This window comes from Anarhichas minor, unplaced genomic scaffold, assembly GCF_050575085.1.
Source record: "Anarhichas minor isolate MPS153535 unplaced genomic scaffold, ASM5057508v1 ptg000007l, whole genome shotgun sequence".
Classification (NCBI taxonomy): domain Eukaryota; kingdom Metazoa; phylum Chordata; class Actinopteri; order Perciformes; family Anarhichadidae; genus Anarhichas; species Anarhichas minor.
In genome coordinates, this window is record NW_027466453.1 from 10,688,803 (window position 1) to 10,760,891 (window position 72,089).

The 72,089-nt window shown below is 44.3% G+C and overlaps 1 protein-coding gene across 1 annotated transcript; it reads left to right on the forward strand.

Moving 5' to 3' along the window:
- Positions 1–31,027: 31,027 nt before the first annotated feature.
- Positions 31,028–45,793, forward strand: LOC142937017 (neurexophilin-1). The gene is made up of 2 exons (XM_076080108.1): positions 31,028–31,084; positions 45,020–45,793. Exons 1-2 carry the CDS (start codon positions 31,028–31,030, stop codon positions 45,791–45,793), a joined length of 831 nt encoding a protein of 276 aa, XP_075936223.1.
- Positions 45,794–72,089: the final 26,296 nt, after the last annotated feature.

The window sequence follows — 72,089 nt, forward strand, 5'->3', positions numbered from 1 at the left end:
TCTCTGCACTATAAAGCACATCACTCCCACGCTCTCATCCTGAGGCGTCACATTCATTCTTGTCCCCTAAGTCACCATCCCTGTATGAGGGAGTCTTTCAAAATGATTTCAATTGTGTATTCATACACATAAGTATGTGCAAAATCATACTACAGCCGTTCTTGTTATTGGCAGCTGGACAAAGCAGGTCAATCATTATCATCGAGACTCACTGCCATTTAGAAGATGATGTTGTAGTGTTGTATTGTCCACAATTTGGTCCATAAGAGAGATTGAAAACGAATTGGAAGCACATTGTTAATGTGGGTTGTTAGGGTTGTAAGGAACATGGTGGCTCTTTTCTATTACAGCCCAAGTCATTTGGACCGATAAGTCTAATTTAGGGTGTGTAACTAAAAATACATCCTTTCTGTGTGCAGAGTCCTGATGTTAGCTGACCGTGTCCTTTCATCCTCAGAACTACAGGACCACAGGACCACAAGACCACAGGACCACAGGCGGGGGAGCTGGCAACAATAACATTGGAGCCCAGAGATAAAGCAGACTAATTTTCACGGCTGTTCAGGTTGGCTGTGATGGACAGTGCCAAGGTGCAGGCAGTGCCAGCGCCACACTGTGATGAATGGGTCCTGCGGTGCGTCGTGACTCACTCCGCCTCGAGCGGGCACTGTGCCCACCCCCTCTCTCCTCCACGCCTGGGTGCTTCCCCGCCCCCCCCACCCCCCTCCTGCAGCAGCAGATGAGTCAGAGAGGCCGGTACAGTAGGAGAGGCTGAGCAAGGAGAGGGAATTAATGAAATAATAGAATGAGAAGCCTGCCATTAGGGACCCTGCCTGGCACACACTGATAGCACACTTGATTGAATTTAGGATTTAAATCTAAGGAGGGGAACTATGCTTTTATATCTCTTTTTTCCCCCGTTTCTTGGCAGGCAACATATTAAACTTTCCACGGAGTTGTAATTGTTTTAAGCGCTTCCTGGGCAGGTGTCAGCCCCGGCCGCTTCGCTTTGGAGGAGAACGAAGGGAAGTGGGCACGGGCTTGTCTTCCGCGCTTAGGAGAATGAGCCGAACGTGTGTCAGAAAGTGTCATAAACCATGTGAGACGTGAGACGTCGAGGGAGGGCTTGGGGACTGTAATGTCTAACACCTGACAACTATTGAAAACAGACTAGCATCAGCCAAGTTGTTCGGTTATATTCACGACTCTCAGCGCACGGCCACATGTCCTCTCACCTCACACACGCATCAAAGAGTGTTACTCATGTTGTGGTTAACTTTATGACCTTCATCTTCATTGCGTCCCGTCTTTACCGAACAGGTGTTGGATCACGAGCTGTGGGGGCTGTGGGGTCGCGATGAGGAATTTCTCATTTCGCTGGTGTTGACTGAATGACAGCGCTGTCCACTCTGACATAACTCGGATCTAAAAGGTAGGACAGCACCAGTGATACTAATAATATCAATGGTGTTAGTGGCGATATCTGTCAACGACAACCGTGGAATCCACACGTGATTATATTCATATCAACCTGTCATCATAAGCATTCTACAAGAGGTAAACAAAACTACATACATAAAAAGGACTGCAGGATAAAGGACTAAGTTGCCAACACAAACACAAACAATGGGGCCGGGTTGTATTAGGTTGCATGCCAATCAGCAGTTTCCTTAAACCTGTTATGTACAATGATTCATCAGTTTATTATCCACAGCTGTACAGTCCAACACAATCCAGAGAAATATTGAAAGATGGCTCTAATGTTCCGTCCACCTACTTCCACATGAAGTACACAAGAGGGTAAGAACACATGTTATTGCTGGGCTGTCTTATTGGATCATATTACATAATTAAGACAATAAACTCATTAGTGAACTGTATACTGTATGTTGTCATGTCCCTACGTATTATCATGATTATGAAGTTCCTCTTTACGTAACAATTTTGCATTTAAAACTCGTTGAATCAATAATGCTGTTTGCAGAGCTCTGTTTGTATAGTATAGTGTAGTATCCAGCAGCAGTCTCTTGGTCATCTCTCGTATATCATTTCTCATCTTTAGTATAATTTATTCATTATCTCATGCCTTCTGTCTCATTTCTATTTTTTTTTATCACATATCTCGTATCATCTTTTGTACGTCGTCTCACATCGTATCTCATCTAAACTGACTAATGTCGTGTCTCATCTCAATTCTCATGATTTATGTCATATGCTCTAATGTGTTATGAACTTTGTCTTTTAGACCTCATCTCTTATGCTTCATATTTCATATCTCAATCCTCATATCAGGTGTTTTCAAGATCTCTTTTCCAAGGGGGTCCCCTCTTCTTCCTTTCGTCTCATCTCTTGTCATTTTTTATATCTCCTCTTCATGAATCATCTTTCACCTCTCATATCTTATCACATGTCTCATATCAAATCTCATCTTATATATTTAATGTGCCATCTTACATATGTCCCATCTACTATCTAATGTCTCACAACGCACGATTCAAAACCAGAGAATCACAACCACTAATTAATATCCCACTCGTGACGTTTCCTCTAATAAAATGTCTATTCGTAAAAATCCAACAGTCCTGTAATTCTAGCTCAGGCAACCTTAAGAACAGCAGAAAGTCTCACTGAGGTTGACAGTCAGACATGGATAAAGTAAAATTTCCCCTTTTAAAGAATCCAGGAAAGACTCTAAGTTGCTGTAATGAGCAATCCATTACTTTTGGTCAGCTCATTAGAGCAGAGCTGACTCCGACGTGTACCCGATCTTTCATCTAGTGGATTGTTTAGAGTAGAGTTAGTGTCAAAGGAGCCGGGGTGTTACTGCACGGTGAGCAGCGGTGGTAAATGAGTGTGTGTGTCTTTGAGTGAGTTACTCCATGTGCAATAAAGGGAATGACAAAGTGTGCATCGCTGCGAGTGTGTGTTTATTTCCCAAGAATGTTTGATCCATCATGTTCAATTGAAACCTGCAAACCGGCACCCCTTCATCCCCCACCACGTAGAAAAATAAACCTTGGAAAACAAGAAAATCATTCCACTTCCTCCAGGGCCTTCACATTCTTCACTGACCCGTGTCGGGAGAGGACCGGGCTCCATTCGAACATTTTTCCGCCCCTTCACAGCGGCAACAGATCCACGTGCCCTAAATCACAACCCATGCCCTTGACAGCGTGCGATGGTGCTGAAAACATCTTTCCCAGCTTGGGATTGTGACAGATTAGCCCGCGCATAAATCATACAAAAAGGAAAGAAAGTTGTCTGGGAATACAACGGTTGGCAGAAACGAGGGGGGGGGGGGGGGAGGGGTGTGCTTCAATAGCTGAACCGAAACCCCTGATGAAATGAGACCTGTTTTCAATTTCACTAGAAATTACATCCAAAGACTCGAGCCAATCTCTAAAATGACCACCTACCCCAACACGTTATGCAGCTGAGCCATTCCTGACGCTCACAATAATCATAAAAATGAGATATACTTCCAGGGCAAAGGTCAGCATTACATCACGGTAGTCATGAAGGGGTTCATTGGATTTGTTTCCCAGGACCACAGTGAAAGACCTACACAGCGTTGTACCCTGTGTGTTGTGTTAAGATTTGGGGACTCTCAGTTAATATTTGCACATAATTTGACACACGAGAGAGAGGTGTTGCCAAATTATTGAAAGCTAATAAATAAACGTAATTGGTTGCAAATCATCCTGATCGTGCGATTGATATCAGCCAATCTTTCACACGCTGGGGCTGTTTCCTGTTAGCGCAGCATGTAGAGTCTGATGCATGTAGAGTCTGTCCGTACGAGACGGAGAGATGAAGGGATAGATAGTGTTTGTATGTGTGCGCTCGCAAGCATTCCTGGAGGTATTACTGAAACTCTAGTGAGACAATCATGAGAGTGAGTGGGAGCAGCAGGGGTGCTGATTGGCCAAACCCGGTGCAGAGAATTGAAGCAGGCTGTTTCTTTAGGGATCAATTCATTCCCTCCTAGTCCCCGACTGGGCACGGAACACATGGAACCGATAAAAAACAAAAACCTGAGAGTCGTACGCTGCTGAACAAAATACACATACTACACGCAGGGAGGCACACAGAACAGAGAGATCACGGGGGAGGGAAAGTAGTCCATTACGATTTGTTCAAAATGGTAGGATTGTCTTTCACTTATATCTCACAGCAACAATCGAGTCTATTCTCCTTATCTACCGAGGGAAACAAGATGAAGGAGTTTGTGTGGGGGTCAGTGAAAGCATGACAGCTTCCACTGGGTCAGCCAATAATGTATTGCCTTTTACATAGAATCAGCCGATGAAACTTTAACCCTCTGGGGGTGGATGCTGAATTTATGAGAAAAGTGTAAATAAATCTAAGTAGCTGATTAAAGGAGGCAATAATAAAACTAAAAGCACACCGTATTCCAAGCATTATATGGGAGTTCGCAAGCAAAACGCGCAACTAATTAAGATTCTGTCGGGGAATTCGGCACATTACTTCACAGAAAGGCTCCCATGCGTTTTCCCTTTCGCCTCTCACCCTACAACCGTAGCAGAGCGTATGAATGTCAAAGCCTTTCATTGCTCCATATGGCAAACAGTTCAACCAAAGTATGTTTCGCAGAGTCTAATCAGGCTGACGTATAGTTTATCTTGCCCATGCTTACACAGAGCTAGCTTTTGTCACAAATATCGCTCTAATGGTGTCGGGGCAACAGCAGAGCGACGTAACGTTTATTTTGCAGGTGGTTAGTCGGTACCACCCGTCGGTACGGACGGAGGCATCCATCAAATCCACCTCCCACACTCATTTGCGACAGTGCACTCAGCTTCTCCGTAATCGCATTCATATGTGGAGCAGCAGAGGGTGTAGATGGGAGTGGAGCTACTACAATGTATCTGTGACTGATGTGAACCTGCTCCCTGGTGTGGAGGGAGCTACTGGTCCCGGCTGACAGCTGGTAGTTAGCACAGGTATCATCTCTCAGACCCTGAGCTCGGATCAAACGCAGCGGAGGTGAATGGGGAGCGCCTCCCTGCCATGACATTGTCTAAAGACTTTACCTCAGTCCTGAGGGCTTTAAAGAAACAATGGCCTGGGGGGGTCACAGAGAGCCCAACCATCATTTCTACGTTGAAAAGATGCAAAAAAAAAAAACATTACATTATAAATTACACTCAAAGGCAATTATTTTTAAGACAAATGATGTCCTGGTTACTTATGATGATCCAGAGACGTCAATATCAAGACTATTCTCTAAGTATATTACCAATATTATAACACGCTGAGCACCGTGAATGCAATCTCACACAGACCCCCACTGTCACATATCTGAGATGGATATCTTAAAAATGGGGAACAAAACCAAAACTATCTGCCTAGCTACAAACTTTTTTTTATAACGTGAATGAAGTGATCCTTCGTATATCTTTCTATACTTTATTTTTGTTTTAAAAACTTTAAGTATGATTTTTTTACTCTGACATTTTTCCATATTGTGAATTTTAAAAAAAAGTAGCCTTGTGGATGCTGTCTTTATGGATAGTATGGTTATGATGAAGGCCTCTTAGTCTCACTAATGAATGTCTTTGGAGAATTAAGGAGGGCTACTGTATTTTTTCCAATATTTGAAACTTGTGAAACTGCAGAACAGATGTATGCGTGTTCTGGAAGAGCATTGATTGTACGACAAAGACAAAAAAAAAGAAATAATGTGCAGAAAGTTCAATAACATAATTCCATGATCTGGGAAACAGAGCAGCAGTGGAGTGAGGATGATAAGTTGGTACGTGCTTTAATCCATTGCCCAGCTGCAGGTTGGCTGTTATTGCAGGAGCAGATCTCAATCGATGGCAGCACCCCGGATTAAATTACAAATTGAGTTTAGCGGGGCTGCTTTTCCCCCTCTTTATTTCTGCAGTGTCCCCCAGTGAGGCTCCACTGCAGGCTATTTACGGTGCCCTCTTCCTGGGTAAGTTAATAACGGGAGCCCAGCCTGGACTCGGCTCCGACACACAAGCCCCGCACCGAGTCATTTGGGCTGGAATTGCTCCGACACACCCAATCAATCATGAAGTGGGAAGAGGTCATCCCCAGAGCAGCCCCACCCGTGTGCACCTCATGGCCTCTCACACCGGTCAATACCAGGCATTATTCTGATCATAATTGCGTTAGATTTTTCACAGCACGCAGCAAAACGGCATCCTCCCCCTGGACCTACTTACTGGCAAGAGCTTTAATACGCTATTGTTGATTCATGTATTTGGCTAAATTGCCTTATTGACCATGCTCATTGACTTTTTATTAATGGATTCCGTCTGTTGCACTTATGGTCAAATCCACTGACTCTCCACAATCAAAACGTCTAGTGATTATGAAAATGAGGGATGTAGTGAACCTGCGGGGGGCTCTGAACAAAGCCGAAGTTCAATAAGACTCTCCGACTAAGCCTGCAGGTGAGCCAGCACAAGCTGCTCCAGGATCTGGACTAAACAAACCATGCATCGACGTCACTACATGGACACACACACAAGTATTTTGGGGGGAATCTCCATTGTCTTCAGGCAGTGGTATTTGGAGACACTCAAGCATATATGCACATAGACTTCCTGATTTTGTGAGCGTAACATGCTGTGCATTTCATTGATTTGAGACTCACGAGGTGGTGATGTTGGCAGCAGATGTGAAAGAAATAAAATGCGTACCATCATACCGCCAGGATTGTTGGGTTTAATTGCCCACTTTGAATTTGATGTTAAAGCATTTTTATTTTTTTGCTCATAACTGGATGGCAGAAGGTTTGGCCTAATAGCTATGTGATGTGTATTTAGGTTATGCGTGGGCGAGGAGTCCGAGGTAAATACTGTGTGGCTCACTGGGGGCCGCATACTGCAGCTGTTTATAGGCTCCACCGCAGGAGCCTAATGAGGGAGATGCAGTCAGGGTAATTACACTAAAGGTCATGTTTCACCGCCATCAGAGTAAAAGGTAGAGAGAGAGAGAGAGAGAGAGAGGGGGGGGGGGGGGCGCGGTGGTAGGAGTGGAGGTCAGGCCTGAGTTGGTGGTGTTTTGGCAGACAAGTGTGAGAGAAAGTCAGCCGAAGCAGCCAATTTAACAACCTTTCTTCACGAAGCCTAAACCACAGCCGACCCACGGGTTGCATGAGTTAACCCAGATGCACCCTTCTCTTCCTTCATGCCAACGCCCACGCTGCCTCCAGACCGGCCTGGAAATCACATGACAAGACAGGGCCCTCGCTCCCTGAGAGGATGTCTGGGGGCTGAAACCACATCTGCCCACCACAGAGTGGTGGTGAGCGCCACTCTGATCACAAACACAAAGTGATGAAAAGGCGCTACGACAGCGTGAGAGAGAGGGGGGGGGGGGAGGGGGGAGATACAGCATGAAGAGATCGGTTTGTCGGAGAGTTCTGGGCTGCGGCCGCTCCGTGTGTGAAAAGCAGAAGGGGATTTTCCCTGCGGCCTCTGTGAGGGTTGTGGTTCTATTCTGTAGATTACAGGACGGCACATGAGTTAGGGAAACTTTCAGAGGTCGTGTACTTTGTTTTTTTTTTTCACCATGGAAGTCGTCGGGAGACTTTTTGAAATCAGGAAACTTTTCTGACACATTTCACTTTTTCATTCAGGAAATAAATATAGATTACGGTCTCCATATAGCAACATAAGGTCTCAAGAGTGCTAAACAACGTCTACAAGATGATCCCAGAACTTTGCATCTCATTGTTAAGTCGTCCAGGTCAATTAGTCTCTGACTCACCCCTATTTTCTTTTCTCTTTTTACTTACTTTCAATTTCTATATTGCTGTATTATAATGTGGCAATAGCTATTCTGTCTCTTGCTATTTTGTGGTTAAAAAACAAACAAAAAACAATGCCATACAACTTGCTTTCATAGTTTTCTGTTTTTCATTGCATCATTGTTGTCACCAAGTAAATAATTGATAATCTGGATTAACTGTTGTAAAGCTTATTTACAGCTCGTGTGAGAGTTGGACTGCTTGTGTTTCTTTGTTGTAGCGATGTCGCCAGCTCTCAGAAATAACTTGTGTGAGAGAATAACCAAAAGCAACGATGGACAAAACCACAAAAAAAAGACCCACGTAGAAATACACAGGTTTTGATTGTGTAGCACTTTTGTTTTGAAAAGTTGTACATAAATAAATCTGTGCTTTCTTACAGTAGAGCAATTAACAAAACCATTTAACGAGCCACATGTATACATTATTTAAATGAATACTGAATACAATAAAGTTGGAGATGTGCTGTGAACATGCAACTATAAATCTTTCAACCTCAACTGTGAATTTTCAAGCATGAAGAAACTGCCAAAAGCTGATCCTCATGTGCAGAAAAATGTTCATATGTCATCACCATCAATGCGCCCAGAGGCTGTGCTATGCCGGTGAGGTCTGAGGTAGTCAGAGACCGTGAATTGAGGGGGTGGAAGGAGGACGGACGAGCTGTACGCGATGGGGAGAAGACCCACAGTCTCCTCGGTTCAGCCACAATCACCGCCGCAGTCTGCCGTGTTGACAGAGAACACAAAGACGGGTCAAAGGTCAAATGTGGACACGTTATGCGAGCGACCCCGAGATCTCTTAAATCAATAAGCCACTCTGCTATCGCATACTTTGATGTTTATCTTAGAAACTCACCATGGAAACCAATAACATGCAGCTCTGCATAATTGCATGAGAAAACTCAGGGAAAGTCTGCTGATGGCAGATTATTGAGAATAGGGGGGGATGCTTTGGAGGTGATGGGGGGGGGGGGGGGGGGGGGGGAGGGGGAGGCAGACAAATTGACCGGCAATTACAGTAATCATCATTATGGATTTGTGTGTTTCATCTGACTAAGAATGACAAAACCTTGTTATTGCACAGAACTGGGACCAGGTGAAATGGACGCTTTTGTTAACCGACCAGGCGAAAAATAAAGAGAGACGGATTCAAAGACACGTCAGAGAGACACAGAAAGTTAAGACATGACCGCACCTGATCGACAGCTAAAATCACCTCTTTATACGTGTTGTGAGTGGACATCGTGGCAGACACAGGGATGAGTCACTGCCTGCAATCACAGACGGAGAAAGAATAACTGAAGAGAGAGCTGCAGTTTCCACCTTTGTATTTTCATGCAAATGATGCATTGAGTTAGACGAGCGGAACGGGAGCTGCAAACGAGAAATACCGTTTTTAACACTTCCTCATTCAACAAATGTCAATTTTTACATTTAACAAATGGAAATGAGGAGTAAATTGTTTTTATTGTTAAGGAAATCAACCCTTCGCTTGATTTGCACGTCAATATGTGCGTTTACAAAAATGTCAGTGAGAGATATTACAAAGGAAATAACAGGTTTCTGGAAGAATAGTTATGAAATATCAGAGAAAGGTAGACGGAAAGGACTACAATATGTATTTGAGAACTACATTCATAATTTAATTTGTAATTATTATTATTACAATATAATGAGTTTTGTAATGACGAGGCCACTGAATTGGAGGGAAAAGCTCAAAAGCGCATCTTAACCACAAACGTATACAGGGACAACAATGTTTTGTTAGTTGTGACTCTCATGACTTTCATTATCCAATATAAAACAAAATGTTCCCACTTTTCCATTTTCTAAAGCGTGACAAGATCTCATGAATTAATAATTGATATTCAGCCGTCTTTGTTTGCTAATGTGTTAAGTTAGCGAACGTTAGCATCTTACCTTGGAGCAAACAAGCTCAAAAGCAAAGAGAAGCTCAGATTACAACACACACACACACACACACACACACACAGACAGTGTGTGAGTGTCTTCATTTTGTGCACAGAACTACATTACTCCACTATATCCACTGCTCCGAATAGCGAATTTAGCACCTTTGATTAATAAAACTCTTATTAGAAATGGTTGGATCACACATGTCGTAAAACATCCTATGCAGCCACCACTGTAATCACAGATAATATAATCAGTGTTTCCTCTATAATCATTGCTCTGCTGCAGAACCTTGAAGGTCAGCCCATCTTCACTTTACTTTGGGGCCCACCCCCTTCATCAGCAAGGGACTGGAGCATTTATTCATCGACAAACAAACTGTACACACACACTGCACTGCTACTGCTATAAACGTACCGCTGACTTCATACTCGTCTCACACACGCTCCCTCTCTCTCTCTCTCTCGACTTCACACTCGCCAATGTTACGGGCCGCCGGTCTTGCAGTACACTGGCTGAAACCATTCATGTCACATCACCCCAAAAAGCGCCTGAACTTCCTAGAAAACAAACGTGTCCTCAACTGAAATTTGACCTCCTGCATGTTGCTGGCCTTAGCTCGTCAGTAAATTAATCACGGCCCGTTATAGACACTACTGTGTCCCATGATCTGGTGTAAGTTCGTACACTGGACCGGAAAACGACCCAACTCTATTAGCTATTGTTATATTTATAAGGGTGGGTTTAGAATTTTAAAATTTGGTCCCCCAACAGGTACATTAGACTCATATAGAAGGGATCACAGGAGGAGCGAGTCCAGCTAGTAGAAGAGGACTCCACAGGGAGCCTTTCAGAGCCGTGATCGAAGCACACACAGCCTCTAAAAGTTAACAATGTTGTTTCTGTACGCTGCCTCTCACATTAGTGCCTGCAATGATCTAATTGGGCCCTATTAAAAACTGGCACACGACTTAACAAGGTCACGCTCCAACGAATCCCCCCCCCCCCCCCACCATGCTCTGATCGCCGCCAGTGCCCACCACACACATGATGTACAGTGAAAACGTGCACCGGCTCGCCCACTCGTACAGTAAGGACACACTCGTAGTACATCGGACAGACGCATTGACACAAGAGCAAGTTCTTGGGAATCAAAATAGTATAATATTACAGTAAAACATGAATACGATATGGATTATGCAGTTATGTTGACATTTGCTTCATTAATAGAAGTTGACCTGACTGCTACATGACCGAGGAGACATTAAGAGCATCGAGACATTTGAAAGGATTGGAATTTCATCAACTAATCAAATCTTTGTACTTTGTGCATATTTAGGATCGATATTGTAACACCGGAGATATACTTTTCGGAGAATGTTAAATTATACCATGTTACAGTATGAAATAGAACTAACGATTATTACAACGCAATACAATCGATGACATCATGATCGTAGAACACATGGGATAGTATTATGAATACATACATTTAGGAGCAGCCTTATAGACAACATGCTACCCTACACCACATACTGGCCATCTCCAGCATGCTTCATGTGCATGGCACCGCACTCCACTGGCTCGCCGTAGCCCAGATGGATCTTTCTAATTACCACAGATCAACACGGAGTGGAAATACCAGCCGAAACCTCGGGAGACAACCACCAGACGCAGACCCGGTAGCTCCAGCCGAGCGAAATCTGCAGGCCGCGGTGTAATGTTTCGGTCTCAAGCAGCAGCGGTCTGAATTGCGGTCAAACCACCAGCGGCAACCGTTAACATGAGAACCAAATCGGCCGCCGTATCAAACGCACATGTTGAAACAACCCTGAAGATGTATGGTATAGGAAAATGGCTGCTGGTAACGATGCAAGATATAAGGCAGGATGTCACTTTTTGTGAACTGCTTCTGTGCGTTTGACCTTTTTTTTTTTATTTCATTTTTTTACGCTAAGTAAGCTTACCTTCCAACAAAACCGGCTTCACATTCACATAAAAACCCCACACTCCTCAGTGCAGCCTCAGACTGCAGCTGATCGTTTAGCAGCTCCAATCGAGCGGTTGAGGGTTTGGAGGTGTTTTCACACCTGAGCTGATTAGCTGGTTCTGAAGTTACGATCACTTCAGAGGTGGTTTTTTTAGCCTCTCAAAATTGCTTCCATACTCAAGAAGTATTTTCCGAACCACAGTTTTGATTTTTGTGCATCACTCCAACTCGACAAAGCCACTGTTTTTGTCATTTTAACTTGCAAACAAGGAAGAAAGCTCAAAGGAAATTTCTATTTTTGTTTTTGTCACAGTGGATTTCATCGAGAGCATCAATTATATTGAGGTGCGTTTACAACCCACTGAAACTGCACCTAGTTTTGCACTTTTCCCCCTACGCATGCACATGGAGGCAAGTTTATGACCAAAAAACAGTCAGTGCAAGCTACAAAAACTCCACAAGAGAAACTTTACAGTATGAATTGTTTTATGCTTTAACACACATTTCAAATGAACTTAGACCATAAGGTTTTGTCTTTATTTAATCCCAGTCCACTTCTCTGGACTGCATCAGAGTTCAAAAACAGTTCTCAGTCCGACACGCTCATGTGGAAAACATCCCAAAACACTTTTCTGAAGGGCACTACAAGGACGGCTGATAAGGAGCGACGCTACGTTACTCATCCCCACCCCCACCTACCTTTGTCCAAAGATTCAGACGCGAATAATTTGGTTACAAGCCCACAATTAGAATAAATCAAATTCTCTAATGCATAATGCAGCAAAACACTCACTTGATTAGAATTACACTCGAGGAAGACGGGCTCACCATGCATTAAAACAGTTCCTTTTGCATAATTAATGAGGCACTTGCTTACGAGTACCGATTACGAGGGGTACAATGGCGGAGTCCAATTGAACGCTGCAGCCATCTGCTCCAGAGAGAGGGGCATAAATAAAGCTGGATCAGCCGGCCCACGTGCAGACCCAGACCAGCTGCGTCTTTGTCGATACGGAGCCATGAACAGGATGTTTCCGACTCGGATGCAGAGACAGGAGGGAAGAGGAGGAAGAATAGGAAGGAAACATGTCGGGACAAAGAGAGGACAAAAAAAAGAGAGAATGAGTTACAGTGAGGACATGTGGAAGTTACTGAGAGAAGAAGCCATTTAGCCCACTTGGAACAATTAGTCGAGATAACATCGTGGTGAGATTCACATTCTACACGTGTTGTCAAAATCAAAATAGGTGATTTCTTCGACACTACTGTTAGAAATTTGCAAAACAAATAAATACATTTCAAAAAGAGAGCTATTCGAAACCAGAAATGTCAATTTTAAAATTCCTAAACAACATCCGAATCAATGCAATCCATGTCAAAACAAACAAAAGAGAAGCCAAAATATACAAAAGCACCAACAGTGACGACACGGGGACAAACACACGATGGAATAACAAACAATCCTTGGAGCCGTAGAGAGGCCGGGACAGATAACACCGCTCTTGACTGAGGGCTGATCACAGACACCCTGATGAAGAGGTGAGCATTCAAAAAGAAGAAGAAGAAGTTGAAGCCATGATGTTCCACCTTGGCAGAAGAAGAGAGGAGGCGAGACAATGGCAAAAACAAAAAGCGCAGGGTCTGTTGGGATATCTCAGTGTGAGTGGTTGGGGCTGGCTGTTGGAATGTGTTCGGCAGTAAATCACTTCCTGTGAGGGAAAGTGAAAGCATAAGGGAGGATCGGAGGAGAGAGGAGTAGGGGGAGCAAATCAGAAACATCTTTTGATTATTTCACTCAATAAATGTGCAAGGTAAGCTTTAAAGCCAGCAGAACAGGAGTCCGTATATACAGAAACATGATAACGTCGCTGTATATGACTGCGGTGGTTTAAATTGAGATAATCAACAGTCATTAGCAGCAATCCTCTTTGCGAGCACGTCCATCAAGCAGCAGCCCGAGTCATAATACCGCCAATCCACCCAGAGCACCGGCAGCACTGTGGTTCAAACAGCGCAGACACACGGGGGAATCTAACGGTACGCAAAAGTCACGAAAATCTAGCATTTCGTAGCAAACTTGGACCGACTTCAAGCCGAGCTCCATGCTGAGGGCGACCGCAGTAAACAGACCTGCGGACAATTGCAACCATCCCGAGCAGAACTCTACTGTGTTGCAGCGTCAGGTATTTAGACCCAAAGTGAGCTTATTATATATGGATTACAGAGAGGGAGCTGTGCTGGGATGAGTTCTCACAAAGACAAACGGCTGCACAATAGATGGTGCTGTCTGCGGAGGGTTTTCTTTTTTTTTCTTCTTCTTTCGTTATGTTGAGTCTTGGATGGCCGCCTTGCTCAGTGTAAACAGAAACAGAAGACTGTAATGTAAACTGGCAGCTTATTCCTAAACAAAGCCTTGAAATGAAAATAGTCGAATGTTTTGTTTTTTTAAACTCCATCTTTGATCGAATGCTGACAGAAGAGAGTAGATGCATTTTTGTCTGAGCATGTGTGTATTGGCTTGGAAGATGGTGTTACGAGCATGACGTGTGTGTGTGTGTGTGTGTGTGTGTGTGTGTGTGTGTGTGTGTGTGTGTGTGTGTGTGGAAGACGTAGAGGACCATTAGGTCCTCTAATGTGCGTCCTAAACCTATTGTCTCGGCCCGATCATCGTTCACTCTGATCGCCCTCAACAGCAGAACCCTGTGAGCCTTTAAAAACAGATTAATAAAAATAATTTTCTCCTCCCTCTGACAGCAGCCTGGAAGGCATTACAGCAGGCAGGCAGGCAAGCAGACCTCGGACAATCTCCAGGAGCAGGATTAGCAGCATTAACCAGACAAATTAGGGCCTCGGCTCCTTCACAAAAAGGCAAGAGAGAAACTCCCTGACATTCATAAACAAATCTCCCCGAGTTGTTAATCTAACTGCTGTCCCACTTTTGAGGCCACCCGTGCTGAACGTGCCCTTATCCCTGCTTCCCTATTGGCTACCCGGCTCAGCATGCTGGTGTCAAGGCCGTGGTCCTATTTCAAGTGATGGAAAAACAAATAGGTGAGCGCAAGTGTATCGAGGAAAACTGACATTACGCACCCCGGCAGAACAGTGCTTCATCTGTAGCCAAATTGCTTTTTGCAGCCTTATTTGCTTTATCAGTCAAAGTTTAAAAAAAAAACTAAAAAAAAACTCTCCCAGCCCTCACAGATGTGACATTGACAAATTCTAAGCTCAGGGCTGTTCTCATTTACATTTGCAATAAAACGTCCGTGTGAGCAACGAGAGGTCGTGTTACCCCGCGTATCAAAGAACGCGGCTAATGCCACTTCTCCGAGTGGATTTCCCGGCGCCAGGAGAAGCAGAAGGTTCTCTTCAGAAAGGTTTTTGTGCCGCCGCTGATCACAATCACAGCACCTCTGCACTAATCCATCACGGGGCAGGGCACCGAGGCTGTCGGAGCAGGACAGAGGCCTCGAACCCAAATGACATGCGATGAGAGAGGGTAGAGTGACTCGTGATGAATCACCTTGATGAAAGCCTGCCCCTCTACCTGCAGGAGGTGAAGAGAGGAGGTGCTGCTGTAAACAAAACCCTCACGACTGGTTTCACCACCATGCCTCAATCTTCTACAGCTCGTTTGTCAGATATTGACTCTTTGTGCTAACAGAGCGACTTCATTTCAGTGACCGGCTAATAAAAACTGTGCCCAGGGTCGGTTACTCATGCCAAATGTCTCCGGCTTATATTTCCACTGCACAATTTGAATGTTAAAAGTCAAAATAGCTGTTATTCCGAGCCTCCTGTCTGATGCCAATATCAACTTACAACGGCTTTATCAAGACACACGTATGCAGATAAACAACTGGAAGTTGTATGTGTGAGTGACGTCAAACGGTGCTTTTTCTTTTCTTCACATTGAATATTAACTTCATATTAGAATGGCAGAAAACACAAGATCTGTCACCTTGCATTCGCATCGACGTCTGTCAACCAGAGAACACAGATATGGAAACACAGAATTTGCTACAAAATATGGAAGACAATACTAACAGATGTCATAGAAGGCCTATATGCCATTGTTATGATCGTACCTGACATTTAAACACAGCTGCCCAACTGGCTGTTTGATTAACTGTGTTGTTCGTGCCTGAAAAAGTTAAGAATCAGTAGTATCAGTCAAATAAGAGCTGGAATGTAAATAGAGGATTCACCATAAACACTCCTAAAAATGGGGCAGACACTCGAGAGTCTAGATTTGAGGGAAGTGAACACACAGCTGAAGGAAAGAAAACTGTATTGACAGAGTAAATGCAGCAGATTTAACCTGCTACAGCGTGAGATGCGCTCTGTCGAATAACAGACAGAAACAATCAAGAGTAGAGAATCACATAATCATGATGAAAAAGCTTCAACAAGGTCGTGACACCAACTGGTGCGTTGGGGCGCATGCGACGCATCTCCTGCCAAACCACAGGCATTATGGGAAGATAAGGTTGGCCCGCGGCAGTGAACCCACGCTGTGCCCCGAATGCAATCAAACATTGACTCTAAAGCCACTTCATATTCTTTAAACACAGCCAGACTGCAGTTGATTTTCGCTCGAAGGAATAATCAATCATACTCGTGAGTCACCATCAACATCATAAGCACCTAATGAGTCTTCGGGGTGACTAAGTGTCTCGACAACAATTTCTACTCCCGTCAGACAGCTAGCCACGTACGACTTTGTCATTAGTCACCACGTAGGGCCGGTTTAATCAGCAGAAACGCAGGCAGGCATTCAGACACACACACACACACACACACACACACACACACACACACACACACACACACACACACACACACACACACACACACACACACACACTAACATAAAAGGGGCAAGGCTCTGCTGCTCCTCAAAGTTCTCCTCCATCAGGAGTAGAAGAAGAATCAACATCCCTGGACTGACATGTGGAGCATTTCATACCCTGTCATGTGCTCAGCAGGTAGCCCATTTGTAATCTAGTGTTGAGAGCCGTCGGGGGGGGATTTCTCCAGGATCTGGACGCAGTCGTCATGCCTGATTTTATCCTTCGAGCCACATTGGTGTCTGACATGCTGTGGAATGCAGAGCAGACCGCTGTTCCCACCATGAGAGGCACGGACCACGGGATAAATGGTGGGAGTTATGAATATACAAAGCTCATCATATTGGAGGATAATACCCGCTTAAATACATTTTTCAAACACAAAGATTAAGCCCCATATTAAAGTCGTATTGCTTGTAAAACGTCTCCTAATGCATTATCAACAAGCAAAAGAATACAGAACAAATGTTTTTCATTAAAATGTATTCCTATATTTAAAGTATGCCCTCAAGAGTCAGGATAGCTGCCAGATGCGAGATCAGAAGAAGTTATGATGATGACAGGAAAGGGTACAGTAAGACTTTTTTCCCCCTTATCTGATTATTTTTGTTCTCGACTTATTCTTGTATTTCTGCGGTTGTATCACAGCGTGGTGGGAAACATATGGAGTCTGATGCACAGAGTGAAAACACACAAAGCATGCTGACTGTAAAATCAACAACATGATATTTTAACTGTAGTGGGCAACTCGGCATGTCAGCGGCTACGAGCGGCAGTGAAGTGCAACGTTCTCAAGAGCTGTTTGAACTCAGAACTCGTGTGATGTTGTGTCAGTAAACTGACAACAGCGTGCTGATGTATGTTTCCCATGATGGATTAAAGAGGCCAAACGGCTAACCCTGGGGGAGCCCTGCTTTCTTTGGATCCACTTTTATATTTGGATGACACTTTTTGATTTCCTGCCACGAGTAATATGAAAAACCAAAAAGGAATTGTCACAGAGGGAATCTACATTGTCAAAACCAAAAGCCTAAAGTGAAGGAATGGATTTAACAGCGCATCTGTTCTTATGTAAGCAACACATGTTAGCGTATCCGGCCAGCTAGCTCACTACTAAAGTAACTATAACGCATTGTCACAATCAAAGCCAAGGAGCATTACATGGTCCGTTTGGTTTTTGTGGAGTTACAGGTTACATTAACGGATGGACAGGGCCAGAATTATGTCATTATTTAAGTTGATCATTCAGGTTTATTTTACATAAAGGCTTTTGCAGGTGAATTGTTTTTGTACAGAATCGTGAGTAAAAACACAACTCATCTCAATATTGGGTCAGAAGCCAGCATCGTGTTGAGGTCTGGCAAGTCGTACAGGCAGATGGAGGACGTGTCCTCTCTGCCACCCACACCTCCACAGGACTCACTCAGTGCACAGCATGCTGGGACAAAGCTAAAGGCCCAACTCTTTAAAAAAAAAAAATCTGTAAATTGTCTTTTTCTCGCTCTGTGTGTGCTTTCTAACTTTCTAATTTCCAGTTCCTCTCCCAAAGCCTTGCTCTGTTTGTCTGCTTCGCCTGCAGAATAAATAAATACACTTCAGTGCTATCGGTTTTCCATACTGCACAGCTCTCGCAGTCGACAGAAACATGTCACACCGTGCAAATAAATAGCTCCCCTGTAACCCAAATAGTGTAATTGCTCAGATCCTGCACCCCTGCCGGCTCTCTTCCTGGACATAAGAACCTGCCCAGGAACAGAGACTCCGTCTGCCCCAAGCACTTTAACACCTCCACCTCTTCCTCCACCCATTTCTGGAGCATGACTGGGGGGGGTCCAGTTCACCCATACTACCAACCAACTTCATGTCAAGCACTGTACAACATCAGTTCAAATGGAAGGGTAACATTCCCCACGGGGAGTAAAAGGCCCCCTCTAGCAGCTAAACAACATATACAGGCCTAACAGCAGAGCAAAGTGGGATTAAACATTTCACAACCAGCGATTTAAACTGTGAAACAAATCACAGTAAATAAAACTGCACTGATCAAATATATATAAAATAATTAAAAACATTTAAAAAAAAAATGAGAAATATGCAGCAGGCCAAATAACACATTTACAGTAAAAAGACCACCACTAAAACTCACTAAAACAATTACACCTCATACACTTCACAGCTATACATCACTTGTGAATACAGAATGTGCAGATTTGCATCATGGGTACATTTACGAGCTTGTCAGCTGCAGTGGAATGTAAACAGATGTGAGTGAAGACACTTTAACGCACAGACCTTTAACCTCCACCTCTTTCTTTAACTCCGGCCTGCGCCTGAACCCAAAACTCACACCTTCTCTCCCAAGTTGCTGCTTTTACCTCTGGGTATGGCAACACGGGGATGTTTTCCCTCCTCGGTGATATTCAATAGCGTCTGTGGAGATAAACTGTGGGGCACAGTAGTTGTCCGCACCAGGCTCAGACCTCCTCTATGTGACCCAAGAGGTCACGGTAAAGCAGGTCTGCTCCACTGGACGTCTGTGAAAGTCTGGGATCATTTACCTTCTTAGGGGAGAGAGCGCTCTGTGTGTGTGTGTGTGTGTGTGTGTGTGTGTGTGTGTGTGTGTGTGTGTGTGTGTGTGTGTGTGTGTGTGTGTGTGTGTGAGAAAGAGAATCAGGATGCTCCTCAGTTCAAGCTAAGGAAATGAAAAGTGTTTTCAAATGTTTTCACAACCTGGGGGAAGTTTAAGGACCTTGCTAATCACTACCACACGTCCCTAAACCGACAGTATTTTGAAGCCCCTAATAGACAGACGCCGACACACTGGCTTACAGTACAACCTGCACCGTGTGAAACCATAGCTAACCGACGCAAAACTCTCCCAATCTCAAATCTGGTTTCAATGAATAACGGTCAAAATTGGCTAACTTGAATTTCCTAGCTGGAGCCAGTGTAATGTAATATGAACTTCTGTACAGTGCATTTCCTCCCAACATGACATAAAGAAACCTCAGAATCCCATTTACACCATCATCTAATCCGGCCTCCCCCCGTGCCTCGGATGAATATTTATGCTTTCCGGTGTGTTTGGGTTTAGAGTCGTACACCGTTATCACTGGGGGGCATAAGTCCGAGACGCGTAATCGTTTCCATGCACGTTCTTGGTGTTCACGTTCCAGAGCTTTGCCAGCAAAACAAATGTTTTCGAGACGTGTAAACACATCAGCTAATGGCAACAAAGATGGTCCAGCAGCAGGGTTATTACATGAGGTAGTAGAATAATTCGGTTAGTTCGTCTAAATGAAAATGTTCAGCTCACTTTAGTGGCCAGCGGACGCCACGATGACCTCTTGGTAACATCTTTTGTGGGATACATTTGCTCAGGTTATAGTCTGAGCTGCAGACAGCCCGAAGCACTTCCATGTTCCTCTTCACATCAGCATACATTTATTTCCTGACTGTCCACAGGCGCGTCACGCTAAAGAATCCAACATTACAGGCGGTTTATGAAAGACGGCTGCCTGTATCTTTTGTATTATTTCACTGCACGGACAATGTGAAAGGTGCTCACAGCGATGAGCCGACGGAGAATCATCAGCAGAATCTGCAGCTCTCCTCGACTTCAGCTCATGTTTACCGTTTTGGTTCTAATCGCGGCTCTCACGGCGTCGTATTCAGACACAGCAGGCAGCTGTTTTCAATTTTAAAAAAGCTTGAAAAATCCACTGTACACTACCTACTCTGCACCAAACAGTAGGAGGATAGTTAGAGATTAACTGGTGAACATAATACAGCATTTAGCAGCTAAAATTACACTCAGGAGTTGGAAGCTTGGCAGTTGGCCAAGTGGCCAAGAACAATCAGTTATGTCAGGTTTAAGTCAAGGATCCCGGTACATTATGAACCTGAAAGGTGTCTTCATGTTGCAACAGACATTTTCATAAAAACAAGCCATTCTAGTGCCGAACAATACCTCTGAGTTAGTATGAAAATCAGGCGGAAGAAATACATTTTCTGCCATCTTTGCAGTATGCCCGCGCAAAACCAGCCTGTTTTTTTGGCACAGTTGTCCTGCACTGTTCAGTCTGCGCCTCCAACCAGCCCAGCACCGCCCCCGCATCCTTGCCCCCGTTAGTGGCACACCCTCCTCTAAAAGCTTTTTTAATTATGGCAGACATTAAAGCAGGTCTGGCTCTGAGCTCTGACTGATGGCAGTGTATGCACCGCTGCTCCTCTGAGCCAGCCACATGCTTACATGCACTTATTTTTGACCACACACACACACACACACACACACACACACACACACACACACACACACACACACACATATGTATAGCACATACAAATAAGCACACATAGGACATATACATAGACACGTATATATAACTGCACTCGTGGAAGCAAAATGCTTTGACCAGACAACCAAACTGGCTCCACTGTCAAAAAAAAAAAAAAAAAAAAAAAAAAAAGATGATTAGACAGATTTTATAAGTCTGCAAAAGTGATGGTGGCGTTCCCTCATCTACTCAAGCGAGAGGGAAAGGACAGCAAGAGAAGAGCAAGAGAGGAGGGGAGCCAAATTAAGAGGAAAGACGGGGAGGAAGACAGAAGAGGAAAAAGGGCACGAGGGAGCAGAGCTATAAAACACTCTTTCCATGCGTCTCCCTAAAGAGGAGGTGTGTGTCTGCTGCTAGATTGTTGAAATAAAGAACTGTGCTCAGAAATAAATGCATGGCTAAAGATAGAAAGGGCTGCACAGCGGACTAGATGACTCATGCATTGAAAACAGATAACACTTTCAATTATCGACCCGCTATCATAAAACAGGAATGAAAACGGTGACATCATGCGCTTAACGGAGCCGCACTGCTGTTGCCTGAACATAACGGGTTATCTTGAGTTCCTCCGAGCCAGGCAGCTAGAAAGAACACATGTACGTTTAGGATGTGCGAGTGCAAGTGCTTCCAGGCTACTTCTACCTGTGTGAATGCGTCAGTGTTCATGGGATCCCGAGGCCGTCTGGTCTACATAAGACACTAATCCAATTGTCACCGTTCTAGGAGACGTATTCGACCCCGGGGCTTCACGGGGTCACGCTCTCTTCCTGTTTGGACCAATAAGGAGACTCCGTCAGTGGTCTGACAGGCTGCTACAGCCACTCTCAGGTTACACTGCCTGGGCCCGGGAGCCGCAGTGCTCCCAGGGGTCGTTTTCGGGAGGTGTCCATATGTGATGTGTGTAGGTGGGGTTCTGGGAGGGTCACTCGGCCACAGAGCTGCAACCCTACCCACTTCAAAAAGGTCCCTGTCCTTCTTATCCCTGAGGGCGCCCTGCTGCTCTCCCCTCTGAGCCCCCCCCCCCCCCCCCCCCCCCGCCCCCCACCACCAACGGGCTGGCCCACCTCACAATGGCGGATGACGCAGGGCCCCGCTCAGTGGCCTTGAAGTCTGACACCTTCCCAGCAGCCCTGCTTCATGACCTTCCCCGTGTGTCTGATGCTCAGAACGTCCCATCTGATGGTGGCTGCACTTTGATTTAAAAAAAAAAAAAAGCAGTGTAACTTGAGGACGCCACATCAGGAACACTCCCACCGACATCACCATATAGACCATATGGAAACACCTGCTGTGAATACACACCCTTAAAAAGGAAGCTCTTATGTTATATGTAGGTTATTAAAACATATTGCAGGCCTCTCTTATCTGGCGGGAGGACAAAAGGGAAGAAGACACAATGACCACAACAAAGCCTCACCTGTTCTCTGGGTTATAACATGAGAGAAGCCTGGTGACAGACGATCTATTAAAAAGGTGTGATGAAAGATTACCATTATGCGACGGCTTTTTACGATAACCTTTGTTTATTTCGGCTAGCTTTAAGTCTACATGTCCATCTCTTCTTTGCATTGTCCTAGATTATAAAATGCAATCAGTATCGTCAAAGAGTACTTTCCTATTTTAAAAAAAGGACATTTTTAATACCTCCTCGTGTCGGATGAAAAACAATTTCATCATTGCAGATTAGAGTCGTCATTTTATTAGGTTAAAGTTTGTTTTATTGCCATTTTACCGTGTGCTGTGACAGCATTGCAAGATAACTGAAGAAAATGGAGACCAGAGTTACAAGTTAATGGGCCATAACTCTAAATGCTGCTTTAAACTCACACCTCCCAGGTGATGGATACGTTTAGCAGGCCAAACCACCAGAAGGCACCTTCATTTGGGAACACTGGAGCATGACCTCGTGACAAGGCTTCTATTTTTCTCCATTGCTTAACCGATAGCGATGGCCATCACTCACGCTGATTAAGTAAACCCCAGTGCTAATAGATTTCCTCTGGAAAGGCTTCTGACAAAAATACAAATGTATCCAGGCTGAGCAGCCTGAGGCACACCGGAGTGATACATGGCTCCAGTAACGGTCCAGGAAATGTTTACGAGCGGGCCAACTGGCTTGTTTAAGGTCAAAGGTTACACAAAACCCCAGATTGGTTTAAACTGTGTCCTTCGATTGACACTACGGGAGTTTGAAGGAAACCCATCTTGCCTCGCAGTGGGAAACCCTAAACTGGGCTCCCTGAGATATTTGTTCTTACTATTAGCGGGAGGTTATACAATATAAGCAGTGGGGAGGTGCCAAAGCTGAAATCCACTGAGTCACTCTCACCCCCCATGTTGTCTAAACCCAAACAAACAGCAACACTGACTCACTATCACCTACAAACACGCCTGGACCCAAACCTTAGCTGTGACTGGTCAGCAGGCAGGTTGCCGTCAGTCTCTCCTTTCAGAGAAACCGACACCCATCGTTTATCTTAGTTATCTGAAAACTCTGCTGACAAGTGTGAAGGAAACCAGACTAAAAGTCTATCACAATGCTTCCCAGATCTATGAAGCCGTGACGCTCGTTACACATCAGAAAACAAAATAGACCGTCGGTCTTAGATTGTAACCACTAGCGGGTTTGAAAATGTATATTATGATAAGTTCAGCCTGATGGTAGGCCATGCTGTTATCTAAATCTGCAGTGTGGACGCCTGTCAGCCTCAGCTGGACTTTAAACTTTGTCAAAAGTTCTTACTGCTTTTTGTCATTGTCAAGGTTCCTTACTTTTACAAATTGGGACCATTTCTGAACGAGGGTATTTCGGCATTCCTGGAGCCAATTGGCCTCTATGCAATCTTTCAGACCTACCATTGTGCAACCCACCACCTCCCCAACACCATAACGTCCAGGTTGTTCTGGGAGATTTAACCTGCTGGCTTTATTTCACCTCCACCAGGGAGCGTATAGGGGCTTAATCAGTGAAGGCAGGTGCTAAACATTTTGCGCCTTTTACTGCCATAAAATGAGAGTCTGTTTTCAGAGTTATGTGCATACGCGTGCTTCCTGGAGCTGAAGACCGGCCTGTATTTATGCCTCACTGTGTACAGACAGCAATGAAACACCGACTGCACACAGAACACCATGCAGCCGTGCACAGTTACATAAATCACTGTTGTTATACAGGCAGGAGCCACAAAAGAAAACATTGTTAATGCGTTATAGAACACAAAACGGTACGTTGGGCTCACAACGTCAATATCATTAATGCCATGTACTATCAAAATGTTAGAAGTTGTTGCCAGCACACATGGGATAATAAGGCAATACTATTTTCCAAACATGTATCATCCAGTAAGACATATACAAAACAACAAAAGAGCAAAAAAATGACACAATGACATTATAGAGTAGTTCTATATTCTTTCGAATAACATATTTGAAACTGGAAAAGCAATTTCAGAAGGAATTGCAATGTGAACGCTGTATGCTGAAGTATTAGGAATAGTTCAGAAAAGTGTAAGAATGGGATTATTTTCTAAGAATGTCACTGAAAATTTGAATGACACCAATGATGTATAAAATATTTGAAATATTGAAAGATTTCTTTTTGACAGCTGACGCCACACTGCTGCACAGCTGGCTGGCTGTAGTCTGTCTGTATGAAGATGGAGAAGTAGGGATAGTTGGAAAAGTAGGAATGGGTTTTACTCAAATGTATTATTACTAATTGTATTATTCCATGTTAACTGACAGCGACTAGTCAGTTCAAAGAAGTCTTTACTCACCGGTCACAGAGGAGAAACGGTCAACCACAGCCTCAGTTCTCTGTAGCAGGTTCTCCCATCACCACACCTGTTGCTCCGGTGTGTCTTTAGTGGACGCAAAGCACGACTAGCTGCGTTAGCATGTAGCCGAAGCGACTGACAATGCCAGAGAGACACGCAGCAGCTGGAATAACTCCGGAAAAGCATCGTGATAGGCCTCAGTGACACGTGTCCATCAGGCATGGATGGGGTTGGCAGTAACTTTACAACGTTAATCCCACTCACGTTTTTCTTTCAATTGTCTCCATCACAGTCTTCCACCCTTTCTCGTTTTACTGGAACAACACATCGATTCATAACACAACACAAATGTTTCTTCTTTTTATTTTTTTACTGGTGGCTAGCATGTAGCTTAGCTAGCTAATTCCTCCAACCTTGGCTATCGCAGACAAACATCTTTCTAGCTGTCACGTGCGCTATGAGCAACCAATCAAAAGAAGAGGTCATCTGGGGTCGATTTTTGGCTTGATTAATTAGCCTATTTATATTTCAATATGTATGGATATTGTTAGCTTTACTTTCACATAAACGTTTGCTTAAAAAAGAGGAATTTTGGTCCTTTTTCGTAGGAGCTCGAGCGCCCCCTTGCCGCTATGCCTGGGTGATCGTGTCCTATCTCTTTTCTTCAGAGGACCCTTTATGAAGATGCTTTCTCTGCTGATGACCTTAATATATAGTATGGGATACTCTTCCAATTGGTCTGCGCTCATTCAATTATAGCCGATAACTCTAAACTGAAATTTGACAGCTGTGCTTAGGCTCAGCTACAAGCCTGCTAAGCAGATGCTGTGCCAACAATTGGCATGTTTACATTCATGTGAACAGCTATGGGATATCATAATGCTGGTGTGAAACATGTGGCAATTTAGCTGTGTTAGAAGTGTCCCGTCATGAACTGAAGTGTTGACTTGTTTGTGAAAATGGATGAAAGTAGAAGGGGGAAGTCTCTATCCTTCTGGGGACCATGAATATTTATACATGATTTATAAATTTGATAGGAACCCATTTGTTGTCAAGACATTTCATTCTGGACCAACAGACTGGTCAACAATCCTCACCACGAGTGTGGCGAGAAGGATTTGGAGAAGCATTTCAATGGAACCATGCCTCTGTTTCTGAGTCTCCTTGTCAAGGTCTGGAAGTAATCCACTCCTCTTCAATAAGGAAAGAAAGAGGGGGAATTATAAAGCTGACAATTCCCAAACGTGCATCCCTTCCCTCCAACTCAATTAACTCGTTGTGGTACATTTAAAGTTAACATCTGATCCCAAAGCAAAGCTAGAAGGATAATACTCAACTTCAGAAAATGTTTTCTAGTGGGAACGAGGGAGAGAAAATATACACGGGTATTAAAATACAGAAGCCATATTCAAAACGTAATGATCGAACAGTTGATAAGAGAATATTGGTGATTATAGGAAAGACAAACAAAAAGAAAACTAAAGACTTTTTTTTTTTCCTCAAGGAACAAGGAGGAAATGAAACATAAAGAAAAGGGGGATCTGTGCCGGATTAATGGCTCCTGAGTGCGTAGACCTCCCCAGAGCTGGAGATTTGATTCTCCTCCATTCATCCAGACCTCTTTTCATCCCTCAATCCACATTTAAACCTCCCTTCATCCCTCGCCCCTCTATATTTCTAGTGCCAGCGTCTGTCATCACTCCTACTTCCCTCCTGACCCGTTCTCTTATCGTGCCCATGTCCTCTTTTCAAGAAAGACATTGATTAGCAGAGGACACGGTGATTGACCGCTCTGTCACAGAGCAGCTCATGGAGATTCAATCAGTCCATTGTAAGCCTGAAGTGCCTCAAATATTTTATATCTGGAGATTGAAGATTAAGACGGAGTGGTGGAAAAAGGCTGGGACATAGAAAGAGAAAGTAACCGGTGTTAATCTGACATGTCTTCACAGTGAATTCCCTCTCTCTTACTAGAACTGTGGTATAGAGATGGTGCAGGATTGAGTCACACTGAAACAAGATAGATATGTTCCAGACTTGAAGCTTGATACGATCTATATGTCCTAGACCAGAAATAGACAGATTTCTTTCCTTTCAGCCAATGTGCTCCTCACAATAGAGGAAACAGTTGCAGCAAAGAAAACACAACACCTTGTTGTTGTTGTCAGACATCAGTCTCTCATGTTTGACGGATGATTACTGATATTCATGCAAGAGGAGTCCACAGAGCCAGAGGTGTTCATGAACTCCTACGTGGTTTCCTTTGATTACAGCACCCCCTAGTGGCCTCACGAGCTCAAAATGATTCCTCACTCTTCAGTCACATCTGGATACACGCAATACTTCAAGCTACAAGCACATCTGTATCACATATGAACAAGCACTGTGAGAACAATCTGCAAATATAAATACAATCCGCAACATCAGAAAAATGTGAAACAAAAACAAAACTAAGAATGTGTAAGTCTGATTCACTGGGGGTGACTCGTTTGGGGGTATTTAAAGGGCAGTTCACCCAAATGACACGAAACATATTTTCTCACTTAGCACTTGTGGTATCCACATATTTTTGGTTTCATCACACCAGGTTTTGAGATAATTGTGTGTGACATTTCTGCAATCCCTTAATAATAAAGGTGAATGGAACCCATCTTGTCCTGCTTAAAGCATTTAAAAATGACTCTATAAAATAAAAATCAACAGCAACGCAAATTTCCAGAAACTATGTCCTGGTTGCTCATAATACTATTGTGAACCATTTTTATTTCTTGGATCTAGTTTTTACAGGAGAAATAGGCCCAGTTCTAGTGTCCCACGAAGCCCTAAATCCTCACAGACTTTATTTGACATCATCTGAATCTTCAGCAAAGCGGGATAACCCTGACTTTAGCCCAGGGCTTGCTGGCCCTGCTCTGGAGCAGTGGTTAGCCTCCAGATTGCTGCCTTATCTTTTAAAAATCAACTTAACACGCGGCTAAAAGCTGCCTGTGTGAAACAAGATTTGAGTAAAGGATGTAATTTGCGTCACTTCTTTTGTTGCGTCACTTCTTTTGTCACATTCGAGAACGTAAACATTCGTCAAGTGTTCCATCAAACATTTAACTGAGTGCTGGTAGAAGTGCAGTGGGAATCGTATAGCCCTGAGCTAAGGTTAAGTTTGGGTTAACTATGTGTGTGTGTGTGTGTGTGTGTGTGTAAAGGGGCTAAATTATCCCAGGGTCAACTCTTAGTCCAGTAAGGATAGCCCTGGGCTAAGAATATGCAATGTGAAAAGCAAGTTTTTCACTGAACAGCAGAGTTTTTTGGTCTTTTCCTGTTTGTAAGACAAACTGTCACTAACTGTTGGACCAAATAAGTCCAAAGCTTTATACTTAGATAGAAAAAAAGAAGAAAAAAAAGTTCTGTATCTTGTATTGTCTCTTTCTTACGTCATAGTACTATTTACTCTGGGTTATCCCTTTGAACAAAGTGTTGTGGACTTTATGAAAGTGTGTGTAAGTACATAAGTATGAGTGCTCAAACTGTTGAATTTGTTTACTATGGATAAGAGTACACTTATTCTGGAAAGGGATGCTGCAGTTGAATTTTAAATGTAAATATGCAATGCTGTGAGCACCTCAAACTAAACTAAATCCACTTCCTTTGTTTAGGGGTAGCAGAAAAAAAATCACAGCGCCGGATATCTCAAAACCCGAACAAATAAAACCAAAACTATCTGCACGCTTAAATACCACTTGGGCTATTTGACATTTGGGTGAAACTGACCCTTTAAAAGAACCTCCATCACCCGTTACTACCACCGCTTCTGAAGCTGTGCCTCCATTCTGGGGCTGCAGAACAGACAACAAAACACAAGAGGGCAGCCAATACTCATCTATGAACCCTGCAGTCCAGGTCTCTGACATCTCACCGGGCTGTCTGTTGCCTGCAGCTCCTCATTCAAACTGAATTACACTGTGAAATAGGATTACGTGTCGAGCAATGCAATGATTGAGCACAATTGTTGGGAGTTTGGCAGGAAAGCGGAATAAAAAGAAAAATACACAAACATGCATTCCTATTTGTCATGCTGACGAGTCTTCTGTGAAACGACATTATAAGATAAGTCGATCCTGGGTGTCAAATGATGGGTATCTCAGCACACAGCCTTTTTTTCTTTCTTCAAGTGAGTAAAAAATAGCTGCCGCTTGTCTGGCTCCTCCCCAGAGAGTATACAGACTGAGTTATGGCCCTGTAATTATGTGCGGGAGTGAAAGTGTGTGTATGAATGAACGTGCTCCGTTTTAAAAGGCGTTTTATTGTAGTTGCTGTTTCTTCAGATTGTGGGCTGGGGAGCGGATCTCCCTTTATGGGTTTGCTGTTTCCTCTCCCAGAGAGCTCCCTGATACCCCGGGCAACTGAAGAGGCTGGCTCGCATTATACAGAGACACGTTTAGCTTCTGAAATAATCTAATAAAAAAAGAAAGAAAGAAAGAAAGAGAGAGAGAGAGCGAGAGAGAGATCAAGCAACCTCCTAAATCGATGAGCTCATTCCCATCTTTCATCAGCATCTCCTGCATCATAATGAGCAGTGAATCTGTATGTGTGCACACAGTCAGATGGGTGGGAGAGAGCAGCCGTCTTGAAGACTTCCCTGCAGCCAAACTCTTTGATGTCTTAGTCACACTGGACTGACAGGGCCTCATCTCCACTGGTGACCCCCCCCTCAGCTCTGACCTTGCAACTCCAGGGGGGTCAGGTCCCTCAGCGTTAGGCCCCTTCGAGCCAATTAACCCCTGAACTGAGATCAATTAACCCTTTCACACAAGGGCCAGCAGATAACACCCCATGCTTTATTAGCAGGTGCAGAAAAAACACCAGATCAAAGGGTTTAAGATGGGCTGATCCGAGACAAAATAACACTGATAGAAAAGGGTCTGACCTGGTGACTTACAGGTACAGACCAGGTCTTCTTCTGTGGTGGTTGTCGGATTGAAGAGGAGGCTACAGAGGAAGAAGAGCAAATGGAAAGACTCAGCAAGATGGACGGAGCGAGAGAAACTCATCTATGAGTCTAATTAAGCAGAAATGGAGCTGTAGGGAGCCAGGGGACCTGCGTAGTGATATCTTGCATTTCACTCCATTAACCTGCTCCTAATGAACTGTGCGTTATTGGGGGAAGTCTTTATCAATCACACCCCACTGGGGTGACGGTCACTGGTTCATCGGGGCTCACAGAGAACGTCGATACTCTTCGGCGGGGCTCCGGATCACAGGCCGACCTGTGGGGAGGACAAACAATCTGACTGTAACAAAGCCTGCACGAGACTCAGGCTTTGTGACAAATTCCTGTCGCTGCAGCTTCAACATCCTCAGCTACCATATGACACAGGAGTGCTGTGCTGTTGTGACAAGCACCCAGTCTTTCCCAATCAATGATTTTCACCCACCCATCGTGATGATTATACTTAATGACAGGCTTGGTGATGAGAAATGCCTACAATGTTGTCAGAGGATTAGACTGAACAAAAATGATAGCAGATATATTGGTTAGGGATTAGAAAATAGAGGCAGATGCACTCATACAAGTGGAACAGATGTTTATTGTTGTGCAGCTACTAGTTATTGATTCTAATTATTTTTATCTTGATTGCACGCAGAATGAATTGAGTGGACGGGATCAGAGAAAGTGGCTGAAAGAGAGAAGGAGGGAGATGCTGGGTAGGTGGAGAGAGATAGAGATAACGGAGGGGGGAAAGAGAGAGAAAAGGGGGGAGAGAGAGAGAAGAGATTTCATGGCGAGAAAAGAGGAGAGATGCACACAAGGAGAGCGAGAGAGAGAGAGAGAGAGAGAGAGAGAGAGAGAGAGAGAGAGAGAGAGGAGTAGAAACTGTTAAAACGTCTCTCTTGCCAGTCTCAGCATCGCTCAGTTTCTGCAGGAGGCTGCAGCTCCATCACTCCTGGATCTCCACTGGCACCAATGACCAGATAGCATCTACTCACTTCCAAGTCAACCCATTTCACTCTGAGCTGGGATATATTTGTTTGTTTGCATGGATGATAACAGCCTACCGCACATTCATGGATTTCTCAAACCACAACTAATTTGACTCAAACCCGGGATTGGTTAAAAAAAAAAAAAAAAAGGAAAAAAAAAAAGGGGGGGGACTCAAAGTGGTTTCCACCGGTGTTTTAGGTTTGTGGAAGCTGCAGTTGAGCTCTGCCTTGGACATGGGACCGTGCGTCAGCCGAGAGGGATCCGGTGCCGGAGGAAGAACATCTTCCTGAAGGAGGAAAAACCCGTGTGCGGGAGTTTTGTTTCACATTTTTTGTATATTTGCTACCGGGGAGGGGGAGCTGTGGGTTTTACGCGCCGGAATGATGCGTCCCAACCACGGCTTCATCCTGCTCCTCCTAAACGGAACCGCTTGTTTGGTAAGGAAAGAGTGGGAGTGGGGAAAAAGTCACACATGTAGTCTTTACGCGTCTTGCTCCGATTTACCTTTTATTAACCATGTAACACCTCGTAGCCTTACCTGCGTCACGAGGAACGGCGAGGTGTCTGCACCCCCATTTGCACCATAAACTTACAAACTAGAGAATATAAGTACACTAAAATTCTGCTGACAAACATGTGGAAACGGGAACCGAGAGCTGAGATGATGTTGGTCAAAATGATACATCACCAGACGTGCAGGTCATTTGCGTTTCTTGCAGAGATGCAGAGATAATTATCGACATGCTGTGCTTATATTCGCTGCTTCCAAACGCATTTGTGCTGATGTTTTTGGGCTATTTTCGCACTAACTTATAATTATGAAGTAAATAACATTTACGTTGACCCTGCTCGGCTCAGGTACGGCGGGTGCGCTATCACTATTCCCAGCGGATACTCGTGCTGGCAGCGCTGAAGCGCACCATGCCGCCGGTGTCCACAGTGTGCGTGATTTAGAGCCACATCTGCCTTTTAAACCCAATATTCAGTCTACATGTGTGGGTGACTTGAAGGTATGTAACTGCACACGAAAGTCACAAATTCCACCTAAATAATTACACGGGAAGTGAATTAAACTGCAGGCAGGTGTTTCCAGCTTTTTTCTAACGCAAGAAAATAAGCAAAATAAAAAATATATATATGTTAAAGCTTCTCACCATGTTTGAGGTATGTACTTCAATACTTGTGTGTGCCATCTGGCTTAAAATAAAGACGTTAGACACAAAATATTTTCCATCAGATGCATTTGTAGCAAACAGTGCAACCATAAGGTTGTAGAGTAATGCACATGTGGTTATACTGCGTGAGACTTACTAGGATCTATAAGACGGAGAGGATGGAGTACTACTTCATTAAGATAAGGCAAGCTGCTCTTCTTAGTTAAGTCTTATTCTGAAGACTCTCACCGTCGTGTTAGATATGATTAAATACAGGCTTTACACTGTGGGTGGGGAGATAACTTTGAACTGAATGAAAATTCACATCACAACCTCTATTCTCCATTGTGCTAACTAATAATAAATTAGGTAATATTAAAAACCTAACCTAAATACACCGTGTTCTTCCCTAAGGACCTCCACTGACCTATAACACCAGATGTGTAAACATGAACTGGTCTGCAGTCTTAATGAATACCTCCAGCATTATATAACCATACTATCAAAATTTGGATCACCCACTCCTCCTTTCATGTATACGCTCGCAAGATTTATTAAAAAGCAGCCTTTAATGAGAAATCAGCTCTTGATTCACATGAGAAAACTTGAACGCCCTCCTGCTCGGAAACCCCTGGGCTGAGTATCACAGGGCCCAGGAAATGAGCAAGCTCCCAAAAAAATAGCAAAAAAAAAAATGTCAGTGCAGTGGAAATATTCAAGTGTGGTTGAGTGCTTGTTTGATACATCCGTTTGTGTCAGCATCCCTGAAAGGATGACCTTGTGGTTTCCATATTAAAGTATTCAGGTGCTCACAGGGAAGCAATGGGCCTTTTGGTGATTTGAGGTCTGACAGACAGGTCTTGTAAAAGACTAAACACACACAGAGTTATTTAGTCGGGAGACAGCTGTTTCAACAGATCTGCGAGAGAAGAGACCACACGGTGACTTCAAATTTTGGGGGATGAGTGCCTTTTCAGCCATTGTATAACTAGATACAAGGGTGTGGGATAATAGGCTTAACACTGGCTCTTGTGTTGCCTTGGTTCTGGGAGCTGCAGGGCTACAGCCTATTGTAACCCAAAAGGTCTGCGGCTAATGATAATGATAATATAATTGGGCGTTTTCCTCCCTCTCCAGACCATGTATTTATGAAAAACGTACACGACGTCCCTCAGCAGGAGATCTTGGGTAATTCATTAGCCCTGTGACATTGATAAATGATGGAGCAATTAATAAATGAAGTAACTTTTTACTATGCAACAGCTTCGTGATTAATAATCGTATAAGCCTACTATGCATTAAAATTCGATTTGGATGATTTTCTGTTGTAATAGCTCCGCAATTCCCAGAGAGGGTTTGGGTCTCGAGGGGCCTTTACCAAATGACTGCTAATATAGACGACAATTAACACAAGGTGCCACTCCAGTTGTTGTTTATGTGATGAATGATTGTGTCTCAAATGTTGATTATTCTCTGTATTTGAATGGAGGGTTGCAAATAATATAAACCATCTCAGTTGCATAATTGACTGCTTGAGAAATTATGTTTATTTTTGGCAGCGGTTAGAGTTATTTTTCTTCTGTGGTGCTCGGCAAGCTGACTGGATTTGTTTTAGCGAACTAAGTGGCTAATATGCATATATCAGGATAATAATAATCTGTGGGATACTTAGGAGGATAGTTTGAAATTTAGTGTCCTTTCACTCGCGGCCAGTTGTTCGTTAAGCAGAGCCAAGATGTTAAATATAGCTGCAATTAACGCGTATATTCATTACCAATTAATCCGCTTTTTAATTTAATAATGAATGGCTCATCGTTTGGTGTATAAAAGGTCATAAAATTGTGAAAAGTGCTCATCAGCAAGCGTCACATTTAAGAAGATTGAATATCAAATGTTTGATTTTTGCTAGAAAGTTCACCTAAACGATAAATCAATCATCAGAAATGATCAGTTTTAGTTCTAATATAAAAGGTACAGTCTTTTTAAGGGCAATATATCACTGAACAGATGCAAGGTGAACTGAGCTCACACAATATGCAGAGGAATGTTATAGGAGAGACTTTGACACATTGAAAATAGAGCAGGTACACTAAAGAGTGGTGATGAGGGAAGTGAGAGGAGGCATGGATAAAGAGCTAAAAAAAAAAAGGAATAAGTTAAAAATCTGCCTCAGAGGTTTATACACCTCATTGACAGTCATCACAGATTCTTTCTTCCCTTTGCACAAAAGCGTCCAAGAAAATGCAGTTAATCCACATATAATTACAACTGCAGCAGTATGGCTGAACCGTTCACAGCACAATGTTTACAATCTGAATCCACACACCAGCTGCTGAGATCTGGGAGGGCTGAGGTCAACAATCTAAATCACAACCAATAGAAGAATGAAGTGCAACAGAACAGGGCATTGAGCCCGACTGCGCCAGTGAACTCCCTCTCCCCTGCAATTACTCCAAAATCACACCACTTTCCCTACAAGCAAATATTCATTCTTACTGAACCTCAGTCTGGTCATTTCAACTAGTTAAAATGTTTTAAATGTATTTAGACTTTCACTCAGCACTCCACAAGGAGACACAAATGTCTGCGCCTAATACACGTGCCCGCCATCAAAAGAGCTTATTAATCATAGAATTCTGACCTCGCATGTGCTGCAACCTTCATGTGCAAGATGAAGACCGCTGGGGATGCAAGCGCTCGCCTCTTCGTGCGTCCTCATGGTGAGCCCACAGCTGCTCTTTCACACAGGTAGCCTCTCTGTGGCCATGAGAGACAGGACGGCTTTATACTCCCTCTGATTGCTTTCAGTGCACATGCAGACGCTGAGCATCGTGCCTGATAGCTGAATTTCACCTCCGGAGCCCTGAACAGAATGTCGGTGTTTTTTGCAGATTGAATTTCAATGAAGACATCTGTATATATACCACGGTGTCTGTGCATGGAGGTAGTTTGAATATATAAGGAAAACATTACACTTGTATGAATTTGCAAACAAGGATCCAGCGCTGTTACAGTATGTTTTCCACCTTTACCTTCACCCTCTATTTGACATTGCCATCAGCAAGGAAAGAAGCACTTATTTAATACGTCCATCAAATACAAACACTTTTCTTACATTGAAAGCCTCACAGAGCCAAAAATCCCTTTCATGACAAACAGGGCATTGGGACCAGGCTGTACAGGGAGCACCACAGCAATGGGACACTTGAATAGTAACATAGCAGTCCAACGACTGAGACAACAAAAGGCACAATCGAAGCAAAAGTGCCTGTAGTTTGTCTGGAAACTCCACCAGACAGCACGGCGCAACAATGCACAAACACACACTGTGCAAACCTTGAGTATTTGAGTGTAAAAAGCAGCGGCTGCCCTGCGCTAATTCTAACCTCATCTCTCTGTTTTTGGCCAGTCACAAAGTCTTAGATTCATGCTTCTTAGGGTACCTGTCCTCCTGGCAGGGTGGCTGACCTTGTCCACCCTCATACATCCCCGGTGAAGCAGAAATACCACCTTAATCCTGAGAAAACAAATAGAAAAAACTCACTGTCTGATTTTGCACGCAGACACAAATGTGAGACAGCAGCAGCAGCAGCAGCAGCAGCAGAGTGAATTCCTTTTTTTTTTGGTTTTGTTTTGGGCTTCCTCGCTCTCTTGAGTCTGCCTCATTGCCATCACTGTTGCAATCTGCATGTCAGCGCTCATAAGCTTCCACTCTCCACCTCACATCCCACACAGATGCAGGAAGCCCAAAACTCATTCACAATTGTAACATTTCTATCATAAGGGAGAGTTGAGCTGCAGAACCGCAGTGGAAGCAGACAGACAGTTAATTGTGCTGACGACGTCTGTCCCCTTCTTTCCCCCATAAGGGGGTGATTTGAGAGGGACGGTTATGACGTCATGGCATCTTCATCATGAGTAGCACAATCATTTTGTTAGCCATTGTTATAACGATTGCAGGAAAAGTCTTATAGTTTTATCTTGCGTATGATACAGTAACCACAATGGTGCCCATTTATAGAGCAGCAATGATTAGTTGACAGTCAGTCAACATCAAATATTTCACCAACTATTTTGATTAACCGTTTCCGCTTCCAGCTTCTCAAAATGTGTTTTTTCCTTTGTCTTATAGAACAGTCAAATGTATATCTTTAGGTTTTAGACTGTTAGTGGGACAAAACAAGCAAAAAGAACACTGCACATTTTAGAGATAAAACTAAATGAATCAAGAAAATAATCGTTAGTTATTTAGATAAATAGATAATAAAAATACCCAGCCATACCCATTGTACCAGTTCTGCCATGGCCATTGTTTTCCGAATCCTCAAACTGCCCATTGTTCAGTTTATACATTATCATTTCAAAAACACTCAGCTTCGGCCATGACATTTATGAATGCCAAACTGCTTGTACCCTTTTATTGTGGATCTACATTTATGAAAGAATTTCACTCAGCAGCGACGTGTTTTAGAGCGGACAATAATTCATTACATGGTGCGTGATAAGAAGAATAGACCCCGCCGTGACGTAGTCTGGTCGAGACACTGGTGGTGGTGGTGGTGAAGGGAGTTAGATGAAGATCTGATGATGGGATATGATGGGGGAGGATGGCCGCAGCGGTTCGTACTGACATGACAACTGACAGCTGCAGAGAGGAAAATAGTTTTCCTAATTTGCCAGCAACGATATGATTGGCTGAGGGAGATCGTGGAAAAATCTGGTCGGTTTAACTTGGAATGAACGCCCATAGTGAGCTGAGACAGAGACTTCCACATAAGCTTCATTTGGTTTGCACAGATATCTGCATGATTGTTGTTTGACTCCTTAAATTGGACGTGTACTCTTGAAGCCACATAATTGGCCCCTTAGCTTTTTTGGGCTCTGCCAGCCCATCTGGTGTACCTGTATGATTGGGTTTTAAGCTATTTCACTAAAACCTTCTTTTTTTTTTAACGCTGATTTCTTTTTTTTGTATTGATCAAATAAACAACCCAACAATGAGCAATCATAAAAACGACACATAAACACGAAGACGCGGCGAATGAGCAGGGCTGCTGGTGTTATAATGGACAACCTCGTGGCCTCCTGCCTGTGGTGTAAAACAGCTTGAGTTATGCACAACCACAGCAAGAGTGACCCCAGAGGTGCACCCCTTCCCTCCTGACCACCCGCTGAGGAAGCCGGCAGGGGAACGCCTCCCCTCCTCCCCTCCTCCTCCTCCCCCCTCAGGCTCCCAGCAGCCCCACAGACAGAGAGAGCCTGAGAGAGACGGACAGAGAGGAAAGCATGCTCCCTGACACACTGACAGCCCTTCAAAGTGAAGCGCCGAGCTGTCCTGAGACAGAACACGTTGTCTGCTCAAAACCAGCACAATGTATTGTGGCATTGCTCTCTGGGAGACTGCAGGCGAGAGAGAGAGAGAGAGCAGATCCTGGAAGACTATCTGTAGGTTTGTCTGCTGGTTCGGATGGTGGAGGGTGGATTACAGTGCACAGCTTAAAGAAAAATGATTCGTCGCCTTGGGTAGAATGAGTGGGTATAACTCCCAGGGGATCCAGATGAAGATGCGCTTGACTTTCACATGAAGGAATAACTAAGGGTGGGAAAATCCATAACAGACGTTTTAATTTCAGAGAGCTTCTGCTGTAACTGGCAATAAAGTAGTTTTACTGCGTTGTGAAAATGTTACGGAAAGTGTCAATATAGAATGAAATTTTCATCTTTTCAAGTAGGCATCCAAACAATATTAGAAAAGGCGCTGTGGGACCAGGGGACGTGGGTTGATTTGAAGGGGGGGGGGAACATCAGGCTGTCAGTGCAGTTTAACACTGAAGGAAACTCAGGCTTTTCTGATGCCGCAGGCTCTGAGGATCACGCTGACCTCATCGCGGTGTGACTGGAGCCGCTGGATACCACATCAGGATGAGGCCGCGGTGCAAGAGCCCATTTATATTCTCTCGCAATCTGTAAACAGTCTGTTCTGCATGAATGAACATGTAGTGTGCAGCTCGCCAGCGTGTTGCCCAGTGATGCTACAGTGATTTTCAGGGTCAGAGTGGTGCACATGTCCAGACAAGGCCCGCTGAGGGTCTTTTGGGGGGTTTCCAATTAAAGCAGCGCACAGCATAAGGGATTTGGCCAAGCTTGAAAGAAGTACTGTTTCAAGTACGATACATGCATAATACAAACATTTATTTCTTTGTTGCAGAGTAATTTCTGAATTAAGTTGAGAATGTATTTCCTTGGAATACAGGAGGACAGCAGTTATCTCAACCTCTGTTTATCCAGCAGTCATACACACAGTCACCCTCTGAGGAGCTGTAGTGTTTTCTATTTATTTGGAAAGGTTCGCTGACCTTTAAGCGCAAACAGATCTTTTTGTCAGTTCATTAAAAAGTAACATGTTCACCACACTGTTGGTAAAGGTCTTGGTTAGGTTTCGGCAACATTAGCTGTTCGGTTAATGCAACGTATCATTTCGTGGGATATCTACGAATTAGGGCGCATTCTTTTTCGTAGGTATAGATACAAAATGCTGGATGAGACCAGCCTGGTTAATGTTTAGGAAAGATTGCGTTCATGGTTAAAAGAAACCAACATCGACTCTTGGAAGGAGACACAGTGTGACCACAGTATGTCAAAGTCACATTCTGTGTTGGGTCCAAACATCCATCCCCACTTTCGTCACTTTAGTAGCAGGATAACAACAGCACAAAACATTCGGTTAACGAATTAGAAAAATTCATCTTTATGGAGAGGGCAGTCAGTGCTAGAGGTCACATGTCACTTAACACATCGGTTGTTTTTAAGAGCTCGAACAACGTCGTTTCCTCTGGTGACGCCCTAATGCAGATGAGAAGGACTGCAGTTCACACCTGTTGTCAGGATGCGTGTCAAATGTTTCGCAAGTAAGCACTTGTGATCAGATTTCACTTCCCTGCTCACATTTGGTGTTATCCGTTAGAGAATGCTGCTAAACAGAAAAAAAAAGTTAGACTTCAGCTAAAGAAGCAGATTGCTGCGTTGGTTTGGTGCTTCGCTGTTGTCGGAGCTGTGTGGCAGGTCGTAGTCCTATTATGTTGCAGCCTGCAAAGCTAAGCAGAGCTTCGAACCTATTAAAGATGCTTTGCATTCGTGTTCACCATACAAATGTGAACACGTCTGTCAACCACATCCATATTTAAAGGTGTCCACCAACGCCCTTTCAGTGCTACTTTCAACATTAATCCGTTCACACAGTTACACCTTTGTTGCATTTTTTTGCTGGGGATTGAAACTTGTAACTGTTCAGGTATTCATGCTTTCAAGTTCTACGTGTCAAACTCCAACAGAAAGACTGGAGCATTAAGTCAGACAGCCGGCCTTGATAAGACGGCACTCAATTGAAGCTTCTCATACCTGAACCTCCATTAGACAATGGCAGCGTCCTTCCAGCTTTTACTAGACAGGTGTGAATGATGTAGCAGCGCTTTAATCAGCTCTGCCCCATCAGTGCAGGCTTTGTGTCCTGCTCCCTGGAGCCAAATTGAGGAGAACCCGGGGAGGAACAGTCCCCTCTGCTCCCTCCTTGCACCGACTTCTTGTCAATATCCTGTTAATGTAAAAGGTTTGATAGTCAATTCAGAGCCCGGCTTCTCTCCGAGCATACAAAATGAGCCCAACTCCACTGGGACCACACAGCTGAACCTGTCCAAAATGAGCAGCTGGAGGATTAAAGAATAGATCGGGACAAGAGTTTAGAATAAAAAGATTCAGTGTCGAGAGTGTGTTCACCGACTGCAGATCTAAGCTCCAGTGACCCCCAAGAAGCTGGAGTAAATTATTCATTAAGAGTCAAATGGCTTGTTTCTTGTGAAATTACCTTTCCCTCCCTCACCTCTTCTAGGATCTACACTAGCCAGAAGAATAATTAGTTATAAGGGCACAGACATTTCCAGACTTTAATCATGTAACAGAGAAGTCTCCTGCAGTGAGCATATTGGATGTGGAAACAGGGAGAGCAGACAGAGAGGGAAAAAAAAGAATAAAGCATTGACGAACACTTAAGAAATCTGTGCTGCCTGGGTCTTTAATTAAAAATTGATGTCATATTATAGATGAAGAAAATGTTCAATTCAACAGCCAAAGAAAAATGGAGTGCTTATTGAACTTGTCAGATCCCCATGACAAGCACATGCTTTCAGCCCCGCTGGGTGGCTCTACAGGAAGATTCCTCCGTGCTAATCAGTTCATTTACTTTAATCCAGATTACAAATCCATAAAAATACAATTTCAAACTCAGAACAAACATCACACCAAAGAGATACAGTGCACAGTCTAGTAAGCATGTTTTTAATAATCGGAATAGTCTGAAGCTTAAATAAATGTTGAATTTTTACGTCATGTAACCTGCTACATGACCTAATGATGACCTAAACATTTATATATTGTCACATACAAAATCTATTTTTAAGATGTCTTTTTACCGACCATTGACCGAATCAGTGCTTATTGTGATACATAAATAACAGTAAAGAGGTGATAAAGACAATACAAATGGAAATATCAGTAAGAAAGAAAGAAAAAACAGAACCTTGCACCTCCGTCCCTATTCGAGCTGAAACTACTCTTCATCTACGGTTTATTTTCTTGGTAATTAGGCCTAAATCTGCAATAACTTGGGGGCAGCATTGTCAAGACTGCACATTTTCATTTATTATGTACACTGGTAAAATACATATTTGATCCATTACTCCAACAATATACTACTACAACAATGTAAAATGCCATTACAGGTGCAAGTCAAAATCCTTTATAAGTCTGCAAAAACGGGGTTTTTGACCACTTGGGGGCAGCGTAAACGATAGAATGTCACCTTTTAAGATAATACACTGAACATTTGAACAAACGGTTGTGTATTTACAGAGCAACATTAGCATTCATTTAGAGTCGTGTTTTTGGCCACCTGATGTAAATCCAATATTCACTCTCTTTTTAGCTCTAGTTTGGTCTCCCGAACTCCCGAAGGAAATATCTGGCTCTTTAGCTGCTTAACGCTCCACTATGTTCACCAGTTATGAATTTTTCTTCGATGCTATAAGAGCGGTGCAACTGAACCAAATCGGCAAAGCTTTGGGCCAAAAAAACAAACGAGCTGAGAGACACTCGATCGCTCTGAGGGGAACTGCAAAGTCAGATGGTGATTCTCCGTCGGTTCATCACTTTGAAGGACCAAATTTCACAATGAGCATGGTCATTTTATCCATTGTTATTTAGTGCTGTTAAATGATGCATTAATTAATTAATTATTTGGTCTATTTAATTAAAATTTTGTAACGCCCAAGGTGATCAAATTGCTTTTTTTGTCCAACCAACCATCTGAAACCCAAATAAATTTGATTAACAATTATACAAAAAGGGGACAAACTAATCAATAATTGTTTTAGCTCCAGTCTCCACCTCTTTGACGTAAAAAGTGTGCAGCTCTTTGAGGGATGTCTGCAACCTTCATTCAAATGAAACCAGTAGAGTCTGAATGATCAAACTGAAGTGGGAGTAGAATCTTGGAACAACATCCTTTGGTTGACACACTGGTCTGTCACCTCTCCGCTGCTTCTGTGAGAGAGTTATGGCACTGGTTTGGGCTAAGTGGCTCCCTGATCTCTCTGCTGCATTATGGCCGTAGTGTGCCTCTGTCACCAGGGGAAGAGGGGTTAAAACGGTGTACCTGTCACTGTAACAGGCTGATTATTGCCTGTGGAGCTGGCAGGCTTGTGAGGATCGCTCCCCTCCCCACACTCCCTGCTGGGAGAGAGGCCTGGGGCCTGGTGCTCACTGAGGCTGAATGACTCACAATTACCACAGCGACGGAGCCTGCAGCCACCTCCCATTCTCTCCAGCCGTTTCACTGACTCACTTAGCGCACATGACAAATGACAAAATCACCCCGAACCTCCGCCCCCTCACTAAGACCCGATTGCCCATCGCCCACACTTTGCCTACAGTACTTAAAGCTGCGATACATCTTGCCAAGCTTCATGAAACAAAACTAACTTTGTCTGAAAGTAACTTCTGGACTTTTAAAAGCAACATTTTGCGATGTTACACGACGTAGTCAGTGCATATTTTAGTATGGCAGAGTGAACAGCAAACCTTTGACATTAAAGCTGTAATTGTTGAAATACACAAAATTTTAAACCCAACAAAACACTTTTTTAATGTAACAACACGGGTAACTGAAAAATAGATATTATTTGAGGTGCATCGTGAAAGGATGACTTCTTGTACTGTGTTTTAAATATGAAAGCAAGTGGGTGGTATAAATACCCAAAGCACACCACATTAGTGCTCAACTGTTAACAAAACAATGTCGAGGTGTGCATGCTTAAATGTGAGAATATTCCACCACAGTGAAGCAATGCATTCATCTTGTAACACTGTGAAAACAACAGTGAACTCAAGGGTTTTCCAACGCCATCTCAACCTGCTTACATTGCACAAGTGGAAGGAGGGAAGCATGCTGATAGTTAAATCTTACACCTCATATACTTCCCCCCCAGTTAAATGCAGAGTGGCGAGAGAGTTGTAGCAGTATGCAGTTTTTCAGAGTGGAGTGTAAAACTAGTGATTGTTATAATATTTAATGATGAAAAATAACTTATGTGCTGCAGTAGAACATGTGACCTCTGCGAGCTCAGAGATGCGTTGATTGTCCACTAGATCTCCAAGGGTTTGAAAACCGGCAGAAAGTATCTTAAAAGTGATACTACACTTTATTTACCTGCAGAGATTAAACCACAACTGCGTTTAAAAGCATCACGGTGGTGTGGACAGCAGTGTGTGCTCTCTCACTGCAGTAATGATTGCAGCTCTGGCTCAGTTTTCAGTTCTTTTTTTAAAAATGTGTCTTTGACAATGATGCTGCACACACTGAATCTGACACCTCCAACATTGCCAGACACTTAAATCTTCTGTTCAACAATAGCACACGGCTCACTTCACCCCCCCCCCCCCCCCCCCCCCCCCCCCACCTACTGCAGCCTGGCCTCTCAGGCTTTCTAATGAAGACTGTGCAGAAGAGAGGGAGGCATGCCTTGCTCAGATACGAGTGTTGGCGCCATCTGAGAGTCACACTAGACAAGCGGTGGTGTTGGCAAAATGATCAGGATCTTAAAAGCAAGGGGCAGTTTTATAGAAATCAAGATCGACAGATTTGTCAAGAACCCTAAAGGGCCTTTTTCATGGACACCGCAGGGGCTCTTAAGTGTTATCTGGGGAGGCGGGCAGAGTGCTAGCCTCTGTGCTGCGAAGAGAAATCAAACACAAACTAGTCCTTCAATAAGAGCTGCGGGGAATGGTGCATTTGTCATCAAAGTCATCCTGCCCGGCCTCAACTCCCTCTTTTGAAAAAAACAAAGATCTGAAAAGATTAAAAACAATATGTCTTCATTTTATCCAATTTGTTTTGTTCATAATTAATGACTTTGGGATTCTCAAAGAAGCTATGAGAACTATCTGATTCAAGAGGAAGGAATATTCGTCAAGGCAGTTATTGGCCCCCGTGGGGAGACTGAAGGATGTGTAGCGTAGCAGCAGACAGGTAACTAGAGGAGAGGGCGCCTGGCTTCTAACACCCTCATGGTAATAGGGCCAGATTAGAGGAAGAGGGGGGGGGGGTCCTCTCATCTGAGTCCAAACCCCAGACCACAACCACATCAGCGGGAATCCTCGCAAAGGCAGTTGAAATGCGATACACGTTGTTATGAAAGGAAATACATGTTTTTAGAGAGACAGACAATCAATACCGCTGACTGACTGCAACGCAAGTGAACAAATCTGAGCCGGATTGAAAACCCTGCATAAAATAGAATAAAAATGAGTCAGACTTAATAATCCTGACTAAGCCTGTATAAGGAAGCCCTTGCAGTCAAGACAGTAGATGGATCAGAGCACAGACAGGAGTGCATGAATTATGCATCATCTTAAAATCTCTGCGGGTAGAGCGCACATACACAAACTTATCCCGCATTTGCATCACTTATTGTTCACGTTTACAGCTCAAAATTCAAAACAAACGACGCGTGCGTTTGTGTGTGTCCTCCCCTGCCATATCCAAAGAACACAATAATGCTGTGGACTTCTATGCCGCATTAGACAGAAGCTGTTAAATAGATCATTACCGTTAAATAATTACCTATTACTTTGCTCTTACGTTCACACGCTCGTCACGAATCTACTGCTGAGCACAGCAGCACTGTCTTATCTCCTCCCCTCCCCTCCCCCTCCCCTCAGCTGATGTTAACATCTGACAGCTTTGTGTGTGTGCCGATACAGATTCTTTTCTTTAATTAAAAAAGTCTTAATTGGACATTACACTTTATTCTTCGGTCCCCCGCTTGCCTGCCTCCCCTTCCAAAAACACTTTGATCCTCCGACCAAATCTTTCGAGGCAATAATAGTTCCCCCTGTTTTTCAGCCTCACACCGCAGTGCTAAAGAAGCAAAAAGCTTAGTCTGCTCTCTACTCTGAGTTTCTTCCTTTAAGATTTTACGCAGGAACAATTTCTCTCCAATTAGATGATCTTCAAGTGACCTCATGTGACTTCATTTGACTGAAAATGAGATGAAACATTAATATGGCACCACGGATGATGCTTAGGGAATGTAGAAATGGTTCATCCGGACACTTTATGAGTACATAAATCAACCTCCAACCTCTGTTGTCAGAGAAACAACCTTAGAAAGCATTTCGTAATGACAGAGTTTTAGTGTTTTACAGGATTATAGACTTTGTAGAAAATTGTCCACCCTCACAAATATTGATTAAACTGCCCAAGACCACAGGAGAAACACACTTTATGTGAATTCAGTTTTGGTGTGGATTTTCTGTTTGAATCCGTTCTTTGATCCCTCTGGCCTCGAAGGAGGCATACGATCCCATTACGAGGGAGCTTAGGGAATTACATCGGCTCTGTGAAAACTAGACATAAAGGAGCATTTTCTCTCAGGGCCGGGGTAAACAAAAGAATGTAATAATAGCAATACCTGCAAAACTTCAACCATTTATTTATATATATAACATTGATAGAATGTCACGGTTACTACCACTAGAGGTGTGAACAGTAAATTAAGTATCGATTAAGCCTTTAATTTGTTTTCTGTCCACCCTACCTCGCTGATAACTGCGTACTTTCTCTTTCTATTTTCTCCTTCAATCCCCACCTCCACCTCCTTTCTCTAGGTGGCCTTGGGTCAAGAAGACGACTCCTCCAGCCCCAAGAGCTCTTCAGACGACTCCTCCAAGACGGTGGGCCTCCTGAGCGGGCAGGCTCCCCTCTCGCCCCTGAGCCGCTGGATGCTTCACAGTAAGAGCAGAGCTGCTAACACCACCTCTCTGGAGCTGCCCTACCGCTCCCCGGTCCCTTTCTCCAAGCAGGAGTTTTCTAAACAGGAGTTCTGGGAGATGTTGGGGAGCGACCTGCTCAAACCCGACGCCTCCAGCTCCAGGGTCAAGCGGCGGCCCATCGTTAAGACCGGCAAGTTCAAGAAGATGTTCGGCTGGGGAGACTTCTATTCCAATATCAAGACGGTGAGGCTTAACCTGCTGATCACCGGCAAGATTGTGGACCACGGTAACGGCACGTTCAGCGTCTACTTCCGCCACAACTCCACGGGCCAGGGCAACATCTCCGTCAGCCTGGTGCCACCCGTCAAGGCGGTGGAGTTTGACCTGGAGCGCCAGAGCGTGGTCTACCCTAAGGACTCAAAGATCTTCAACTGCCGTGTGGACTATGAGAAGGTGGATCGCAGCAAGCGCACCTCACTGTGCAACTACGACCCGTCCAAGACCTGCTTCCAGGAGCAGATTCAGAGCCACGTGTCCTGGATTTGCTCAAAGCCTTTCAAGGTCATCTGTATCTACATTTCCTTCTACAGCACGGACTACCGCCTGGTCCAGAAGGTTTGCCCGGACTACAACTACCATAACGAGATGCCCTACCTGCCCTCGGGCTAGACTTGGAGGGGGGGGGAGGAGAGGTGGGAGGGGAGAGGAAAAGGGGGGTGAGTCGGAGAGACTGCAACACATGAGGAGAAAACCAGGGCTATGAATCGTCCTAAATGCCATCGTGGCAGCAAGACACCTTAAACTAAAAAAAAACCCTCTCTGTAGCCTGACTATTGTAAGATGTAAAAACATATATGCAAAACAAAAACGACAGTATGCAGATAATGAGGCATTTGGAATGCGTAACTGCAGCATTCATTAACTGGACTGGTGGTGAAAATCAAACACGCACATTCTTACCTCAATCCAGTTTCCAAATGCCAACTTCTCGCCAGCTAACTCTCTCTTCCGTTCAGTCATTTGTGAATGTGGTCTGAATGTCCTTTTAATCGCCCTTTACTACATCGCTCTCTTTTGAAAAGGCACAAGGCAGCATTTCCAGTGAAAGCGTTCATTTAAATGCTGCGATACGAGTCACTGGAGTGCTGTATACAAATTCAGACTTATTACAAACATATTACAGCGTTTCACAGCACACGCTGTAAATGATAAAAACAAAGTGTGTTTATCTCACAAAGAGCAGATGAATGTAAAGTGTGACCAGCCACACGATCATTTGGGTCACACTCAAAGTATTTTTAAAGGGGCATCTTTTTTTACGTGAACTTTAAGTCCATCCCAAAACAAGTTCCTCTCCCTACCCATCTGCTGTACATTGTCAATGTGTAGTTTACGTTTGCAGCCTGGCAAATCAAATCATATTCTCTCCGTCACGTCAACTCCATTTCAATAAAAGAGGGATGAGAGGAAGGGAGAGAAAAAATTACAAAAATTTGCAAGAAAAAGCAATTCAAGGATTCTGGGTGAGGGCTTAAGACAAGTTCAGTGCGAGGGAAATAACTAGATTCTGCATAGAGATAAAATTGGCCCTCCATACTTAAGAGAGAGAGAGAGAGAGAGAGAGGTGGGGGAATGAGAGAGGAAAAGATTCAGTGAGCTGTTTTAATTAAAGTGGAGAAGGAGACTTAGAGTATGCAGCTCCTTCTATTGTCCCCTCTGTATGAAAAAGATTACATTTTGTTGCCGTCAGGATTCCTGATTTCACGCCTTGATAGCTTTGACTGTGTGAGGCAGATTGCTCTCTCCCGACAAATACTGTGTTCTCTAAAGTCGGCCCGTTATCTTGAATAAATGAAAATATTATCATAATAATTACATATAATTTAATCTCCTTTAGAACTAATTAAGGTTTCAACGAGAGGGCGAGATGTGTTCCTAGAAATCAAGTCAGCGGGAAGGAGAATAAGAGGACATTCTCGGGCACATTGGTGTTTTTTCTGCGTGAAGCCGGCAGCCAAAGCTCAGCCCAGAGTTAACTGCTCTCATTAAGATAAATGGCCACTGGCTGGCCCATCTCATGTTGCTCTCACAAACAATACCAGGGGAGAGAAGTGCACACAATGGAGCCACGAATTATAGCCTGACATTTTGTTGGCGGGAGGGCACAATGACTTTTGTTTTGGTGAACAGTCACAAGACAGGTGTGAAGAGTCATTGAACGGTAACCGGTTTGATGCTAATGTGCTGTGATGTCAGGGATTCAGCCAGTGTTTGTGCACACTTGGCTTGGACTGCGCAGCGATGTCCCGGGTGGACCCGGGCAGCAGTGCGCGGTCACCATGAATCCGTCCTCCTGTTGGGAGGGGGGGGGTAGCATGAGGCCAGATATAATTGCATCGCCTTGGCAGCTCTGTGTGAGATTGAGGAGAAGGAGTAGGAGGGGAAACACAAAGTCGCAGGGCTAAAGATAGTAACAAAGACCTGTAAATCTGCACATCAAAGCGCTGCATTTGGGGGGGTGGTGTAGCGTTCAGGGGGGTAGCTCCTCTCTTTATGTGACTGAATCAACTTGTGGCCCAGAGCAAATGGCAGCAGTGCACGAGTCTGTCTGGGGACAGACAGCCATGATAAAGGCTGTTCATCTGTCTCCTCTTGCATGTGATTGTTTTATGGAAACAGTGTCTCACAATCAGAATCCTCAGAGGGGATTTTCCTAAAGAGGTGACCATCAATCGGAGTGCAGACTATGAGAAAAGCTTGAGCAGATTCTAAATCCCTGCCACATCATAGTAATGCAGTATTTATTTGAAAACACGCATAAAGAGTCCCAGTGGAACATGCAATATAGATGTAGGTCCTGTCTGCTGGATGAGATACAAGCTTGTAAAATGCATCTCAACCAGCATGAATGAACCACTGCCTCTTGCTCTGTTCATTCACTTCCTCATCCTCCATCTCTCTCTCTGCCCCTTTCCCCTCCATGCGTGTTACTCAGCCACATGCCCCGCCGTCGTCACGCCGTTGTCCTCTCTCCCCGTGTGTGACCCGGCTCACTGGCCTAAGCCTCCACGCCCTCTCTACCTCCCTTACCCTGGCGTTGAACCCCGCTGTGGGTAGTTCCTCACTGCTGCCCCTCCCGCCCTCCTGCGCACAGCGCTGAGCTGAGCTGGCTAATCTCTGTGAGCTTAATGCCGAGCCAACTGAACATCAGCGGCGAGAACTCCCCTCTCTCCTTCTCTATCTATCTATTTCTCTCTATATCTATATACCATCAAACAAATGCGTGTGCACACACAGTCTTAAGATGTTCTGGTTTAGGTATTTCCCCCTCTCCTGTTCAAAGCATTTTACATAAGCCCCTGGATTGTGAGGACACGAAATCTCCTCGAGAGCATGCCAACGGAGTGCCCGACACAGATACGCCTCAGTAACCTCAATACTCCTCTCCTCGCCTCCGGCAGGGCGTCCGGTGAGGAGCTGGATACTCACACATGTTGGAATCAAAGCTGGGCAACATGAGCTCACGGCACTGAACTGGTGTAGAAAAAACCAGGACACGTCTTGGACTACATGTTGGGAGGACGCCCCTAACTCACCGATTCTCTCTGATTTACAGCAATACTCTCATTGAGACGCCACCCTCTCCTCCTCTCTCCGAGGCGAGTTAAAGAAAGGCTGCTGGACTAAGATTAACAAACAGTCATGTTGCTGTGGGATGGACGCTGTTGTCACGGCAGCAGCCTTACTGTTGACCCAACTGATGCCAAGAGACATGTGGATATTTGGCCTTAGAGACTGCGAGACAACACTGGTCCCCTCAGCAAAGAACAGTGAAACATAAATATACATATATATAAATATATATATATATAAAAGCTAACAGTCCTCAGATCTGAATAAAGTTGTATTTAAATGTGGTTCATGCAGTGAAGGTTGTCTGTTTTAACTTTTTGTTCCTCATGGTTTTGTTTCTCTATGTCATGTGGAGGATGTACTGTATGGATGATATGATGGCAATTACTGTGGTTTTCAACATTCTAAAAATCAATAAAGTACACAGAAGTACTTGAACCACTTCAGTTGTAGAGAGACAGACTCTTAGACTCTTATATCTGGTTGTGCTTCATGTGTAGGAAGAGAGTGTCAACAATGCTGAAGTCTCTATTTCCTCATATTTGCATACCCATACTGTGCCACTGCCAACGGCAAAGAAAAGATGTGACTTTCTTTTCTTTTTCTTTTTTGCTGAGGGCACTTGCAAATATACACATGCAGAGAGAGAAAAAAAAATGGGGTTGAGAGGGAGAGGAGGAAAATGTTTCAACTGGAATGATGCATGAACACAGCCCCTTCCCCTAATTAGCAGCCCCCTCTCCCCCCTTTTTGTTTCCTGGTTGTGCATCGCCGTACTCCTCGTTCATTTGAAGATGTAACTGACATTAAACTCACACTACTTCTTAATTAAATCCCAGAAAACTGTTAACGGGGGCATGGGTTCAAACATTCAGCTCACAACATCCCTTTAAACAAGATCGATTAAGGCATGGCTGCCGGCAAAGCCGGGCCCTCCACCCCTCCTCTACGCCCCCTTGTTCCCATAAAAGTGCTGCTTGCCTCAGGATAACCTTGCCGGAGATGATGAAAGGGAGGCAAATAAGTCAACATGGAGACAGAAGAATGGAAATCTAATTTGGAAGAAAGCAGGATTGAGGTTAATGTGAAATCTGTGAGAGCAGCATACTGGGTCAAAGATGTACGGGGAACGCACATACTGCAACATGTGCACAGACACACACAGAGGGTGGACACTGCAGGCGACAATCACTGATAATGGGCGGAAGTCTTAACAAGAAGTACAGAGGCTTTTGGTTGTCTACAAAAGAGAAAACAACCCGAGAGTGTGAGCTTCTCACGGAGGAAAGGGCATTTCAGCGTGAGTAATGGGGGAGCTGGACAATAGTCAATTGAGAAAATAACTAGTCATGGCGCGAGGAGGCGGGAGAAGGTGTGCAGAGCTTAACATGATAAATAGACATTCAGAAAAATAACCTTGAGGTATGAAAACGTGTGTGTCTGGAGAAACTAGACAAAATATGTAACAAGAGACAAGGAGAGTGAGAGAAGACAGAAGGGAATGGTTAGCACTTTATTTTGAACGACAAGACTATCAGGTTTGCAATTTCATCCTGCAGAATGATAATTATGTGATTAATTTCACCTCGATGACATGTTACGCCACAAAGTGTAATACTGCTCTGACGGTGGAGATTGCACTCTGCAGCATCATCCCCTCGCTAACGGTGTTGACAGATTCAAAGCTCATGCACAGCGCTCTCATTTCTTCACACTTTAAAATCATCGACGAGGATTAGGCTGGTGTACCGGCTCGATGATATACAGAACCGGAGTGATGCTGAGGTTTTATTAAAAATCTGATTTCATCAGTCATCTGTAACTAATATGATACAGGTTTCTCTGTCAGCCTGGAAACCCTTCAATAAGGATAATCTCTCGCATAATTTTGGCTTTTTAATCTGTTTTTGTAAATTACTTCTTCATTTAAATGACCAATATATCCCCAAATCTCGCTCTATATTGAATATGCGTGTTTGGTCAGCCTGCACACCCTTCTGAAAATTTCATTAGTCGGGGGTTTCACAGGTTTTTGTGTCTCATTATAGTGTAAATGTGGTTTCGGCGGCTTTTTCACTCGGAGAAGAATGAAATTCTGCGCATATATATAAATACATGCGTCGTACATATGTTTAATATATATATATAAATAAAAAAAGACCAACCTATATATATTTTGTACATATACTAATAAGACTCTCTGTAATCTGTTTCCATATCATGTTGCACACAAGTCTGCAGATCTTATAGAAGCTGATGAGGGTTTTTGTTACCTGGATACCTTCTCCATCCAGATGCAATTTGTCATGCCGTGCCTCGCTGCACTCTTGCTGAATTCAAATACACATGATGTTCTTTGATATTCTGGATTGTGTGTGTCGGGGTGGTCATGGTCATGCTCTTACTTCGGGCACAAATGTGTAGAAGGAAATGTACACATTCGCTTGCTGCCCACACACACAGACGCACTCACAAACGCACACACACACACGCACACATATACACGTTATTAAGTGGTTTCATGCTTCAGCATCCTAATAGTCTCTCTGCCCCACCGTGCCAATCATGGAACCCGTAGAAGAGCGGGGCAAGCAGGTGGGCCAAGTCTCTGGCACAGAGCATTATGGGAGACGAGTTACATCAGACAAGGACAAATACAGGATCAGCCTCTCAACCCCTCGCAGTTCCTTTCATGATGGAGCGCTGCAGCCCCCATCATTGTATTTCCAGACAGAGTGGACACGCATACGCAGGGCACACACGCTCCACGGAGGCCGGGAGAGAGGCTGGAAAATTATAGTGCGGCGGAGGGGTTGAGTTGATGAAACAGCGGGAGGGCGGTGGAGGCAGTGGGAGCTTGTTGCAAAAGAAAGCGCAGATGGCCTAGGGCTACAACATGGTGGGAAGAGGAAAGAATAACTGAATAAACTAATTTGAGGGGCAGAATTTCACACACACCTCCATCAATTCAGCACTCCCTACCTCCGCTTCAAAAATAGTTTTTTTTTATCTACAAATCATCCTTACGCAAAGAAACCTAGACTTTGAAATGGAAATACTAATAACAAAGATCAGGGTTCGACGCTTTGCTGCATCTTGTAACAAGAAACCAGGAAGAGTGGACAGCAAATTCACACATCGACGTCAATGTTGAAATTCTGTGGGCGTCTGTGTCATGCAATGTGGCGGTATTAGCTGGAGGCCATGATGAAGACATTAGGGCTGTGATCTCCGTATTAGCCCGAAAAGAGGACATTTCCACTTAACTAAAGGAAGCGGTGGAGAGGACGGGTAATTTAAATTCAGTGACAAGGCTTTAAATACCAACCAGGGATCACAGTTGTGCCCTTTGGCAAAGTAATTATTCACTCCCTAAGAAGACGATCAGGTGCGGATGTGTGGTCATGCGCGTGCACATGCATTTGGCGAGGAGTGTGTCGGCATCTGTGTGTGTGTTTGAGTGAACCGGGAGGGAGCGAGGGAGGTGTGAAATGTTACAGCTTCTCCTCTTTTCATGTAACTGAGAAGTGTTTATGCCAAACTCTTCAGAGGAGAGAAAAAGGGTGCTCAGCTATACGGGCTCATATCAGGTTATGAACGTGAGAAGGAAGAGAGAGGAAGGCATAAAACAAGAGTTGGTAAAGGTTAGCTCTCCACTGCTCCATCACTGTCTCTTGCCAGCTTGTTCCCTCGTCCTGTCCATTTTTTTTTCCTTCCTTTCTAACCTTCAACCAGAGGCGGTGTGATCTCAGGAGGAGGAGCTATCTTCTGCTGATGCCAGACTGAAGTCCAGCCCTTAGCTGACAGGATGAGACTCTCACTGGGAAACTGTCCTTCAAAATCTGCATCCTGACGGATTTTTTTTGGCCCTGGTTTTGCTGTTATCTTTCTCCAACACTCCGTATCCCTCAAGCTCCCTATTTTGCCCCTAAATTACCAACTAGACCCAAGGCACGCACACACGCGCGCACACACACACACACACAGGTTTGTTTCTGCTGACAGTCCAGTCCTTATGGTACTGCGGGACTGTTGCTTGATAAGTCAAAGACAGATTTGGGGGCCCTGATGCGTCTCATTATCTTTGGGGCTGTTCACAGGGAGCTACCCCCTGGACGCACACACACATACGCACACACACGCACACACACACACACACACACACACACACAGCACTCCAGCATGAGATCATCACAAACCCAAAGTTGTGCAGACTCAGCTGCAGACAGTCACACAACACCTCAATCAGTCTTCATTTGCCTCCTCTTCCTTGTCATATTTTCCTGCTTATTTGGGGAAGAAGAAACAGGGAGCTCTCTAGTGAGAAGCTATATTTTTTCCTTTCTCTCTCCTCTTAGTGAACAGTTGAAATGTTGCTAAAGGCTGGTGGTGAAACATGTCCGAGGCCCGTGTCCTGCTGGGCTCAAAGGTGCTCCAAAACCAGCTGCAGGCAGTGGAAGAAACAGTCACCTAATAGCAGCACATCCCCCTACAGGCACTCGCTGCAAATGACACATGAATGAATGCTGTAAAAGTAAAGCTTCGCTCACATTGCACTAAAATGCTCTCGATGGACAAACAGTTGGCTCACTTCTGGAGGTTTTTTCCCCAAAAGACGCAACAACAAACCCCTTAAGAGCGTCTTTGTATCAAATGAAAAAGTCTGGCCACGGTCCCTCTGTAAAATGTCTGAATAAACTTCCTGCTGCAAAGACCTCGTTTTATGGCTCTGAAGTGACATCAGAAGCTGGGCTATCCCGTTTACAACTCAGTAAAAAGAGAAAGCTACGATGGAGAGCAGGTTCATTGCAGGAAGGTAATTGGAAAACTAGACTTTAATGTGACCTCTCAATGACAATGGACGGTCACGCAGTAAGTCTCAGTCTGACATTTTAGCAAATTAGAAGAGCATCACAGCCTGCTGTTGATTCATTATTTCACATACAGTGTTGGAATGTCTAAAAATGTCGGCCAAAAAAAGGACAAAGACTTAACGACACCTTTGCAGCTCCTCCACTGTGAATGATAGTGGTGGAAATGTATTTAGAGCCTTTATTTAAAGGCAAAGCTGCAAAATCAAAAGCACAATTCTTCAATGAAAAGTCAGAATTCCACATTTTACTCAAACGTAACATCAACACAACACTGACAGACTGTCATCTTAAGTTAATACCAGGGACATTTGCAACATTAGCAAACATTAACATACACTACAAGCACACAGGGAGTTATGCATGTGACGAAAGTAAGTCCAATATTCTCTCTTCTTGCTCTCCGTCATCTGGCTTTTTAGCTGCTAAATGCTTCACTGTTCACCAGATAATCCCTAACTTTATATAATATGTTTTATTTTAAATCATGAACTGATTCATGATTGCTCAGAGGTCCCTGCGGCCGATCGACCCGGTCACGGCTGTTTTCTGTCCTGGCCCCACAGTGGTGGAATGATCTCACCACTGACGTCAGGACAGCAGAGTCGCTGCCCATCTTTCATCAGGCTGAAAACTCACCTCTTCAAGAGGTACTACCCTGAGCCTTACACTCAGCACTTATTGTATTCATACTAGTTTGTTGCACTTATTGTATTCATACTAGTTTGTTGCACTTATTGTATTCATACTAGTTTGTTGCACTTATTGTATTCGTTTGTTTCTGCACTGTACGTTTGCTCTGGTTTATGCTCTTAGATGCTTGTTTAAAAAAGGAGATGCACTTATGACTTCTGGTGACTAGTAGTTCTCTTGAAAACATATGTTGAATACACTTATTGTAAGTCCCTTTGGATAAAAGCGTCTGCTAAATGACTGTAATATAATGTAACTGCATCGTAAACAACTATAACTCTCATATACAGTAGAGGAAGTGGAGTAAAAAGTACAATAAACAATACAAAGTAGCACAACATAGCACAATGATGCAAAAAGCACAGTGACAGCACTTCAACATTGAACTAAAATACTTCAGCAGACTTGAAGGCACAAAAAGAATTCAGCGAGAGAGTAAATAATGAACTGAAAGATACTGCAGCAGAATGTGTACAGACACACTACACTCAGTACCTCAACATGCATGTAGTACTATCCACCTGACCAGCTTTTATTTAAATATTTACAGCCACGGTAGTTTTGCCATTGTACCTATTCTCAAAGAGTGCTCTCTATAATGTGCTGACACGCTGCTCATTTCAATGATAGATATCTCCATTCAGCAAATATTTTCCTGCTCATTACCTGCAGAATAACGGCAGCTTGTATCTGCTGCCTGTACCTTCTTCAGACCCCATCTGTACTGTAAGACAGGATTACAACTACGAACCAAATCAGCACATCGGTCCTAAACGAACAGGAAAAAATGTTGGCGTTGTGCGTTTCTGCAAACCACGGATGTGTTGAAGGTCACAGCAAGAGACGTGATACTACAAGCAGAGAGCAGAGAAATTGACAGTTACTGAAAGTTACGTGGTATAATAATGAGTGTAACAAGTGAGATCAGTGAGGTCAAACAAACACAGGACCTTCACACGGGACACCGCTGTACGTCTCCTGTGTTAAACCAAAAGTAAATGTTATCTCTAACACTGTTACGTAACGTAACAAAGTCCTCCAAGGGCTGTTTTTACTCATTCACGCTAGTTACATTATTATTATTATTTAACCAAGTAGTCTTGTTGCCTAAACCTAACTAATCATTTGAAAACGTTAATCACATGGCATTGTGTGCTGGATTTCTGGTTCAGAAACTACGACATTCAACATATCCGTGGTTTGCAGAAATGTACAACGCCAGCACTTCTGTTCTGGCGACAGGATTGTAAAATGCTCTGAATGTCTCAGGATGTTATGACGTGATCCGGCCAAACATGACTTCATTCGCTGCTCTGGGCTGAGCTGTAAACATGACCTCAACAAGGGCTCCCTGAACACGTCCTGACATTAGCTATGAAATACTGCCACTGGGAGCTGATGCCATTTGCCTTACAATGCTGTAATGTGTCGACCTTCACCTTAAAGATTTTACCACACTGCTATAACTTCTATTTTGGCTTTTAAATAATTGGATTATTGAAGTTGCATGGGCCAGGGGATTCTAATTCATCGCTGGATGCCTCCTGCATTATGATGATTAATGGCTGAATCTGCAGAGCCCTCGTATTGGCTTCAGGTTGTCTTTTCAGACACATACATATAAAATTGCTTCAAATATTTTTGAGCGGTTTTAAATTCCGGGTGCGTTTCTGAAGATCTAAATCATGGTCACACACACACACACACACACACACACACACACACACACACACACACACACACACACACACAGCTGCTAGGGGAAGGCAATCCCTTGCACTGAAGGATTTCTTTCTGCATCAAACAAGTCAGGCAATTGGTATTATGACCAGGGTCAATGCTCCAGATGAAACGGCAAGTCTCTCCCCTCCTGCTAAATTCACTTTTCACCCTCCTCCCGCCTCGCCACTGTCCTTGACTCCACTTGACCCTTCCACCTTGGGGGGAAATTGAGTTATTCAGTGGTACGGCTATCACCCTTCAGCCATAACTTTAAAAGCTGACCTTACCGCCTCTCGCAAACATGGTTGCCATATGGCTGTCTTATTGATGGAGGCTCTTTAACATGGTTCCTTTGTCTCTGCCCGGGGCAGACAAAATAAATCAGCTTTAACAGTGTGTTCTTAATCCCCCTCCTACATCTCGACCATCCATTAGAAGCTGACGGTTACCTTGGGTCAGGGGCAAAGGGCCTTCACCGTCGCTGTATATACACGCAGTGACATATCACTGCTGGAAACTGCCATACAATCTGATCTACGGCTCTCACAGACGTCTGATTGATCTGGACGGCGGTCCTTTCTCCTCTGACTCCATCCATCACGACTATCACACCACAGAAAGGGCAGACTTGATGCACACAAATACAATCATGTCCACACAAACACAAATACAAATGCCAACACAGCTCTACATAAAGACATCTGAGTGCTAAGAAAGACACAGTCGCAAACAGAGACACTTGCAGGCGACTGATAAGTCAGCGGTGGTGTGTGGGCGGAGATTTAAGGAGGGAGGGGAGGGTGATTTTGTGAAGGAGGTGTGTGGGTGATGCGGGGGAGGGCAGCATACGACGAGGGCGGGGAAGTGGATGTTTTATGAGGCCCTTAACATTTACTTCCCCAGCGTTTCAATCCGCCGTGTCCATTAAGGACGGCTGCTCCTCCTACGTGTTCCCCATCCATCAAAGACCAAGAGACGCGAGGCCCCACACTGACGGACAGCTCGATATGATGGAGGGAGAGAGAGTCGGCATCAGGCAGGGGAGGGAGGGAGAGTGAAAACAGAGAGAAATGGTGGAGGAGAACGAGGGAAAAAAAGCATCACATAAGGGGAATGCAGCTGAAGATACAGTCATGGCCGAGAATGGCGACGGAAAAACACTCTCAGGTACGAACGGAAATGAGTTCCCGCGCAAAGGAGCTGAAGCAGCGTTTTGTGCTTTGTTCAAGGTGGGCTGCCGTCCCTTCGCAGGCACAGTCTGAATCGCTACAGACATTTTTGTGACTCTGCACAATAAACCAAAGGCACACTGCCTGCCGAACAACATTTCTCGACAAGCAGTGAAGTCAAAACAAGCCATAAATAAAAAGGGACTGGAAGTAAATAGATGAGGTCTCCATTCCCGGTGACAAAGTGTGTGAGGTGTGTGTGTGGGTCAGGGAGGTGTCCAGCTCTGTTCAGGATTTAGTAATACGTGTGGCCTCTCTAGGTCACTGCTATATATTACAAACTTAGCCAGCTACTCTTTCATTAATCTAAATTTAGAGTCTAGACTTAGCTCCCGTTTGATGCTGCTGCTGCTGCTGAGCGCTGTGCCAACCAACCAATCACATAATGGATTTCCTGCCCTCTGGCCGACCGAAAACCAGGTCCACTATCTGCAAACTAATCATAGGCGCAGTCTGACACTCTCAACCTGCATGGCAGCCAAGGTCGGCGGACTATACTGACCACCATATACAGACTTGAGGCGGGAATTACTGCAAATCACAGTGGGAGACAGCGGGAGGCTGAACATTTCGACCACTTGAAACGCATAAAAATCAGGCTTGTTAATGAATACACGGAGCTAATGATCATTGCTGCGATGAACAGCTGGTTTGCGTTGCCGTTCGTCTGCCTTCGGCCTTTTATCTTAATTAACGGCACACATATGTGCAGCGATGTTCCCACTCTGAGGCGGACCCGGCTCGCTCTCACCAAAAAAATATACGTAGGTCAGACAAGGAAACGCGGGGGAATTTGCTGTACAACAGATCAACAAGGAGAGATGGAAGAGTGAGAGGGTAAATGAGACAGAGATGAAGAGTAGGGAACAGAGGAAGGGAAAAAAGTTGCTGAAGGAGACAGAAAGAGAGAGAGAGGGAAGGAGGAGGATGGGATGGAAAATGAATGTGGGGGGGGGGTTATACCATCCTGTAACCTTGTGTTCCCCCGGCCATGCTGCCCCTGTGTTGCTGTACCCCCCTACAGCAATTAATCATCTGATACTGAGCTTACTCAACCGACAACCAGCTCCCCCACATCCTAATTAAGCTGGGAGAGGAGAGGAGAGGAGGAGAGGAGAGAAGAGAAAAGTGGAGAGAAGAGAAGAGAAGAGAAGAGAAGAGAAGAGAAGAGGAGAGGAGAGGAGAGGAGAGGCAAAACTGCAACTAAAAGACAATAGATAAAGGAAAAGGATGGCCACTGACAATGCAGAAAAAGAGCAGCACATGTTCAATACAGTAAGCTGGAAGCCAGAAGCAAAAGAGAAAGAAAAAAGGGAAAAAATCCAAGACTCAGTTCCTATGGATTGGTAGTGAACATAATGAAAAGCCTGTGCCAGCCTGCGTCGAGGACCATCTATCTACCAGACTGGCGAAGCAGGCACCATGCTGGTGCCAAGGTTATTCTGCAAAGCTCAAAGACTGTATGTATGTGTGTGTGTGTGTGTGTGTGTGTGTGTGTTAGACTAAATAAAATAGAGAGAGGGGGAGAGTGTGCGTGCACACATGTGCTTATTTTGAGTGTGTGTGTGTGTGTGTGTTGCAAATGCTGCAAGATGTGTGAGTATATGTTTGTGTGCTTTAACGTGTTTGTAATTGCAAGTAGTAAGTATGCATGTCTGTGTGTGTGTGTGGGTGTGTGCATGACTTGTTTTACGCAAAAGCCTTTTCATCTTTGGTCCAGGTTGCTGGGAGATTTCGATGTCCTCGCTCTTCTTCTTCCTGGCTGAGAGATACTTGTGTTGTTTCCGGCCACCTGCCAGCCAATTAGCTGAGCGGGCAGAAGCAGCTGTCCGGTAGCAGGTGGACGTCCATCCCAACATCCCTTGCACTTGCTAATGCTAATGGCTCTGATCTCAGGGACCACTGGAGTGGACCGCCAGGGGAGGCAGGTCAACTGTGGATTGAAATCACTGAGGCACAGCAGAGCTCTCTAGTGGGGATGTTAATAAAGCAGCATGTGCAGTAGTTTCAATGCCCGGTATCACTTTTTGTTGGCAAATGCCTGGTCAAGTTTTGTTTTGTGGCCGGGGTTATTTGAAAGTGTCTTTTAGCTACCACTATCTGTTGCCTTTCTTGTATGGGGCGGCTGCGAGGTTAGTAGTTCGGCTCCTATTGTCCACATGTCAAGTTGTCATTGAGCGAGAAGTTGTTCCCAAGGTGCTTCTCAGCAGCCAACTCCTAAAAGTGCTTAGGACGGGTTAAATGTGGAGGTGACATTATTATAATTATGTACGTATCTGTATATTTGTGACAATTGCAATAAAGTTTAAGTTTTATACAAGAGAGCAGGGTTGGATTAACCCCTAGGGGGCCCCGTCTCAAAAAACGATTTGTGATAATATAACTTATTTAGGAATATGCCAACATTACAGTGTTTTAACTCTGTGTGGCGATTTTTGCCAGTTTCGAAATTCTTCATTACTTTTAGCCTCAAGCAACAAAACTACTTGGTCAGCTTTTTAGTAAATGGTTTTGGGTTCGAATAAGTATGTGCATTTTGTTTTCACACGTGTTTGACTCCTCCCCCTCCCTATATGGACCTCCGTGTATTTGTGATGTTTCCAATAAAAACATAATCTGGGAGAAAAAACATTCCCTCGAAACGTAAGGACACAGGAGACAAGGCACGCCGTAAACACAATCCCAACTAAAGTATCAGCGGTTAAGATGCAGGAGTCCCCTTCAGGCCCTTACCAATTCAGTTAATATTGTTTACAGTGCAAATTACCAAACAAATTTGCAATGAATCATATTACCAGAAAGCATACGTCACAGTGAACCAGAGGCCTTTGGTGCCCTGGGGAGGCCTGCTTGGCCCAGTTGTCAATTCAGCCTCAAAACAACGCAGAAGACACATTTACAAGTTTCAACTAGTCCTCGTGTATCACACGATTGGTAGCGAAGTAGGGTAAGAACAGTTGATACAAATACAAATACATTTTCTGTATTTTTTGTCTACAATTGTTTGAGTTAACTTTCAAGATATTTTTCTGTTTTTCCATTCGTTCTAAACAAATACTTGTTGGCAGTGCCAGAGGGTTAATCGCATGTGCAGCTGCTCTCTGCAGCGACCTTACACTGTGTAGAGCAAATGTGAAACCTTTCACGAACTGGCTATAAGTTTATATATCAGCCAGGACAGACACAAGCAAAGTGGATATAAATGTGGGGTTATTACTTGTGAAAAATGTGCTGCAGACTTTCAAGTATTTCATTTAGATTTTACGACCATTTTTTTCCGCATCTCCAAGTCACTGATACAGATTTTTTTTTTAAATGCAGTCACATTGTCCCCGAGTCGTTCCATCTGCAGCCCAGCCTTGTACTCTCCATCGATCCCTCCTTGCTCTCCATCACTCTGCGGGGTGAATAATTAGCTCAGTCCACAGGTGGAGGCAGTGATGAGGTGGCTTTTTGTGATCGGACCTGAAATAGGCCTGCTCCTCTCCCCCTCGTAAAACGCCTCGACCCTTTTTCACTTTTATAGATGGAGGAGTAATATATGGCTATATTTACGAGGACAGGCTCTGACAGATTTAATATTTTAATTCGGTTTTACGACCCGAACATAGGGATGCGCAGGACTCTTTATGAGCCACCGGCATGAACGGACGAGAGCGGCGGGGACCACCGGGCTGAGACAGGAGGCCAGGACGTGACAAATGCAGCCATTCCTCATGTATCTCTGCCTAAATACCAAGCATATCTCTGCCTGCTCTAACCTCTGCCCACGCTCCTCCCCCGCATGTCTCTATCATCCGCCGACAGTCCTCCCCCCCCCCCCCCATTTCCACTCCACCCATAACTCCAATGAGAAGACATGGCCATGGAGCAGACAGTGCAAGTCTAATAGAGGGGAAATTGATGGTTCAAACGATTCAGGGCTGGTACTGAGGGGAGATTCATGTCAGAGACAACTCCGGGCTATTGGTTTAGAGATTGATGAATCAGAAGATACAGCCCTAAACTTTCCAAGCTTTTCACGGCCTCAGCGATACCCCGCCAATACTTTCCGAGTTCAGGGTTCAGGCTATTAAAAGCAGACATTAGAGCAAGGCGTTGGAGAGCTGATTGATGAATGCGATGATTCCAACTCCTCTGTGTAGATTGGTGGTCATTCTAAAAGCAGAAGTCAAACAGTTTTTCACAGTGAAAAAAAAAAAGAGAGATTCCCACACCCATCTTAGTGGCATGAAAAGTTTGATTACTTTTAATGGAAATCAATAGGGTTTCAGCACTCGCTCTGCGCGAGAATTTTTAATCAAGAGAAATTCATTATTTTACCGAAGCGCACACACACACGCACACACACACACACACACACGCACACACACACACGCACATCGATATCATCTGTCTTAAGAAAAAGAACCAATAATAATCAAGATAGCCTCCAAAATGGACACCAATTGTTTTTCCTGATTTCACTGCCAATTAAAGCGTTTATCGTTTGACACAACATTAACTGTCCTCAAAAGGTTAGTAAAACTTCCAAAACAGAAACTTTGAGAAAAGGACATCAAGGAGGACTTCAAAGCACCACATCTGGTGGGACTCAGAGCAGTTCCCATGGGAACTGGCAAATGAGCGTCTACCCAGCCTCGCCCCGCCAGCACAGCACCGGGAGAACACAGTGATTATCGATCCGTCTGAGGGGCGAACAGCTCAACCAATCAATGCCTCATCGAGTCCCCTGAGGATCGCGGGATAGGAGGAACAGTTTTGTGGGGCGGGTGGGGTGGTGGTGGTGTTGAAGTGGCGTTGCCAGAGTGATTTCTGTCCAACACAAATCACCACGGGCTTGGTATTGGTTTAAAAGGTCTGGTGCCCCCGCCGCTGCCTCCTCCCAGGCTGGCATCAAGTCGGAGCGCCACTTACAGGTATTAGCGTGATTATCCCCCCTGGGGATGGAGGTGAGGAGCCGGTCAGGGGCTGAGCAGACCGGGACAGAAGCAATCAAAACACTTCACAGCCTGGTGAGGTACAGTTCAAACATTTCACCCACACTCGCTGCCTTTGTCCTGCATGAGCAAGTCAAGCTATTACTGCTAAGTGTGCAAGCATTGTTAAGTGAGCTGTAACAAGGCACAGAGCATACTGATCAGAATACAGTAGAGAGAAAGACCAGTCCTGGAGAATGCAAACTTAACATGTGTGATGAAACAATCACTTAATTAATCAATTAGATATGTGACGGAACATTAACTGACAACAATTTTGCTAATCGATCCATTGTTTGAGTAATTTATGAAGCAACAATATTAAAGACCTCTCGCTCCAGCAGCTCAGATGTGAGGACTTCTATCTTTTCTCTGTTTATACGTAACGGAGCGACATCATCATTCATTTGGAGTCGTGCTCATGACTCTCTTTTTACCTCGACTGTTCTCTTTGGCCACTATTTCTCTCAGTAATAATACAATCATACTAATTTAAATACTACAACAACAAGGAGCAGTCAGACAAACCCAGGTTCAATCCTGTGTTCATAAATTACATGTAAATGCTATTCATTTTCTTACAAATTCTAAATGTAATTGCTCCCTGGTTGCGTTGTTTTCTGTAGGATGTGCTACATTTTTTAATAGAATGTGAGTCATAAGGAGGGTGAGAACAGATTGTGGTTTCTGTTATGTGTTAGTAAAGTAAACTTGTCTTGTCTTCTACTGTACTTCACACAAGCACAATCTTTCATTGACCTTCACCAAGTGCTGTGGCTGCCTAAACATAACAATAAATAAAGTCTTTCTTTAGTTGTGGCGAGTGAATATTATACTGCAAGAGCAGATATTGTAGGAAAACAAAGCAAAAACGTTGTCAGTGAACATTTTTGAAAAATTGCAACAGACCTTATTTAAATAAGTTGATTAAAAACATGAGCATTGGCATTATTTTTCAGTCAGAGTAAAAATTAATTGCAGAAATCTGGAAAGACGAAAAAAGGTTGTCAGAAAGGTTGTTTTTGACAATAATCATTAGTTGCTTAAAATACCAAACAATTAATGGTTTTAAAAACCAAAGGGTGTTGTTACAGTGCGCGTTCAGTCTGTGGAGAGTATAGGCTCAGCGAGAAACTGATGTTTAGCTGTGGGCCTTCTTCTGCACTCAACAAGTCACCCACTGATCAAACTGAAGGCCAAGGATGGACTCGCCCCCCTGGAGCGGACTAAATAATTAACAGGCCTTTAATTAAACCTATAAGCGAGCAAAATGACCCCCAGGGCCTCGGAGAGCCACAGGGGGGGCGGGGGAGAGGGATTTGGAGGGGTGGGGAGAGGTGTGAATGTGTGGTTGATATAAGATAGTAACAATCCAGGAGGAGAAAGTGGCCTGATGAGCACATCGGGTAGCACAGCCTGGCCAGCTCATTTACTTTGACATTTGAGCAGAGCCATCGCCGCAGGAAGCAACTGTAAGGAGGCAGATGCAGCGGCATCTGCCTCACAGGACTGACTGACACTCTGAGGTCCATCCATCTGAGCCCAGGTGAATGAGACGAGAGAGGCCGATCAATAAGGCTACGGTTTGATAGAGTGTTTGTGAGTGGCTGCATTTCCAGCTATTGAGCTCTCTGCGTTTCTAATAAGGGGGAAGATTTATAATGGCAGCTAACTAATGACTGAGCACTTGAATGGTGAGCTGACAACCAGAATGTGATAACCAGTGAAGCTGGTCTTGCATCGGACAAATGAGGACTTTAAAGGCACGGTACGGAACCAAATTTAAACCAGAAGATTGGGACCTGCAATTCCTCTCTCTTGTATTTAAATACAAGCGTATACACAAGAAAACACTAGTTATAAATACTTCTGTCATAATTCTGTCAAAGATTCAGTCTTCATTCATTCTTCAGATCTTTCTATGAAAATGTTTAAAGAGCTGCAAAAATACTAAATTGTGACTTTCTTTTAGTGACACTTCATGCAATTCATTTTAGATGATGAGTAAATCACTGTAACATGACATTTAAGATGTTTTTTTTTGTTTTTTTAAAGGGCAACACTTCACATTCATATGCAGTGTGGGCTATTTTATATCATCACAGTTGTGTTTTACCAGCTTCCACTCGCTCAAGAACCAAAAAGAGTTACAACTGTTGATAGATAGTAAACACTTATATCTTACAACTTCATTACAGTGTGTTATAAACCATTCAGTTTATATGCTGCTTATAAACGCTCAGTAAGGGAATTAATAGTGAAGTGTTGCTCTTTTTAAATGTTTTTATCTTCAATTTAACATTACAGTGAAAGTCTTATTCTTGTGACTAATTATGATGGATTTGCAGATTTACCGATCCTCTAAAATAAACTGCATGACGAGCTACTTCTACACTATATTGTCCAATTAGTCCTCCAGTTCCTACATCTCCAATTAGGTCTCCAATGATGAATTCTCTGCTCCAATTCCACCAAATATTACACGACATGGAGCATAGGATCTAAAAAACGCCATCATTTTCATCAGCCTAATATTGCAGAAAAGGCAGTAAGATCATCTTTCTCATTGGTTACAGTGACAGCACTCTCATTTAATCAAATTAAATCTCAAGAAGCGTGTCACGCCACACACCCCCGCCACACACACACACACACACACACGTTTCAATCTTCTCACATGCCTGCACACTCTTAGGTCCTTTCTTCTGCTTCCCAGTGGCACATGCACTCAGAGATCCAATCAATCACACCTTTGCTCAGACACACACAAATACACAAAAGGCAAAGGGCGCTTGTGCGGACTTTCTCTAAGTTCACCAGCGGACCAATGATATCCATTGTCTTACCCATCAGCCCCCGTGGCATGCAGCAAAAAGATCACTCTCTTTCTCTCCATTAAAGCAACTCCTGACCCCGATGCACGCGCTTCGTTTTAAATGGTGGTAAAGAGGAAATTAATCTCTCCCTGGGCTGCCGTGGCAGGATATTAATCTAGCAGCTTCACTCATCTCATCTCTTCTCTCTTCGCCTGATAATCCCCTCCCCATCAACAACATGTGCAAACCACAGGTGAACGAACAGAGTAATTGATTAGGATGTGAAACTCCCCTCGCACCTCTTCTGTCCTCATCTTTTCCCCTTTTGTCAGTCCCTCTCTTGCCCATTGTTGCCGGTTGTATAATTTGCGCATCACTTATCACAAGATATTGGCATGACTCTTTTTATTGTTGATGATGTCTAAGGGGAAATCAGTTTAGTGTCGACTGCAGCTGAGTTTCAACCTTCAATTTAGCATCACTTGATGTCAGTTAAAAAACTCAGGAAGTATAGCTGTAATTACACTAAATGACATTCAGAATTAATCACTACATGCAAACCTCTTTCATTACCCCAATTGACTTGCTTAGTGATCATCACAGACATCTAAAACAACTACAAGAGAAAAAATACACATGTTCCCTGAGAATGAGGCCGTCTCCCTGCGGGCCAGTCTGCAACAAGTATACAGTACGTCACCTTGTTTTGATCTGTGAGTACAGCTCCCGTCCTGGGCCGATCAATATCATTTTGAAAAACACGGCAGTGGCAAAATGTAGCTGTGAGTCATGAGACGTAACAAAACCTAAAAAAGCATATATAAACAAGCAAATGCCAAACAAATGTGTGGTTTGGGAAACTGTTCGGATGCAGTGGTGAGATAAATCTTTTCTCTACATTTCAATGAAATCCACTCAGGGCTGTTTGACATGTAACAAATGAACGGGTGTTATTGTAAGAGACAAAATTATGACTTTATGAAGAGTGTTCCTATCGTTCTTAAGTGCATCGTCACAGCGTATATCTGCCCCCTGGGTATATTAACGCTGTTTCTTCCAGAGCCGCTCTCAGCTGAGGAGCCTCCAGTGAGAGCCGATAAAGCAACATGATTCTTATCTGAGCATTAACTTCTGTGCTGCTCCCAGAGTTTACACCCGCCGGACGTAGTAGCAGGGTGAGGCTGCCGCGTGGACCCTCGGGGAGACAAATGGGGCTGATAAAGCTAAGCTTATTATCTGCTACTGACACGTCGGTCAGGGGTCAGGCCTAATCTGAGCCCAGAGGAGCCCCGAGGAGCCCGGGCGCTTGGCCGCTCGGCGACCTGGCTCTGTTACAACCCTTAATCGGATCCGAGGTTAATGTGCTGCCTCTCTATGACAAAAACAGAGCGGGGAAAAGCAGAGAAATAAGCACCCTCTTGCTCTCCCAGGAGAGCCAACACTTAGCCCACGCGACCGAGCCATGACTAGAATGAAAAAGATCACGGAGCAAAATAAATATTGTTAACCCACAATTAAAATCCTGTTCTCCGTCCTGACATCCTTTATTGTTCTCATATCTCTGTCCAATTACAACATGCCGGAGTAATTACGGCTGCATTAAAAAGTAATGAAGTTATATGAGCAGGACCGTTTCCACAGGGCAATCTGACAGAAGGTAGAGAGGGGAGGGAAATCACTGAAGCTGACGGAGGACACGCTCATCCCTGCCCATGAGGTGAAATGTCAAACAGATGACTCGGGCAGCACCCAGGAGGATCCACAATTCAGCTGATTCCCCCCTCGTGGCCAAGCACAATCAATCACTCTGCCTCCCGGGCAGCCATTATTTTTTAGCTGTTTAACTGGTCAATATGATCTCGTAGCCATGGAGATAGGATCCTGCCCAGAGGGCACGGTATATAAATGGCTGCCTGGTCTTTGTAATGTGCATTAACAGATTTGACAGCAGAATGAGCACTACATCTGTTTTTGTTCCTCTGACGTACACGTGTCGCCGTGTAAACACACTTGTTTTTGTGCGTGCGTGAATGGTCGGTGGATTGCCCGAGTGAGGCTGTTTAAGCGAGGGTCAGAGATGAGAGCGAGGCAATTTGGAGTTGGAAATGAGCGATGTCGTTTCTCATTTGAGCGCCACAGAGGCCTCAAGTCTCTCAGACGCCACCTCCTCTTATATGCCAACATGCCCATTGTGTCTCAGCTTCCCTCTGTTGTGTTTGTCTCTCAGAACGTTGAAGGAGAAGAGTGGTAGAACAACTGTGAGCCACAGTGATTCGGAAATGAAATATCAGCCTCGGCCTGTGAAGACGAGGTAATCGCGCTTTTTTTCGAGGAAAAGACAGCGGATGGAAAAAGACAGCAAAGCGGGAGAAAGACAGAAAGAGAGGAGGAGAGGAAGAAAAAAAAGAAACAGAAGAATCAGGGTCCTGGGATAGATGGAGATTGTGTGAGAGCTGCTCCACACATGAGTGGAGATCTGACACTGACACAGCGCTGGTCCTGCTGGACCAGAGAGCTGCACAGAGAGCTGTGGCTCTGAGGGAAAACGCTCAAATTCCCATGGACGGGAGAAGGATAGATGGATGCAGAGAGGGAGGCCAGATGTCTGGAGGAAGAAATCTTAAAATGACAAGTGGAGTGTGAAGGATAAATCGCTGAGTGGCCAAACAGGAAGAAGGATACAAGATGATACGTTTTGTTGTTTTGCTATATTAGTGCAGCAAGACAGCAAAGATGGAAAGGTCACAGGTCAATTTTGAACCAAAGGTGCATCAACCAACTGAACTGAACAAGCTGGACCCTCTAGAATGACATATGTGAATTTTGATCCGACGGCTCTAACAGCAGAACGTCATTCATCAGTGCCTTCCAAAACTGATAAAATAAAAATAATAAAAGGCCAGTCAAAAAAAAAAAAGCGGATTGTTGGTCATAAAGGATCTCATGAAGAAGTTCAATAATTTGATCACTAATGCAACCATCCCAACTTCCACCCACTGTTTACTTTGTTTCTCTATAACACACTATTTCCTCCTTTGCTCCACAGAGAAGATTCACAATTCCTCAGGCTGCTAGAGGGCTTTGCCACTTTGTGAACATACACCGAGGTCGTGTTTGGGCATTTGCTCAAAAGACAGTGAAAGTCTTGTGAGGACAGGCTTGATTTGCTTACAGTTTTGTGTCCATGCAACTTGTTCTCATTCCCAACTCTTCAAGCTTAGTTAGGACCCCTTGGTGTCACTTGAATTTAGGCAACAAAACCAGTTTAAGTAAAATAAGTACATGATGTGACAGTTGCTCTGAGCGTCTAGTATTGCAGCGATTGGGTTTACATCGGAGTAACTTGAATGTCTCATACAAACGCTAAAGGGGGCCTTGTGTGTCGGTGTCTCTGCTGAATTTATACGGACACAAAACACCTACACCTGCTAAACCTGGTGCAATTTTGTCCGCGAGGTTGAACGGCTTCACCGTTTTGTGAAATTATTGACCTTAAAATCTTATTTACGGGCTCATCTGTGTTCAAGTTTAACAACATAATAATAAAGTTGATCTATACATAAGGTGCTCAAGGAGTTCAGTCTGTTTGGATTCCAATGTAGCTGTTATACCAGAGGTAATTTGTGTCGCTTCTGTAGGTCTGCAGGCTCCAGGGTCAATCGTGGAGGATTTGAAACTACATTACTGAGGGATAAATGAGGGAATGTCAGCTACACCTGTCATGGCTGTCTGGAGATTGTTTGGGATGGAGCAGAGACAATACCCGGCTAACGACACACCGATACAACACAATGAGAGACTTGCAATAACGGCAGCGCACATGATGACTGGGATTGGCAACACAGGTCAACAACAATGGATTCTTTGATAAGCATCAATCCAGCTGCCGGCCTCTCGGGGCTTTGATCGAGTGGTTGTGTGTTGTTGTTGAGAGGCTGGCCGGGGATGGAGGTTGGCGAGGAACTGATAATGGGGTTCAGTGAATCACAAGAGATGAACCCCCGTTGAGAGACGGACGAGAGGGAGGGGAAGAGGATGAAGGGGAGAGCAGCAGGGCAAATGAGTAAGAGAGGAGAGAGAAAAGGAAGGGATGGAGCGGGCTGGGTGAAGAGGGAGGCTCGTCTGGGCTCCTCCGCCGCCCATATTCCCCCAGTCCCCCCTCTGGATGACCAGCACACAGACAGCAAGGCACCATGACGGACATTCTCCTCCTCTAATGAGTTCCAGTCACAGCTGAACACACCGCTGTGCTTTACAGCACCAACAGAAAGGCCTGCCACCATGAAAAACTGACTGCGCGCTACAGTCACAAACACCACAACAAATACACAGAGTCAAATGGGGTCTTCCTGCACGATACCTCAAATATAATTATGTTTGAAAGGGCTGGTTTTTTTTTTTCAGCCTAATGCCACTGCAGGCGACCAGGACACCTACGTCGTGTTCGCAGCACGCACTCGCTCTGCCTTGCTTTCGCCTCTTTGCCACCTGTTCCGTCGTCTTCCCGAATCAGCCAGCCAAGTGCCTACGCCAGATAGCAGCGTATCACAGAGGCAGGCTCCTTTGGCTCCAGGGGAGAGAGAAAAAAAATAAATTAAGCTTGTATCATGGAGCGTTCACTCACATTTCACTTTCACTAAATCCATTCAGTAATCTCCTTATGCGTGTGACATGGCAGTGTCAGTGGAGGTTGTTGAGGTAACTGTCAGGGAATTTGATGCGAGTTCCCTTGTCACAGTCACTTTGGCTCGCTCCCCATCACTCAGCTCGCCGTGCCCTGAGGGGCGGCTGACAAGAGCAGTATCGTCAGGCGGCGAGCATGCACAGGGCACTCGTTCCACATACAGCACTCTGGATGTAAACCTGCCAAGTTCCCATTGGAGAGGCATCCGTGCACATTCTGCTATGGCTTGAGGAAACGGTCTTACATCAAATAAAAGGCATTGATTTTGTGGAGCCCCGAGTCTTTGTTGCTGTATGTTTATTGATTTTGTCCATCTTTGACATGTCAGGCAGCGAGTGAGCAGTAATGTGAAAAATGACCCCCCTCTGTGCCAGGGAGCCAATGAGGCAAAGCCAAAACACAGCAGGGAACCCTGCCATTAAAGCAATGCCCTCTGCCCAGCCACATTACATTCTATTATTTTAAAACTGGGGGTCTGTTGTTGCAATTGGCACTTACAAAAAAAGGATGCAGCAACTGCAACTCCCATTTATCTAAACACCCTTTATAGCTCAGGCCCAAAAGAAAACACAAACACACACGCAAACGCACACACCAAAAGCCATCTGAGTGTATGAGTGTAATCTAGTCCTCACCCCGAGTCTCCTGTGGGTGTCTGTGGTTTGCTGTGCCGGTGAAATGAAAGCAGGCCTCTCTAATAACAGCGAATTGAATACCAGCACAAGTCCCTTAATGAGAGTGCCCTGTGTTTGCTCTAGGCTCATATCCGCAGCACCAGTGGGAGAGGAGGCGAAGAGGGGAGGAAGGAGGGAAATGTAGTTAAAATCTGCCATTAGCATCACCTCCAGAGCAAGCAAGCATGCTCCCCAGGCAGTGTGTGTGTGTGTGTGTGTGTGTGCGTGTGTGTGTGCGTGGGGGTGATGCATGTTCGAGCGTGGGGTGGCACGGGGCGCCACGAGATGCCCGTCCCTGCCTCTGCACAGCTGGAGATCCTCGGATGGCGGTGTGCGCCGCCATTAATAACACACAGAAATTACTATGCTGCTTATTAGAGAACAGCATGACACTGGAGATCGGATGAGAAACAATCTGCTGCAGTGGCGAAGAGAGCGGACGACAATGATAAATGATGTAAAACAGGGAAATGGAAGATAAATTCAATGTTCCTCCATATAATTGGGTGAGATGGCGGGTGAGGACCTAAGAATAAAAGATCAAAGGAGGAAGGGTGTGGGAGTGTGAAATCATTCTGAGTGTGTGTGTGTGTGTGTGTGTGTGTGCATATTTGCTGGGGTGTGTAATATATCATTACCTGCAAACAGACAGAGGGGAACAAAACAAGAGGAAAAGAATGATAGACTTTACATCCTGTCAGGTGATGGAAATACTTCCACGATGGTCGAACAATTAACCAGCATTCCTTTAGCAATTAGCAAGTCGGCCATAGGAGGAAACAAAACTAAACAAAAACAAGCCATCGCAATCATCTCTGCTTTAATAGTCTTGGTGAGGTCCCCTGAGTGTTTACTAAACAGAGTGATTGCGGTGGAGATTTGAATATTTAATAACAGGAAGAGATTGGAGAGGAGCAGCGTCTGGGGAGAACAACAATCCGTTTGGACTCGGTGGGCAAATGAGGGAAACTAGGCTGAGCTCATTGAATCTGTCCCTGTGGTATTAATGCATTTTAAATGAATTTTATGGAATAGCCATAAATACACTTTGAAAACAGTCTGCGTGGGGGGTCTCTGCTTCATATGGAGACAGAATATCTGACTCTTTAGAATGAAGGTGCCCTGTAACCACAGCTTTGAGTCTTAGGCAGCAGACAGACAGATGTAAGGCTTATCAGGATTGGAGAATTCTCCGGGGTAGATTTGATAGAGACGTCTATTTTCCGCCAGCTGCAGTAGAAAATGCTTCTGTTCTGGGACACATGTATTTCCAACGCATTACATCTCTCAATCCAACACATCCATCATATTAATGCACTTAGAGGGATCCAACTCACGCGAAACACATGTAGATTGAGTTTGTGTCTTACGACAACATACAAACATCAGAACGTGTAGTCGCACGAGTTTTTAAATTCAAAGTTTGCCTCTGAACTCTTTTAAGCTGCAGACTCACCACACCTATTAAACATCAAAACACCACCAGTGGACGACCTCAGCAGCTGGAGGAGCACCGTGTTCCTTCAACCTTAGTCCAGGGATGTGCATGTTACCATAGAAACTGTTTAGATATTTAATTACGTGTTACCACACACACACACACACACACACACGCACACAAATCAACACGGCCAAACATCATCATTTCCAATCTAGAAATTTAA

Coding starts and splice junctions, on each gene's coding strand:
- LOC142937017 (XM_076080108.1), top strand. CDS start 31,028: ATGATGCGTCCCAACCACGGCTTCATCCTGCTCCTCCTAAACGGAACC. Junction 31,085..45,019: donor TAAACGGAACCGCTTGTTTG/GTAAGGAAAGAG, acceptor TCCTTTCTCTAG/GTGGCCTTGGGTCAAGAAGA.